Here is a 60,948-nt window from a genome sequence, read left to right as displayed (position 1 = left end):
GCTGGAAAGACTCAAAACATATGGCAGATCAGATGTTAGGCTTGGGGAAAATCAAAAATTAAACTGTCTCAGAGCAGTTGAGAGACTGCTTTGCTATATATTTTATATGATTTGTGTGTGTGTTGAGGGAGATGTCACCTAGGGAAGGGAATCGAAGAAAAAATAGCTTTAAAAAATGAACTGTTTGTATTATCGCTTTAAACTTTAAAGTCTGGTCAGCTAAAAGCAGATGTTGTGAACTAAGATGGAAACTTGCCTGAGGCCAGAATCAAAGGTGGCATTCTCTAATAGTAAGAAGTAAAAATGCTTTCTGGGTTCAGAATTTATTACAAGCCCAAAAGGAATGCTTATTTTATGCTTATAAGCACAAACATTTCTCCACTTTCATTCAAATTACTGAATAATATTGGTGGCTTCTGAATTTAATTTCAAACAATTGGTTCATTAGCAATCCTGACTGTATTCTAAGCTCTTTATCATAAAATCTTTTGTTATTCTGTGCTGGCCAAGATTCTGTCATGTTGGAAGTAGGAATGAAGTGCTTCTTACCCCTGGCTGTCTGCCCAGTAATTAGATGGGGAGGTGGATTAAAGCATCTAAATATGCGGTGTAAATTTTGGAATATTGTAATATGACACAGTTCTGATACAAGTCTTTTTAAGGTAAGGATAATAAAGGAAAGACCTTATATATACAGCATTGTAAAAATGAGCATAACCTTTACTGCATGCTTTTAATTGACCTGGGCTTGCACAGTTTGAGAGAATACACTTATATTATGTAAACATACAATGTCTAAGAATTTGAAATTGAAAGTTAAAAATTAATAAATATTTCCAAGAAGGAAAACCAAAAAAGTTGATTAAATAAAAATTATTTATGTTAAAATCAATCAATATTTGAGAAAATATTCTGTCTCCTTTTCATCTATTTATGTATGAGGAAATACATATTTACAGTAGCTGCCTCTATAGTATTTGTTGAATGGCATGAAGCTTTGAACCAGCTTAAAATTTAGACTGAGACAGTTCTGCAATTTATTTTAAATTTACTGGTTCAAAAGCTGTGCTCTAATGGCAAGTCCAGAATTATATGTTGCAGTACTTCTGTGGGGAAAAAAATAGCAAGATACTTCTGCATTTTACAAATACTTTACGTGGTATTGTTTCAATTCACATAAATTTTTTGACAAAGCTTTGTTGCTCTAGTTCAGCAGCAGCAGCAAAAGAAAAAAAAATTTTCAGAAATCCAGTAGAAAATATTTTAAGGATCAGTATTTTCCGTATATTTCTTTCTTACTGTAGGAATCCCTTTGATAACAGAGTCATATGGCACAGGAATCAGCTGCCTTTTCCAACTTATACCAGGGTAAAAGCGAGTAAGGACTTTTCAAGCGAGAGAGTAATTCCCAATAAATCCATGTTTGGACAAGCTCTATATCTGGCACCAGTAGAGTCCCCCCACGCTCCTTTTTACCGTTTTAAGGAGAATCTAGCCCCGTCCTTTCCCATTGTTTCAGGATTTGTGAGTGTAGGTGGTTTGTCAGGTGTTCGGGCCGGGCCGCTCCTCTGAAGAAAGGCAGCCGTCGGGGAGCTGACCCGGCGCCCTCCATTTCGTGCTAGCGGGAGCCCGCAGACCGCGCCGCCGCAAAAGAAAGAAGGAGCAAACTCTGGAGGGCGGCCCTCCGCTGGGGCGGTGCTCGGAAAGGACCGGATGGCAACGGCCGCTTCCCCCTCGCTCGGCCGGCGCGGCTGAGGGGCGCTGATCGCGCGGTGCTACTGGGGTGCTTGTACTGCCTTGACCCCGCTCGTTGCCGCCATTTTGCGCTGTAGGGGCGGGAGGCGCTGTTCGCGAGAAGGGAGAGACTCTGTCAGGTTTTCCTTCCTCAGCCGAGGCAGGAGGGCGGGAGAGGGAGCTTGACGGTGAGGCGGGGGGTGCTTAGGGGCTCGCAGGAACAGGGAAGGAGCGCCGTGAGGTGGGGATGTCCTCTGCCCCTTCAGAGCGCCTGGTCCAGAGCTAGGAGCGAGCTGTTGCCGTTTGTTTGGGTCAGCACCCCTGAAGGTTGCAACCATCAGTTTGGGCCCCCTGGAGAGAGCACCGAGGTGAATTACAGAGGTCTGAGGAAAGGATTTGGTTTTAGGAGGGAGGTGAAAAGCAAAGGGGCTTCAAAACTGAGCAAACCCTCTTGTGGCCTGCAGTGTTCGTAGAAAGTCTGTAGTAAGCTGTTCCTTAAAGCAGATACATGAGAGGTCTTTGCTTACAGGAGTTTGCAAACATCTCTTTGTAAGTGTGAATCAATGGTCTGTGCTGCTTCTGCAAACACCTGCTCATTTCCTGCATTCTGCCGTCTTGAATATGCATTTTCCCTGGGCTATCAAACAGCACTGAGAGTATGGAGACCCTTTCATTCCTCTCCATCTTGGAGACATGTTTTGCCTTCCTCCCCCCCCCCCTTTTTTTTTTTCCCCTTCTTTTTTCTTCCTTTACAATTCTGAGAGACTTTTCACTATTTCTTGGCTGGGGATTCTGAAGGGGGTGTCCCAGCTGACAGCCGGTGCACAGGTGGATGAATGCAGAACTGCACAAAGGAGCATCATGTCAGGGTTTTCCAGTCTCCAAATGACCACGACATCTATCATTTTTATTTACATTATCAAGCAATTGGAATTAATGGAGCCAAAGAATAAATGGCATGTAGAGAGCAGAAGCTTGAAGGGCCTGGGAGATTAAATATTGTGTATAATAAAGACTACTCGCAGGTGGGAATCATAAATCCAAATTATTTAATTGGAAGTTGTATTATCATAGATTGACAATTCCCCACCTGAGGTATGAAAACAGTTTCATACTGGTGTGCAGTGTTTGCAGCTCCTTGGAGCTGATGGGGTGGTGGTTATTCAGTTGGATAAGCACTTAATGCAGATAATAACTACTTGAATAGCAACAACTTGGTAGTACTCCTGACAGGTGCTTTTTGCTGCCACTGCTGATACCCAAGCCTGAGAACTCCTGCTTTAGATTACTGACCTTAAAAGCATGCAAAAGTACAGTGGCAAAATTAACCAGCTTTGTTAGATTTATTAGTGTGATTTCTAAATTCTAGTTTTGTTATTCTGTAGGAAAAAGTGGCAAAACCTGGTGGTGGGGGAGTGGTGGAAGTTGGCAGAGGTGGTGTTGCAAATATACTCTGAAAAGGAGTGTAAAAGGGGCATTGACAGATACCTTGTTTGAAGTTCTAAAACCTAACTTATGCACTGTGTTCACAGACAGTTTTGATTACATGCTCTGTTTTCTGCCAGTATTGTGAAATGTTTTCTGTTTTAAATTTGAAACATTTCTCTGCAATATTTGAAGTTTCACAGCTTCTGTGGAAGAAAAATATTTTTAAAATTTTTGATTCACAGCTGACAGTATACAGTAATTAAGTAAACCTGAATCCTATGTGTAAAGCAATCTAACAGATTTTTTTCATATATTAGCAATGAAATGCTGGACTACAAAAGAAGTGTCACCTTTGGTTTATCTCTGTAGGTAAAGAAGATACCTTTGCTTTGTTATCACCAAATTTGGCCTTTATTGAGTTTTATAAACTCTGTTGAAGTTGATTTGGTATTTTACCATTTGTTTCAGTGAATCTAAGATTTTTCACTCATAAAATCCTTTCTGTGGTATTCTTTTAGTGAGATCTTTCCTCTTTAAAGTTGTCTTTAAGCAAAATTAAGAGCTGTGAAGCTTCTCAACACAGACACATAAAGAAAACATTTCTAATGCCTAGAGTTGCTGCTAAATGAAAAACATTTAAATTAACTGGAGTATTTTTAAAACTGGTGTATATTATAAAATAATTTAGAAAGAATCTCTGGTCCTGATGTTTTAGAACAAACCCGTTAACAACGTTAAGGAGTTGGGCTCATAGTCCAATTATCCAGGTAAGCAACTTGCATGTAGGTAAAAAAATAAATCTGATTTGCTTGTAAATTAATTGTTGGGTTTTTTAGATAATAGAGTAATTTTATTTTGTAAAAATTGACAGAATCTGATCATAAGATCATATTTTTCCATCAGAACAGAAACAATCTGAGGAAAAAAAAATATAGTCTGCAGTTGTATAAAAGAATCTTAGCATTATTCGTAGAAATTAAATAATTTAACATAAACTTTATCTGAATCTTCACTTTTAGCTACTTTTTCCCTCCTAACATGTCATGGTAATGTAAGGGTTGTTTAAAGTGCTGTCCTACAGTATTTTTTGGTCATAAGTAATAGGAACCATATTTTATCAGGAGAAAGATTTTCTTTTTGAAAAAGAATTAAGGATGCAGGCAACAGCTCTAAAAGAAAAAAAATATCTAGAAATTAAGTATTGGCACTTACAACTAATAAAATTTCTATTGCTTATACAGGTTCAATTTGAGTAATTTCAGTTTCACAGTTCCTTGTGCTGCCTTTTGTAGATTAAGGGTCTTCACATTTGATCTAAAAATGTTCAACTCTGCAGACATGGTCTTTTCGTTGGATAATTTATTTTATGAGAGACCAGATACAAGACAAAGGTAAATCTTTATTGTTAAGTATATATAATTGTTTTTCAAGTTTTTTCCACACTGAATCATTTTACAGCAGAATTTTTTTTTATAACTTCCTTTTCTGTCTACCAGTAGAAATGTGGGGCTAGAAGTTTCCAGGTTCAGAACCTGTAATTTGAAATGTTTTTCCAAACACACTGAAGTTTGAATGATGCAGGTGTATCTTAGGGCTATAAGAGATACCGGTTAGTAGAAGTTTTGCCTCTTAAATTTTCTGTGATTAAAAATCACATGGCTTAAATAATATTTTTTAGCAGGAGAAACAGTAGGTTATTTAAGATTAGTGACTTCAAGCTAGATGTTGTGGAGGGTGCTTAAAGAATGCTTTTACCTTACATTTGTGTGTTAAAAATAGGTATCTAGAAAATGAAGTGCCTAAGATTTGGTGTATTACACCTGCTCCAGCTATTGCTGAAATTCCAGCTGCAGAGGAGTTACAGAGGGAACTGGAAAGAAACACAGCCAACACTCATATGGGTAAAATATCATAGAACAGAATCTTAGAATCATTTAGGTTGGAAAAGACTTCTAAGATTATTGAGTCCAACTGTAAACCTAACACTGCCAAGTCCCACTAAACCATAATATTTGACATTCATTTTGAATGGCTTAACAAATAATTAGCTTGACAGATAATTCCTCCTCTCTTTTTTAATGCTGTGAAATATGAAATATTCTAGGTATGCAAATATAGAAAAAAAAGGTATTTTAGTTGAGGGTGGTGGTCTTGTATATCTTTGGAGCATTAGCAGTCCTCTCTGAGCATGTATAAGTTACACATTTACTGTGCAGAAGTGGGCAAGGTAAGCATGATCAAAATTTCAGCTACTCCACATTGTTCTGTGAAGCATCACAACACAGTGGAAAGCAGCTGTAAGAGCATAATGCAGCACATAGATCTGCTGACCAGTCTCCCACCCAAGGTAGAGAGAGTTTATATGAACCTAACTTTCTTCTTCCATTTTGGGGCTTTTTTTCAAATTGCTATTCAGGAAATCAAATTTGAATCTGGCCATTGATTGCTGCTAAGTGGAGTATTCCTTCCATCTAGACATTCAGGATCACCTTAAGGAAATGTTAAAGAATTCGATTGCTTTATCTCTGTCAACTAGATTTCTACATTTCTTAGGTGCTGTGCTGATGTACGATATTCTCTATTTAGGAATTATTATTGAGACAGAAGCTTTTTTTTCTACTTTATGCAAGAGCATTTCCATTAAGAACTGCTCATTCAAATAAGCTTTCTGGTGTTTGTAGAATTAGAACTGTTTGGGTTATGTCAAAAACAGGCGTTTGTAATTTTAAGTTTCCGAATGGGTAACGCTGAAATTAATAGGCTGCCAGATCAGGACACTGATCCTACTAAGAACTAACATTGCAAAATGTGATTATTAACCAAGATGACTATGAAGCCATGACATCATTACAAATTTTGACTGCTGAGATTGCAGGGTTTATCTCAGACTTGTTCGTAGTAGGAACTTCAGGCTTGGTCATTGTGTCATTTTTTTAAAAGACCGTCTTTATTCTGGGACAGGATGAAGAGTTTGAAAATACATGAAAATATACACTAAAGTTCTTGGAATAAGATAGAAATATCAGTTCATATAATATATATGGAAGATATTGTGTGGAAGATATTTAATAAAATTACTATGAATAGGAAAATGAACATTAATAGAAATATTAATTTATTGTTTTTGTAGGAGAGAGAAAGCACCAGAAGTTTATACAACAATGTAAGAGTAACACTGAGGAAGTAAATGATAAATCACCAGCACCTGTTCATTTTGGCATAGATTCTGAAAAAGAAGTGCTCCAATTAAGCATGGGAGAAAGAGAGAAAATCAGTTTTCAGCATGAAAGTCTGAAAATGGTTTCATTGTTTCTCTCTTCTGATCAAGATAAACCTAAAACAGGAACAGGAATTTCTCAGCAACCTGGTGAAAATTTTTCACAAAATAAAATATTAAGTAATTTTCCAAAAAACAGTGATGATGAGAGTGTCCATTCAACATTAAGAAAAAGGTACGCATCTAGTCAATTCTGATAATTTATCAATTGTCAGAATCATTATTTTAGATACATTTGTTAAACGCAGAATTTTTGATCATTTAATTGAAGGTACTTTAACAGGGCTCCAGACACTAATTCTTTTCGGTATAGGGAAAAAAGATGTTTCCTTTTGGCAATATTTTAGTACTGTAATTAAATGTGTCCTGAGCTCAGACTCTTTAATGAGAAGAGTAAGGGTGAGGTTTGTTTCTTTAAAATTAAAGAAATTGTTAGGTAACAAAGGTTTTTCAGAATTGTATTTTGAGTTCTTTATCCACATGGTAAGGAGCAAGAAGGCTAAGATCACTTTTCTTTTCAGAGCAGAGGTCAGCCAGCCAGGAATACCTTGAGCAGTTCTCAACATGATTTCAGTGTGGCCTGGGGAGGAGAGGTTTTACAGATAAACTCCTCTTCTGTGCCCGGCTTTTCTCATTCCTCAGAACCTGTATGTCTCCATTGTTTTTAATTATGCGGAGATTGACAGTTAATCTGCTATTGGGATTCAGAGTCCATCTGGACAGGCAGTTTATTCTTTCAGGTTCTTTCTGGAATGAAAGTAAAGTTAAAATGTATCTTGAAAGGAGTCCTCTTCAGGTAGAAGAGTGTCATATCAAATAAAGTTAGATACAAAGTTTTCTTATGATTGTATCTTACTAGTTCTGCTTCTAATACAAGTATACATATTTTTCAAATATTAGAGAAACTGTGTAACATTCAACAAACTAATGAAAATCCTGGATCTTTTGCAGCTTATTTAAAATGCCTGGTTATATGTACAAAAATACAGAATTTAAAGATAGTTCTGTGGATGTGAAAGAAATTGATACTTACTTAAATACACGTGAAAGCATGAAAGAAGTGAAAAAAGAAGGTTTATGGAGAAATAATCATCATGCTCCGATAACTAAAGACTCAGATTTTACTCTGCATAGGGTAAATGATTGGGACATTGCATCTAAAAATAGAATTAAAATGAAATCATTTTCTAATGCTTCAGAGGTTCTGGATATGACAGGTGATTATTATTACTCTATTTCAAGAAAAATAGTCCACTGTCTTCAGTATATAATAATAATAATGGATATCCATGATCTGAGGTAAAGTGAAGAACATTTTCTCACCAGCTCAAGGCGAGATAATTGGCTAAACTGGATAGAGGATAACTGCAATTCTATGGAACTTAATTGCATTGTTGTTTAAGATGAGCTGGGTAAACAATTTATGAAGGAGAGTCACGTTTTCAAAAGTGCCAAGTCATGTAAAACTTTTTGAAAAATGAGTCCCCTAAACAATTTGAGAAAGAGCAGCCTCGTCCCTTCATGTGGTAAATAGTCTTATCTTCATTTGAAACCAGAAATTGAAAATAGAATGTTTATTTGTGATGTGGCTCATACTTGTATCTTTGTAGAAGTAGATTTAAAAATCTGGAAAATGGAGGAAAGCAGTGAGAATTTTGATGATAAAATACTTGGTTTAGAAATTATTTTTGTGGTTTTAGTAGTTTTTAAATATGCTTAATATGCTTATTTCTAGGTTTTAAGCTTTTTTGGGACAGGGACGTATTGCATCTGTGGAATGTACCTTATGTACCTGGCCAACTGATACAGAAATACAGAATAGAAAAATAGTTATAGCAGAAGATTTTAGGGCAGAGCTGTGGCTTTGGATGGGATTTGGAGGCTGGTCAGGAACGGAAAACATGATTCCTGACTGACTGCCTTCTGAGCAACAGTGACTAGATTTGTGCATGAGGGGAGAGCAGTGGATGTCATTTACTTTGTCTTCAGCAAGGCTGTTCATAGAACCATAGAATGGTTGAGAAACACGGTCTTCCACAAGATTCTTGTGTCCAGGTTAGGACATTAGGAATGGATGGACAACTGCATGGGTAAAAAAAATGGTTGGATGGTCAGGCTCAGAGGGTGGTGGTTAATGGGTCACACTGCCCACATGCCTGCCGCAAGTGGAGTACTGCAGGGGTCTCTCCTGGAGGAAGGGTCTGCCAGGGATCTCATGAAATTCAGTAGGAACGAATGCAAAGTCCTGCCCCAGAGGTTCCCCTGGGATGGACTAGGTGGGGGTAGCTCTGCAGAACAGCACCTGGGGTCTGGTGAACAGCTCACTGAATGTCAGCCAGCAGCGTGCCCCAGCAATAACGAAGGCTGACAGCATCCTGGGCTTTGTTAAGGGGGACAAGGCCAGGAACTTGAGGGAAGTGATTATCCCCTTCTTCTTGGCACTTTTGAGACCATGTCTAGATACTGCATCAAGTTTTGAGCCTCTGGTACAGGCAAGACATCCTTAAACTGGACTGAGTTCAGCAAAGGGCCACCAAGGTGGTCCTTTCAAATGATGAGCTTGTGACCTCCCTGTCCTATCCTGTCAGCTCCTTCTGTATCACCTGGACCTTGTTATAGCCTTGCAGCTTCTCACAGAACACATAGCTTGGGGTCAGGAAGATATTTTTCATGGTTATCAGTTGAAAATAAATCTGGTTTTATAAATTTACTACTTTTATTTCTTCAGGAACTACAGGAAGAAAATGGGAAATTTTGAGGGCTGTTACAGAAATACGTATCCTTGTATTTGCTGTATCTGATTTACTGATATTATTACAATGCTTTTACATTTACAGAATTATAGTGTTTAATTTGTAGCCATAGGAACTCATGCATTACACTGTAATAGCTTTGATTTGTAACGCAATGCTGGGAATCAAATGATGAATAGGTGTTCACCCTTTGGATTTCCAAAGCTAGAATGAAAATAGGACAACTTATAGATCATTCATTGCTAAGCAAATTTATTTTTATTTCAAACATTTGAATTTTATCCTCAAAACTGTTTATTTTTAAAATGTAAAATTTTTTATTCACAAAATATGTTTCAGGCCAGATTTTATATGCAAAGACACATATACACATATATCCCCATACACTTTAAATAAAGGAAAAGTGATTTAGTATTTAGGCTTCTTAGGAAAATGGAATCTTACTTTTTGTCCCATTTTATCAGGAGAAAATAAACTTCACATACTACTTATAGATCTGTATTTATGTTGTACTGTGCAGACAGTTTACTTCCATTCTTCAAGCAGATTTTACAGTAATTTTTCTTCTTGCCCCTGCCTTGAACCCATAACATAATTAGCCATCCATCTGTATCTGTGAAGCTTTTTTTTTTTTTTGCTTTTTTTACGCTGTCTTTTCAATATTTTGTTTCTAGTAACTGTCAAATGGCATGTTAAATATCAGGAAGAGGAAATGTCTAAATTTAGGCAACTTAAATTCATGTGAATAGCTTTAAGAAATGTCATAATTTCCAAAATTAGTAAGGACTCTGTTGTTCTGATGTTGCTAATTACGGATAGTGAATGTTCTACATTTTGAAAGATCACTTACTTAGAGAGGTAATTTTAGAGAAGTCTTTTGAAAAAAAATACTTATTTTCTTTAGTCTAATATTACTTGCTTATCTTTACCCATTTTTTAGTGTTTGTATTTAACTACTTTTATTTCTTGTTTTACTCCTTTTTCTTTTCATCTTTATTTAATCTTTTAATGTAACATCAATCTGAGGCCTCAGCAGTTCATTGTTCTTGTTACTCTTGGTGTTATGTCTGACTGTGCGTGCATCCTCAGCCTGATCGGATGGTTACAGTTAGTCTGCTTGTGTGGCTTCAATGCAAGTCCAGACAAGGATCAGCTCACTCATTTGGATTTGTAATGTAACCATACTGTCTTTCCTCTTACTCATATTTTAGATAAGAATGTTGTTGTCTGAAAAATACACAATATTAGCAATTTAAAAAAAGTCTTTAAAACCACTGTCGGTACTAAGAGATCATAGGTGAATTTCTTTGCTGCTATTATGACTGGACATACAATATTATGCTAATTAATTTGTGTTATATTACAAATATAATGTGACCATTGACACTTCAGATATGCTAACAGCAGTGCTCTGCTTGTTCTTGTATCTGGTTTGCAGTGTAGAATAAAGCTTTTGTCCCTTGCAGTTTCATATTCCATAACTTTATGCCATTCCATGAAGCCTGTGCCAGGGAGGAGGTTCTTGATTATTGGTATAATCCTGAGACCTCTCAAATAGGTAGTGGTTTTTTTTGGTGAAGTGGAATATATGGCATGCCAAGAATCTAAATAAAGCTACTAAATCATTTAATAGGTTACTTTTTGATAATTTTTTACAAGCCTGTGCCAATGAAAGATTGTTTCATATATTTTAAGTCTACATTTAAAATTACAAGAAAGAGATGCATTTACAGTTCTGAAATAAATTTTACAATTTTCACTCAATTGTTTTCAATTCCTTAATGCTGACAAGCGGCCCAATTTAGAAGTATTTTTAAGGAGTTCCCATATTTTAACTACGCACAGTCTAAAGCTTTGGATGATGTAAGTATGAAACATTAGCTGCAGCTGCAAGTAGTACTTTATAGATAAATTTAAATGATACTTTGGTATTCAGAACTTAAAAGGGGTTAGAAAACTGTAATATATCTAGAATCTTTTCCTGGAGTAGTTGAGCAGGGTTGTGCTTAGCTGGGACAAGAGACCAGAAGAACTTCTAAAAATTTTTTTCTTAGCTTTAAATACCTTCATGTGAAGATGCGAATTATATGTGTATTTATGCGTACAGATTAGTAATATTTTTTTAGTAATTTTCACAGGAAGATGAAGAAAAGCAGAACTTTAGAGAAGGTTGTCCTTTTAGAGAAGTGAGGTTTGTCCATGCCCTTCTTATCAGCTATGCTCTTTCTTTAAAACCCGAAACTTATTTTGAAAGCAACCAATTTGAGAAAGATTGTATTATAGATATTGTGGAGAGGAGATATAGGTTCCGTCAGACTTCAACAGAGCACTTGAAATTTTACTCAACTCTAGGGGAAATCCCAGTGTCAGTCACAGACATTTTTAAGCATGTTTTTAAGCTCCTTTTGGTGTTGTAAATGTTTTTGTTTGAATTTCTTAACCACTAAGTAATGTTTTATAAAAAGACTTTAAGAATGGTGCTTATATGAGCAGAATATTCTTGTATTTAAATTATATGGGGGGCTGTATTTTTGCTTTTTTTTCCTTACATTTTTAGTTTTATGCATAGATTTGGGGTATTTTTCCTTACTTCCAAATTTGTTTATTTTCTGATGAGAGTAATACGGCATATTGGCCTGTAAAATAATCTTGTGTGACTTTGTTCCTACAATAATGGAAAACCACGGCTGTAAGCAAGATTTACTTTCATGAGAGCTGCAAAAACAGAGTTCTCGGGGCAATAGTTTTTTTAAAAAAAAACAAAAACCACACAAATTTTTTTTTTTTTTAACGACTCGTGTATTGGTACTCCTAAATATAAATTTGTTTGTAAGGTACCAGGAATGACAAGGTTTGCTTATCACTCATGTATAACACATGACATGTTAAAAACTTAAGAAAAATCAGCATATTTTTTATTGATTAAGCTTGCAAAATTCAACTTGGTAGCAACTTTGTGGTTCCAAGAAATGAGTTGTAAGCATTCAACTTAGTAGAATTTCTCTGGCTGATTCACAGTGAATGTTACAAATGATTATTTAACAAAAACAAGGGAAAATTTTGTATTCATACTTCATTGATTTTTATGAGCACTGGAAAACTGGGAGTGGTAGACGAACACGGGTAATTCCTGCAAATCAGTACTGTCAGTCATTGCTACAGTTATTTATAAATGAAGCACTAGGTGATTCCCATTCATCCATGTGAGCTCCTAACAGTCATAGAATAGTTTTAGAGCATTAACAGCTAGAAGGAAAGGAAAAAAAGAAGGAGAATAGTAGAATCCATGAGGAGTTGGGAGGGAAAGAAGGAAATGAAACTGCGCAGAGCATGCTGCATGGAGGGAGGATGGGTGAATGACACTGTGGAGGAGGAGGGAGGGTAGAGTCAATGTGGTCAGAGGAAAATGAGGGAACATCACATGGACATGCTTGGCTTCTAAGATGGTGGAGGATAGAATGTGGGGGAAAGAAGGACGGAAGGAATGAAACATAGTCACACAAAACCTACTCCTGTCATTTTTGGAAACTTAACATTCTATTAAAATTATATATATTCAGCAATGTTGGAATTTTGAATGCAGATTGAATTACAGAAGGAAAACAAATTGCATCTTGAATTTGAGCACAAAATACCTCTTTCTCACGTTTGCTTGCATTTGGACATTGACAGTGATTCTGTATTAATGTCACCTAAGGCTAGAGACTTGGGTTTTTTGTCACAGAATGGTAGGCTTCGTTACATAATAACCATGGATGAACAGTATCTCATTTAACGTTTTTGTGGCAGACATGTAGCAGAAGATGTTCTTTCTTTTGCTGTAACTTAAAGTTCACATCTAATACAAAATTTTTTAGAGGACTACATATATCAATGTAATAAAAATTCCCTTATGTCCTTTTCCCCTAGACAATGCTTTTGGAATGTATGAATAGGTACAATGGATAGCTGTGTTATATGTACCCCTTTGCAACTCTTTCCTAGCTTCTTTATACAGACAGGAATTTTGTGATTTGTGCTCCAACTGGCTCTGGAAAAACTGTAATGTTCGAGCTAGCTATTACCAGATTACTCATGGAAGCCCCACTGCCTTGGTTAAATATTAAAGTTGTTTACAGTAAGTATTATGCAGCTTTAAACATTTTGGTGACAGCAGTAGAAAATGTCATTCTGTAAATGTGGAGATCTGGAGTGAGTGCTTTAATAATGTTGAAATTAAATATGTTAAGAAATTGTGACCTACCTCATTCTTTAAAAAGTTGTTTCTTTTAGGATTTGTTTATCTGTGATACTGTTGTAACTATTATTAGTATTTAACAGCACTGTGTAATTGTAGTGTTCAGCATTGGCTATACAAATAAAAAATTTTAAAATCTTGTAAAGAGTTTGTCCTCTAAGAAGGCAAGATGTACATGAAAAGGGAAGAAGGAAGCAAAGGAAACTAAAACAAATTCTTAGTTGCAGAGCCAGAAATCATGCATTATCTTTTGTATGCCTGTCTTGTTGCTCTGAGACGAGGATCAAATTTTCCAATATTCACTTACCTGGCAAGGTTTCATGCTATTTGTTGCTTTCTGTCTACTAGTTCAGAGGCACCAGAGCTGTGATCTTCATGAGTTTAATTGATCTGTATAGGAACTAATGAAAATGCTTGAAGATAGTCACAACAATTACACTTTTTTCTTTCCTTCCTGGAGAATTGAGTTTGTATCATGTAAATCAGATTAAATTGGTGGGTTTGTCACAGTTCTAATTAATTCATACAGTGATGTATTTGTCAGTCTTACTATTAGTGGTTAATCTTTATATTTACAGAAGTTTCAATCTAATTATTTTTTTTTAAATTCCAATGTGTTCAAATTCTTATAATAAAGCTAGTGTTGATGTAGAGTTTACTCTGTATTATTAACAGATCTTTTATAAACAGGCATGTATTATAGTTTCCCTGTCAGCAGATAGAGGTGAAACATTTCAGTGTACTGTAATGTTTTTGGTTGCCTTGGTAGAATTGATACAAATTGGCTGGTTGAAACTTTCAGTAAGGAAGCAGTTACCTGCAGGTGGAATTAGACGTGCTGACCTTTTCCAGGTTCAACAGTGGTGGAGAAAGAGACATGTCAGTTTTCTGAATGTTGGAACAGAAGTGTTAATCAGATTACGTATTGCCGGAGCGTGCCCTGATACCTGGTTCCTCAGTGGCTCGACGTATGAGAATTAGCTTGCAGTAGTTGTGTAAATTAGGGTTGTTTCCCGGTAGCTTTAACACATAGTAAGGACTGGTGATTGAAGTTCCGGGAGCAATCACTAGCTTCTTGCATTTTTGCGCAGCGAAGATTATTACTTTTGCAATTTTGTGAGTTACTTGCTGGTAGCTTGATCAGTTTTCTGGAGCTAGTGATTTCCCCTGCTTTATAGGCCACTGATATGAGATTTTACACCTCTTTCTGAAGCAGAAACTGGTTCTTTAAATCACTTCACCTTAGGGATGGCTTGTCAGCTGATACGCAGAAATGGTTCATATTCCAGTGGCTCTAGCTAGCCTAGAATGTAATCACTGCAAGATCTATTTTATTACTGCTGTTTTCAGATCATGTGTAGATCACTTCTTTCACTTAAATCACTGCATTTTCCATATAGATTACCCATCCAATATAGACTTACATGTCTAGCTAGTATCAGTCCTTGTAGAGAGTTACTTCTGATTTCTAGAAATCAGACTCCATCTGCAAAAATATAGTATGTATCCTCAGGAAAAAAAACCCCAAAACCACAAACATACTGTGAAGAAATTGATTGTTTTAGGAGTCTGTTCATGAAGACCAGCATCAGAACTGCTACCTGCCATGTTAGTTGCTACCTGCTGTGTTAGCTGCTCGGTATGACCCTGACTACACCTAACTGTACATTTGCTTTATATAGATTTTGATTTCTTCTGTTATTCTGTCTCTTGCTCACGGATGGTTTCTCATATGTAACACCTTTTCTCTCTGAATACAGCATGCTCAAATCATTCTGAACTGGAAAAAGTTGGTATTTGTTTGATTTTCTATTAGAAATCATGTGTTTCCTCTCATTTCTTCTGTCTGAGAAAACCTTTGCTAGCTGACTGATTGTTTCCATGTGGGATTGAGGAAGAAATCAGGATTAAGAGAGAGCATAAATAACCTTAATTAAAGTGTCCTGTTTCTGATTGCTGATAGGGAAGAACTGGGGCCCAAAGCTCAACATTGATCTGTGCACATGGAATAGGATAATAAGGATAATAATACCAGTTAAAATTTTGTGGTTCTGGGAGCAAAGCTGAAAGTTAGGGAAATTAAATTCAAGAAGACATATTAAAAATATATGCATTTAGCATCTTTAGCAATACAGTTGAAGATTTGGTTTTCTTGATATAACTCTGATTATTTTGTGTTATTTTTAGTGGCTCCAATTAAAGCTCTATGCAGTCAGCGTTTTGATGATTGGAAAGACAAATTTGGACCTATAGGACTTAGCTGCAAGGAACTGACAGGAGATACAGTGATGGATGATTTATTCGAAATACATCATGCTCACATTATTATCACTACACCTGTAGGTTTCAATCTCAATTCTTACAAAAAGCTAGAATAAGCAGACATTAGTAGTCATCTAATTGTATGCTACTAGGACTGCTGGGGTTTTTTGTAATAAGTGGTAATTTTATGATCCTTACGCTTGTGTGCACACTGCTGTGCATACTATTAGTTCATATAAACAACAGTTAGTAAAATAATAATGTACCAGATGAAACTTCGATGGCATTAGCTTGAATTAATTTAACATTTTATTTAAAGATTTATTAAAGTTTAGGCATGTCTGTCTGTACGGTACTTCTGGTATGTGTTGTCCTTTAAAACATCTTTCACCTTCTGTTGTTTTGTTGTGTTGGTTTTTTGTCCTAGGAAAAATGGGATAGCATGACTAGAAGGTGGAGAGACAACTCTATAGTCCAGCTTGTACGACTGTTTCTCATTGATGAGGTAAGAAAATTAATGTTTTGTATGCACTGTTTTTGTTCTTGAAGATAAAAGAAAACTTAGAAAATATAACATTTATATAACATGTATAGATTGAACTGGAGAAATACCTAGCAAATTTTTAAAAATTCCTTATAGGTGCATGTTATAAAGGATGAAAGCCGCGGTGCAACATTAGAAGTTGTAGTCAGTCGGATGAAGACTGTTCAGTCTTCTCTTTGGCGTCTTTCAGAGAATCATGACACTGTTCCTCCCTTGAGATTTGTAGCTGTTTCTGCAACAATCCCAAACGCTGAAGATGTAAGAGTTACATTTTAACTGTATTTCAATAAATGTAGTTGTATTTGATAAAATTTACCTGTAGTTATGAATTCAGATTGATAACAAAGTTGTCATTTTGAAGCTGTCAGCTGAAGGCAGCTGTGAGGTTTATGTTAATGTAATGGCCTATAACCATATGGAACTATCAGCCAAGTATGGACATGCTTCAGTTTTAGATTTCTGTTCATGTTTTTTGTCTCTAAGTACAAATCACAACAGACTTGACATTTCAGTTTGAATTATATTGGTCCTGTAGAAAGCAGAACTTCTCCTGTGATTTTAATGATAAAAGCAATATCAAATGTGTTAATCGTTTATGTGTGACAAAAGCTAAGTTAATTATTGTGTGATGCAGTTAGAGCAGATTGTGATTAAAAGCAGAAATTTATCATTTCCATTCTATTTCTTCTTTTTTAAAGATTGCAGAATGGCTTTCAGATAGTAAGATGCCTGCTGTATGTCTGAAAATAGATGAGGATCAACGACCAGTGAAGCTACGCAAAATTGTTCTCGGTTTTCCTTGCAGTAACAATCAGACAGAATTCAAATTTGACTTAACTCTTAACTACAAGATAGCTAGTATTATACAAACATACTCGGAACAAAAACCAGCACTTGTGGTACAACAGCTTTTTATTAATCTCATTTTAAATTGTTTGTTACTTAAAAGTGTTGATTCAAAAAAAAATTTTCTTATTTATAGTTTTGTGCCACAAGAAAAGGAGTACAGCAGGCTGCTTCTGTTCTTGCAAAAGATGCTAAATTTCTACTGAGTATAGAACAGAAACAAAGGTATTTTTATATTTGAGTTGTTAATAAGTGTTTGTGTATTTTAGTATACCTGTGACATCTGTGAAGAAAGCTGTTGATCTAATACCATTTCTAGCAGAGGTGTCTGTCTGCCACAAAATCATCACAGTTGACATTTTTTGGTAAATTGGCACTCTTTGCAAGTTTTATTTGCTTCTCAGATTTTTAGGGTAGTTTTCACAAACATTAAGTTGTTTCTAAAAGCTGCTTTCTAAACATACAAATGTTAATTCCTATGGACCTGTAAGGCCTTGTAGTGCAAAGATTAAGCATATGAATAGTTGAACTGGATTAGGTCTTACTAGTATTTTACGCAAAGCTGTAAGAAGTCTTTGCATTATCAGATACCTTTAATAAATACAGCCCTGACCCATGTTAATTATTATTTACTTCAGGGTTGCCTAGTCATGGCAGCTGCAGAAGCTACTTCCTGATTTTGGATGTCAAACATGGTCATCTTTGCTTTATGTGAACACATCTAGATTGTAGGTTGTGACTTGGAAAGATGACTGGGCTAGAAAGGCTGCAACAGCTGCCCCAGAGAATCAGTTTGTTCCCTTTTTGAAGATGGGAAAGGTGGTGGTTGAAAATATCCAAAGAATGTATATTTTTAAAGTTATTTTAAGACTATGTCCTTTTGATAGTCTAACATAGTTGAAAACTAAAAACATCCTTAAAAAGCACAAATGCAGTAGAACTATGGGAAAATATGTAAAAAATGTACATGTCAAGGAATACATCTTACAATCTTTAGTGGAGTACTTGTGTATCTAGTTTTATGTGAAGCTTTATTTTTGCATTTTAAAAACATTCTTCTGTCTTTGTATATTCCACTTACATTAGTGAATCTGGTTTGTGATTTTGAAATATCCTTTTTTTGTGTGTGTGTGTGTGTGTTGCATAGATTACAGAAGTCTGCAAATTCATTGAAAGATTCCAAACTGAGAGGTAAATATAACCTACTACTTCTCTGTTCTGTGAATGAATACTTTATTGAGTAAACTTAGGTGATGGATATAATTATTTCATTATCAGATCTTTTAATGTATGGTGTGGCTTATCATCATGCGGGTATGGAGTTATCTGACAGAAAAATAGTTGAAGGAGCTTTTACTGTAGGAGACTTACCAGTACTTTGTAAGTAAATTTAACTTTGAAAGTCAAAATGTTGTTAATGTATCCTGAGAAGATTGCAGTTTGGAAGTGGTAATATTTTATGATTCTATAGTTTGTTTAACCTTTGGAATTACTTTGTGAAATCCAGATAAAGATGTGTTTGTGTTTCACATACATTTTTACCCTGTGAATATACATATGCACTGCTACTAAAGACCATAGAACTTTTCTTCTTTTCAGCATACATGGAGGTCATCCTCCCTCCTATGTCTATATAGGTCTGGCCATGTCCATTTCCTTTTCATACCACTGAGCCATCCTGTTGAAGTGGAACTCTCCGATAGTGTGTCTTTCCTCAGAGTTCACATAATTTTTCTTTGTTTGTGTCCTTTGCAGCAGTGGCTTCCCTGAAGGTAGTCTTTTACGTTTATGGTTCTTAGATGGGCAGGATACTATTTTCAAACTCCTATGCAAGGTGTTTTGACTGATGGGGATGTTCCTAAGAAATATTCCATCTGCTGTTACCTGAAATGAGAAGATATCTGTTTGAGATGTGATGGTCTCGTCTCGTCTCATCTCATCTCATATCTCATCTCATCCAGGCTTTCTTTTTCTATAAGAAAGATTCAGACCCTATGGGGAATTGTCTGTGTGGTTCATGTACAACACTGAAAGATTAATGGATTTTTTCTTTCCTGTACAATGGTCATGACTTACTATGAGAATTTAAGGTAGATACCCCTGCTGTGATCTGGCAACCTTGCTAGAGTTGCAGTGTCCATGGTATTAAAAAGTCTTCGCATCCCTGCAATCTGCTGTACTTTGGATGCCTGGTGCACAATGTATAGCTTTGCCAACCATGGTGCCATTTCTGAAATCTCAGGAGACTGTGGTTCTACAATTGCTCTTTGCAAAAACGACTTTGAGGACCTGTGCCACAGCTGAACACAACGTGAGCGTACATATGGACTACCACTGAAAGAATGCAAAATTGCTTATTGGTACTTAAGTCCTTTGACATTTATAGTTTGGATGAATATTTCAGAGTCATCTGAGATACTAGAACTACATTTCTACAACTGAGGGGAAGCTGAAAGAGTATGGGGCATATTCTACTTTATATGTCTGTGAGCATGATGGGGCGATAGGGTTTTAACACACCTTTCACAGATACTGCAAAGGGGAAAAATTCTTTGGTCCTGAAATAGAGTGTATGTATATTCACAGTGTGTGTCTGTATAAGTGTGTGTATACATATCACACAGACACATATATGGACTGAAGCTCCAATGGCACTGGTAAGTAACCTTTCTTTGCAACTTTTTTTATGGTTAGGTCATTTTGCTTTGACAAATTTCCCATTTTGCATACCATCACAAATGAAAACCAATAATACTCTCACAAGATGGTGTGGTTATGCGTTTAGTTTAGATTGGATTCTTCTTTCCTGATGCACCTATAATTACTAATTTTAGTTCTGCTTTCATTTAAAAAAAGAATTGGAAAATTCATTAATACTTTGTTTTCCTAGTGGAATAGTTGTATCAGTTGTCCTGTATAGCTGGCTTTCCATGTTCAGTTCCTGTCACCCCATATATTTGTTAGAGAAAGTGAATTAGAAAACGAGTGTGAGATAATCTGCCACAAACTTGACTGGTATTTTTAATGAGAGTGTGTATTGGTAAAGTATTGTGATAGTATTGGTGGTGATTCTGGTTTGGTACCATGGATATAAACAATGCCAATGACTGGTGACTTAAAAAAAAAAAATATCTTAAAGTTATTGATCACTACAAAGCAGGATGAAGTCATGGCTGTATTCAAATACCTATCCAGGAAGAAATATGAATAATGTTTCTTCAGTGCGTGTGTGTTATATTGAAGATGAATTGGATTGGATTCTGGATTATCTCCAAATGTTAAGGCATGTTTAAATAAAAATATCTGGGATGTAATTTGTTAAGAATAGTTGATAATAAATGAATGCTGATAATTGGATACACAGAAATTGTTATGCAAATACATGTCTATAATCTATGTCTAATTCTTTGTGGTGCAGAATGCTCACTGACTTCACTAGAAAATAAGAGCTCTTGGGAATCAAGGGTTAGTCATTTATTGCTGCTTGTTTAATGTCTGCCAGACATTTCAATGGTGTTCATCTTGCAATCAATATACTTTAATCTGATGTAGTTACTACTAGCACCTTAGCTATGGGAGTTAATCTACCTGCACATCTGGTGGTTATAAAATCCACAATGCACTATGTTGGAGGAGTGTTCCAAGAGTACAGTGAAACTGATATTCTGCAAATGATTGGGAGAGCAGGAAGGCCTCAAGTAAGTTAATGCTATATTATATTGATGCTCTCTATAAGCAGATGAGTAGAAACTATTCTTGGCAAAGAAACTACAATGCAACAATTTTGCTGGAGGATTTGATTTTTAAAGGGTTGGTTATTAATAGTTAAATTACTCCTGGGTAATTTCTTCATTGAGAAAGAGATCTGTTTGCTTTTGTATTGTCCACTAAAAAGTACTGCTTCACCTTTCTGTGGAAAAAGATCTAAAGATTACATTTGGGTTGCCTAACGAATGGGGATTAGAGAAAAAGTAGGAAGCTGACACACAACATAAATTGTGTGATAAAAATTATGGAATATTGAATGGTATAGAGACCAATGCGCTTTTGTTCTCCTAACATCAGAACAAGAAAACATATAATTAAGTTAGAAGTGGGGTAGAGGGGGAGGGTCAGAAACACTGTCTTTAAACTGTAATTCATTTGCTTCCACAAGAGGTTGCTGATGCCAAGAATGCTATGTTTTAGAAAGGGTTTAGACATTGCTTTGGCTGTAAAAAGGAAGGGGTCAGGATTTAAAAATGCTTATTTTAATTATACCTCTTTTAAGTCTCTGAATCATTTATGTTAAGTCTTACACTTTTAAGTCTTCTAATTTTTAGAAATACAGTTAAAGCCTAATACGGGAAATACCTTACCCCACATCTGTCTCCAGAGGCTGCTTATACTAGCCACTGTGGTGTGTTGTGTGCAATGACAGTATTTTATCCAGACCTAAGATCAAAACTACTATGGAAATTCCAATATTCCTAACTTTCTTAACTGTCTGGGCTTTTTTTGCTAGAGGTTGTAATTCAGTAAGATTTTTAAAGTTGTAACTCAGAATCTTAAGCTACTTTAACTTCCTGAGTCAAGACCTGAAATACTTACCAAGATCTGCCTTTCAGTATTACATATGCTAATCTGATCTAAAAAATGCAAATGTCAGGAAACTTCTCATACAAAAAACAGTCTAACAGTATTTTTTCCATTACAAAACAAAATAATCATGAGGTGGCTTGAGAATAAATGATGAAGATCAAAACTTTACTATGAAAGGCCTGACTCTTCATTGAAGACTTTCTCATGTTTGGGGATTACTAATGAGAATTTGTGTCAGTAAATTGTTTTCTGTAGTTGTGGCTAGGAATTCTTTCCTTAGCTGTGACCTTGTAAGGAGGTCAATAACAGTGCACGTTTGTGGTGTTTCTTGACACCTCTCTGTTAAATGTACATTAGCACATACAGGCTTGTGCGCTGACCTGCCTGCCAGCAATGGCTGGAATCCCTAGTCTTGCTTGCTACCCAAATGAGTTAGAACTTGCCTTTAAGTTAGAGAGGCCTTGGCATTCAACAGCCATTTCAACAAGGATTTTAAGAAAACAGTTTTAATGGTTTCAACAGATAGGTGATGCACATTCAACTGGAATTTTTTTGCTAAGAGCTAGAGAGCAGGTTTTGTGGTATTATTTTTCAGTTTGACACTACAGCTACAGCAGTTATTATGACTCGTTGGAGTACAAGGGAGAAGTATATACAGATGTTAAATGGCGCTGATATAATAGAGAGCAGGTAACTATTTTTTATAAGACTGTACAGATGGTAGCAATGTTTCATAGTTTCTACAGAATGTTTTTTTCAGGTGGATTTTGGGGTGGGTTTTTTGGTCTATTCAGAAGAAATTTAAGAAGAATTTAAGGAAAATCAAATCAAGCTATTCAGAAGTTAACAGCCGCTGTTTTATCAGCTAAAAACATCTTTAGAACATCTTGAACTCAACAAAAAAACAATAGTTGTAGATTCCTGCTGGAAAACTGAAGAAGCCGAAATAGTACATATTGCAAAGACAAAAAGCAAGAATTGAACCCAGATCATGTCTCTGAATTTTTAGATGATAGAGTCTGGAAAATACCAGACTACAGAATTCACTTGATGTGAACAGAATATCAAGAGAAATATGTAAGAAAGTTAAGACATTAAAGGGTAAAACAGGAAATTTTGCTCATGTAATTTTGTTAAGGTTTAACTTTTCAGATATATTCAAAATAGCAACACCGTGCTGTAACTTTTAAATGCATGTAGCTTTGTTTTCTAAATAATTGTGAAATTTCACAGTTGACAAGAGTTTTTATTTTTGCTTGATGGAAATTAAGCCATAATAAACAAATTACTTTGTTGATTATTTACAATATTCTTTACTGTTTTCTGTTGATTTCACTGATGAAAGTGAACAGTTGACAGTAAAAAAACAGAAAACTGTTGTGGTTTGGGGGGAGGGGTTTGTTTAGTTTTATTTTTTTCCCCAAAACCCAGTTTTAGCATTTTTTTTACTGCTAATTGATAAATGTACTTACCTTTTTTTTCTTTTTTTTTTTTTTTCCCTGCCTAGCTTGCACAGGCATCTTGTTGAGCACTTAAATGCAGAAATAGTGCTACATACTGTCACAGATGTCACTGTAGCTTTGGAATGGATACGATCAACATTCTTGTACATTAGAGCCTTAAAAAATCCAACTCATTATGGTTTGTTGGGTTGTTTTTTTTTAATTGATCTAAATTATGACACTAAGGTGTGTTAGATACATATTATTTGTTTCTTTCATTTTCCTATGGACTATTATTTCATAAGGGGTTGAAAACAAGATGTGTAATATGGCCTGTAACATTTTTAGGAACAACAGTTTCAGTTGCTTTAATATAAGTAATAGGAGTTTCAGCATGGTATAACATTTAAAACCTATGAAGAAGCCACTGACAGCTTCATAATGATTGATTTCTTTTGATCGTAATACAGTGGACCACATATTAATGCAGTATAAAGTCATAATGTACTTTTCAGCGCTGAATATGTAATCTGCTGCTAAGAAAATAAAAGTCTAATATTTCATAGCTTTTCTGAAACAAAATTTCAGTAATCTTAATGCTGATGTCTTCAATTTGTCTTGTCCAGAGCAGCGCCTCAGTCAGCAGCCCTGCCCATATCTTTGTTCCTGGCCACTTGCTCTACGCCTGATTATGAAGTCATTGGGCACTTGCTGGAGACAGTTTTTTTAAGGATTTATAGATGGGATTGGAACATAGTATATGTAGTACTTGAATGGATGTTACATTTTAGGTGGCTTCCTGTATTCTAAAATAGGAAAACTCTACATATGAAGTTACTCACTGACATTTCTGCAACTTTTAGGACTCTGTGTTTTACATAGGGGAATATCTGCAGCTTTTGCCTTTGCACATCTTTCTAACACCCACTTATTGATACTTAGATACTTACGCTATGTCAGGCTTTTGACTTGTTCCCAGTATAATAAATATTTACGAATTTTTCACTTTGGGGTATTTGTCTGGCTCCCAAAAATCAGCAGATCAGTTTTGATGGGTAATGATATTGAGGAGGAAATATATAACTGTATTAGGTTAAAAAGCCTTTTGTCTTTTCATGAAGGTTTTTCATCTGGATTGGATAAACTTGGAATTGAAGCAAAGTTACAAGGTAAGTGTCTTTTAGGCTTTTTTCAGTAAGATGTTACATTTTAGGGCAGGTTCATCCATGTTTATTGTATATCTCCATTAATTTCAATAGATCCATTCACAGAACAAATGTAATTTACTATGTTGTGCTATTGATTTTATTTCCTTATTAATACTTTTGAAACACTATCAGTACATTTTGACTGGTGGAAAAGTTTTTCTTCTATAGAGGAAAAAATTAAATGCCTTTACATACCTCAACTCCATACACATACTTAAGAAATATGGAACAGAGCACTTTAATTTTGATTGCTTGTCATTCTTCCTAATTTTCCTTTGATTGATCTCATTTGCTTTTATTAATTTCCATTACTATACTTTCAAAAAAGCCCTTTTCAGAAGTTGTCATCTTCCCTTGTCATAAATTTAGCCTTGAAAACAAAGGATGTAAAATGTAAACATCTTCACCTTGTTCAGAAACTGTTTAAAATTGCATGATTATAGCATGTTAGGCAGCAATAATAAAGAGCAGGTGGAGAGAGAAGACATTATTTTTTAATGATGGATATTTTTGTATTGGTCATTCAAAAATGGATAAATAATGTGAAAAAGGAATTTTAGAGAACACCAGAGCGTGGCAGATCTTGTCCAGTGATGGAGTCAGTGAATTGGAGGATAGGAGCAAATCTTAAATTCTGTATTTTTGTACAGGTAAATCACAGTACTTGTCTGAATAGCAAACCTATACAATATATCTGGACTGGTGTCATCTGAGAATTCCACACTCTGACCATGACATTTTACATTGGAAATGTACGTTCTAGAGTAATGTTTACTTGTTACCTGAAATTTGGCCCATATGGATTGAATTAATATTTTGCTTAGGGGCATCAAGGGAAGACTTGCAGTATTTCAAAGATTTCTGTGCATTAAGCATTCAGTCCTATCTCAGATGTATGGATTCAGTAGAACCTCTTAAGAATTATTTTGCTATTTTAGTTCCAAATTTAGTTTTAAAATTTGTGTATGAATAGCAAATGCATAATACAGTGGCAAAGAACTAAGAGAATACAAATAAGTAATTAAGAAATTGCACTTTGTCTTCAAGTGAGCAGTAATGTGAGAATGAGGCATCCAACTTTACAGATAAAAAAAAAAATTAGTGACACCATGTTTTTCCTGTAATACTGTACAAATTACTGGAAAACTACTTTTAAGAGGCTTTTTTTTGTTAAGACTTTGAATAAAACCCAATTATTGAACTTATTTAAAATATTGCTTTAGTTATTTACAATTCCATCAGAAAACATACAGCTGGCTAAATAGTTTGGGAATCAGTGCCTCTCATCTTTGAATATGGAAATAGCATACAACTCTATTTATTTATTTTAATGTACATTTTATAGTAGATCCAAAATAAGTATATTAATAAAAGACTACTTGCTAAGATTGTAAATGGAGTTCTGCAAATCTACAAATGCAATTTTCTCTCTTCAGTGAAAGTTTTCATGTCCATCATAATTCTGTATACTAGACCATTTGGAGCTTAAATATCTGGAGGCAGGCCTGGTACATGAAAATATAGACTGATATATGCCCTGAAATTTGGAGAGCCAACACTTGGACTCCACTTACACATTTATTACATTTTACACAATTGTGTAGAAAAATTTGTGATTGATGTTGGGTTTGGTGGAACTATGCTGAGGCTGTTTATTGTGTAAGGGATTCAAGGACCCATCACCAGGAATACACTTAGTATATGTGCTACTGTTTGAAGTCTCCAAGTATGAGGGACATTGACTGTGACTTGCAGATAGGAAATAAAGGAGTACTCACTAAGAAAAGTTACCTAGTTCTTATGCTTGTTCAGTTGTTTTCTACCTTTTTTTGTCTTTTAGATCAGGACATTCCTATTTTTGGCATGTAGGTTGAAAGGAATGGAGGGAGTGAAGCATGTTACTACCTAAATAAGCCTTTATGGGAGAAGGCATGGTTTGAAATCGCCTCTACAGATAGGTGCTAGGATAGGCTTTGTTTACAAATGCTTTTTAGGTGTGGATTATATTTCCTTGAAGTACTCTGATCTTAAAACCAGCCTCTTTTTAAAGTTCTTAGAGGAACTAGCTCCTTTTCCCTGCATACAGGAAATATTTTGTAGTAATGTATATAGTTAGTTATGTTTTCATACATTTCATGCGAAATGTGAATGATTCCTGGTTGCTATGGGAACTATCATTTTGAGAGCTTTCCCAACTTTTCAATTCTGAGCATTGTGTTAATGAATTTTTGAAAGAGAAAAACAAAACACTTTAGTCATCCTCCTGCAGATATCTGACTAAATAGGTTTAGTGAAGTAAATACAAATGCACCTGATACAGTATGAAAATTTCTGATGAAGGATTCATAAATACCTGTGGATATTTGAAATTTCAACCAATTAAGTGTTAACACTGTAGTGGAAATCTTTTGTTTAAATACTGTAGGCTCTCTGGTCTGTCATTCAGAACTGAATATGGCAGCCTACATTCTGTTCATCTAGTTTCTTTTACTTTGCTGCTTTTGCTTTACTGAAAAAGAGTTGGGTTGTCCTGTATCAAATATCTTTGAGTGAGATTTCCCCAGGCAGAAGTTAAGCACCAACTTTAGTAGAATGAGGATCGTATTCTAAAACCTTTACTTGAGTTCATTGGCATTACTTGGGCATATGTTCATTGCAATTTAATGATGATGTTTCTGGTTTGTACATAGGTAAGTTTTTCTGCATGTACTAAAAATACATATATTTTCAAATTGTTGACAGAACTGTGTTTGAAGAACTTAAATGATTTATCATCTTTTGATTTGATCAGGATGGATGAAGCAAATAATTTCAAATCAACAGGTAACACTTTTTAAAAATAAACTAATTTTCAGAAGTAATGTTGAGATAATAGTGAACTACAAAGGGTCACAACTATTCTCGCGACCCATTAATAGGAGTACACAAATGTAGTAGAGAGTAGGATCTGAGAGGTTGTTTGACTAGAAAGATGAGCAAATTTCTTTAACAAATCGTGGAGGTTCATTCTCTTAATGTTGATCCATGAATAGATCTGCTCTTGTTGTTGCTGGAAATTTTGTTGCAGATTAGGAGAAAATTACAGAATATTATCACAGGATAATTGGATGTGACATAGTACAATGAAGGACAGGTTTTATCAATACCTGCTCTTCTCTACAATTCTCTGCTAGAGGTGGCTGGCTTCTCAGCAACCACAGTTCACAGTCTGGTATATTAGTGTGAATTCATCTCCATTGGAAAAAAACTGTAACTGGTGCTTGTTTCTTTCTGCCACTCCATGATGGGGTCAGTAATATCCATCAGATAGCTGGGGGCAAGAACATAGTGAATCAGTGGTGGTAAATCTCAGAGAGCCCTGTAATAAGAAAATTAATTTGATTTTGTGACTTAAAAAAAATACACTAAAAAATACTTGGCATATTTATTTTTTAAGGTATATTCTTCTTTTACAGAGACCGGAAGATTAATGGCATGGTATTATATTGCATTTGATACAGTGAAACAATTTTTCACAATTAAGGGAACAGAGACTTTAAATGAATTGGTAATTCAACTTTTTAAAGAAAATTTTATCTATGTTCAGTTGTTTTTAAGCAGAATCAAAGATAAGGAACAGAAGTTTTTATTTCTTTTAAAAAGCTCAGGCTTTGTTTATATAAAATATAAAGTTTTAGAGACTAAATTCCATATGGAGTATTTTTGAGGCTTCGTACTTTGGGATCTTTTGACTTCCAACTTTTTCTCCCCACACTAACCTGGCTTATGAAGATAGAAAGTTGCTGAAGCTGTTCTGTTTATATATTAAACACTGTATTGTTTTGTGGTTTAGTAGGTTTTTTTAATTGCAAAAACCTGCTGCATTGAGACCAGATTTTACTTTCAAAGGAATGTTACAGAATCTTTCTGAGTAATTTTCCTCTGTCAGACAACAGATTGTTACTGCTACTGTTAAGTCACAAAAGACATTTTGTTTTCAAGTAAATGCTATATTAGATCAGATTGGCCATGAAAAATGGAAACCCTGTTCTCCTATGGCTATCTTTGTTAATAAAGTATGAAGAAAGTAAAGTGAAATACATAACAGATAGGAAAAACTATTTATATTTGCCATGTATGTCATAAAGTGTTAGCAGTGTGGTTGATTTTGGATAATTTCAAGTGGAATACTAATCTAAAAACTGAAAGAAAAATCTTCCCCTTTTGTTATATAATAGCCTTTATAGGAAGATGAAAGAAAGTTGGTCAGTATTAGAAAGAACTGATTGACCATCTTTTCATGGTCATAGTGTTGAAACAGTAAAAAATTTTTTAAGCTTTTTTTGGGAAAAAAAAAAAAGAAGAGTTGAAAGAAGTGGTAGAAAAAAATGGCAAGGAAAAACAATTAATAAAATATTTAAATTATTACAGATTACAATGATCTCCAACTGCACAGAATTTCTGGATGTCAAGTTAAGAACAAATGAAAAGAAAATACTGAACACTTTGAATAAAGACAAGGACAAAATAACTATCAGGTATAAAAAAATATATACGTTGAAAAAGGAAAGTATATTTTTAGCAATAGATAAAATGAATAGCAGAAAATATGTATCTTTTCATGCATAGGTTTCCAATGGAGGGGAAGATAAAAACAAGAGAAATGAAGATAAACTGGTAAATATTAGATTGTGTTGTTACTTTTCATTGAAAAGCTGTCATTTCATGGCTGTTGAGGTCCCTGCTAAAATTTGCATCATTTTATAGAGGACCAGATCTTGCATTTCATTGTTTCTGTTCTGAATTTTCTTTTGTTTTCCAGTAGAAACTTTTATTTTGTTATACTTTGCTTACAGTATGGCTTATATACCAAAAAATATTTTTTTTTTTCCCCAGTCTTATTCAGGCTCAGTTAGGATGCATTCCTATTCAAGACTTTACTTTGACACAAGATACTGGCAGAATATTTAGAAATGGCTTAAGAGTTACTAGATGTATGGTAAAATTTAATCCTTTTTTTGGTACATATAATAATAAACTGCATTTTATTTGATTAATACAAGTAAATCTTATTTTTACAGGGTTATCTGACTTTCTGGCATCATGTAAGAACAACTTTTCTGCTTTATTAAATTCTTTGATTTTAGCAAAGTGTTTCAGATGCAAACTTTGGGAAAATTCACTTCATGTGTCTAAACAATTGGAAAAAATTGGTAGGTACTAGTCAGAAATTATAAAGGTGTAATCTGATAGAGAATCAAAACTCATAATTACCTTGCTAATTTCTGAGGTGTCTGCTTACATAATTAAATGAGTCTCCTAATTACTCATTTGTCACAATTTAGTATCACAGTTGTCAGAACAGTCTGTCATGAGAGAAGTAATATGTTTAGTAATTTTCTTCAGGCTTTCAAAGTATTTCAGATTTGTTCTTTTTTCTTCATGTTCATCTCAGTATCTTGGGCATATTCCACATTTGTGTGATTGCATATCTCTGACTAGGCTATGCCTTCCTTTCCAAACAGCTGTCACTGTGGGTCCTGTTACTCATACGCATGAAAGCCCTTGAATTTGCATTGACGTGAATAGGTATCGTGAAATGGAAATAAATTTACTGTGCATGAGGTTCTTATACATGAGGATTACAAGTTTCTAGTAATATTTTACAGTATCACTGTATCCTGTTACTGGCTGGAAGTGCAGACTTGTCATAATTATTTGAAAAGGATTTCAGAAATTTTTGAGTCCTCTATTGAAAAAAATGAAGTTATACTTGTTTGAGGTAATAGTGTAGCTTCCTACTTTGTTGTCTGGTCTTACACCTTCATGCTTTCAGAATTCACTGCAGTGTTCTCTGTATTTCTTCTTTAAAGACACATCTGCTCTGTGCAGAACAGTATGGTACAGACGTCTGCAAATTAGAGAACAGCTAAACCAGAAGACCCATATGGTACAATACATTACAGCCTTGCCAGTTCAGGTGCAGAACCTGTATGGCTTCATTCATGTGGATTCAAAGCAAGGGACAGGGATTGTTAGCTTGTGTGCAGCACAGTAGTGTGGTGGGAACCCATTTCCACTACTTCAGGATCTGTGCTGATGTGCACACGGTCATCTGAGGAGTATGCCTCATTTTCAGCATTTCTGAGGGGTTAGTATTAGTGGAATAAACATGGCACTTGCAGTGTAGACAAATCTTTTCCTGTACACTATAGTCAATAGAATGAAGTCAGTTTTAGTTTTTTAATAATAGAAATGCTACATATACATGTCTGTCCTGTTTTTCCTTTTTTTTTTTTTTTGTGTATTTTTGCCTATGCTGTCATTGCCCTTGCAGCATATTTTACAAAGAATTGCTAACTTTCAAGTTCCATTTGTTTTGCTTACTGGCTTCTTTTGAACTATCTGCTGACAGTTCACTCTCTTTTTGTGAATCAGATATTGAATTGATGACTATATTATGATGTCTGATTCTTGACCTCTGTCATACTATGGCTGCTAAGCCTATTCTATGTCTTTGTGAAGTTAAGTGACTTGTTTGAGCTCACAGAAATTTACTGGTGTAGCTTTCATGTAACAAATTCAGAAATCCCTAATTTTTAAACTTTCATCTCAGTATGTTATTTTTTGAATCTTAAAAAAGCCTTAGTAATCAGTGTTTCCTTTATGAGAGTGACTGTTCTTGACATTTGGCCTTACTGAGATTGAGGATTCAGTTGAATTCTTACTGCATTTCTACAACTGCCTCAATTTGTTACTCTTGTCCAATAATGATGCTCCATCTTTTTGCTGTATGATCTGCTTGATTTCTGTTTGTTCTGAGAGACGGGATAATGATCAGTTGACATACAGGGTTTTATCACCTTTACTACTTGTTCAGTTTGATTTCTACCTCCATTTTTTTCTTGCTCAGAAGTAGATAAAGAGAAAGCAAAAAAGGATTACTTATGTCTTGTATTTTCTTCACTGGTGGAAACCCTTCTGCCATTGTAGGAATTATGACAAAAGAACTAGTCTTCTGCTTCACTTAGAAAGAAACAAAGCAACAGCTCTAACTGAAGTAGCTGCAGAAGTACTAAGTGAGAGTCTTCAGACTGTTTGCAGAGCTTCTGCGAAGGAGAGGGGAGATGGTAGGAGATGCCTTCCCTAAGTCAGACCCAAAAGGTGTTCAAATATACATAAAAGGATGAAAGGTCTTCTGTTTCTCTAAGTCATTAAATTCTTGAGTTGAAATGAGTCTTTTCTTACAAGGTTGCTGAAACGTCTTCCAAGAAGCAACCTAAGAGTCTCTTGAGAGGTTTCCCACTTAATTTTCATATGTCTTTACTGTTTCTACAGAATTAAGTATGAAGAATTCACATGCTCATTCTAAGTATTCATTACTATTCTTTATTTAAAATTATTGCAGTTATTGTAGTAGGCTGTAGTTTGAGGTAAGGGAAGTGCCTTTTCATATGCTGTGATGACTCTAAATCTCACTGAAAGTTTGAAAGAACTGGAAATCACAAAGAGGAGTGAGACTGTATGTGGAATTCTCTACCAGTCTGCTTTTGTGGCAGATGTGCCATGGGAAAGTTTTTTGCTAAATCTGCAAAGACTCCTAGAAGATTATAATAAATTTTTTTTTTGAGTGAAATTCATTATTAGCTTGCTCAAAAACATTGAGATCCTTATGACTTTAACATAGTTAAATATAGCTTTAACATAGCTTTTTTTCATCATATATATGTAGAACATGTTTCTTGACTCTTGTAGAAAGTGATCTAAAATCTGTTTTAGTCTAGAAAATGTAACTAAAAATTGTCAGTTTTGAAATACTGAATGTTTTCATGTTTGATTTGTATTGCATTTCTTTTTCTCTTTACTAATGGATAAGTGAAATTAAATACTAAAATAGTCAATCAACTGAAAAGAAATGTAGTGATTTGCTCGGCAAAAAGCTGGGACAAACAATGATTTCTGCTTTGGTTTTACCTGCTATAATGCAGTTTTTGAGAATAATTTGAGATTAGTGACTGTCATTTAACAGCATGAAACTTAAATTTTTCACAGGTGTATCACTGTCAAATGCTATGGTAAATGCTGGGCTAACATCATTTAAAAAAATAGAAGACACAAATGCAAGGGAACTTGAATTGGTAATTTATCATTTTGTATGTGGATAAATATGATAAGGAAAATGTTGAGTATTAATAGTGTTACCAGTAAAAGCAGTATGGTTAATATATTTCTGCTATATGATTGTCAGTAAAGTTGAGTGTTTTAAGTGTTTTTTTCATTTATACTAGTGAATTAAAAAAAAATATGTGACTGCTGCTATTTTTCCTTGAAAATGTGTATGGTGTTTTGTTCTAGCAAATTTGATGTGGATGATTTCACTGATTTGGCTGGTTTTGGAAAGCAGTTGCTTAAATATGTAGAATTTCATCATAACATGGTTTGAAATAAAGGACAATATGGATTTCCCTCTTAGGAGTGTTAGAAAAGATATAAAAGGGAATATGTATTTACAGTTTATCTTAATGGATGTTAATGATGAGAATCCTGAATTTCCATTATTGCTAGTTTTAATTAAAGATAGTCATAGAGTGAAATTCTTCTGAATCATCTGTAAAGCACTTCTTATTTTAGGGAAGTTAGATTTTACCCCGGAACAAGTTCTTTGGCTCTTGCCTTCTTTTCTGAGGAAACTGTTTTTTCTAGTGTTCTGGAAGATACAACAGATTTCTAAAAGAACATTATCTTACTTGGGTTTTTCTGTTCTGGCTTTAGGAATTTGATTTCTCTTTTCTACCCCCTTTTGCAGTTTTCCTGTAATTTGTTTTGTTTTGACTAAAGCTAGGGCAACATAGAAGAGTCATCTCATATAAAACCCGAGTAGTCAGGTTTTGAGGTCATTGACTAGTTCATTGGCTGTTACCTGAACAGAAGTGGTAGCAACATGAAAAAATATTGGAATTTTCTTTTGGTCATCCTGCTATTCTGGGCATCATTGACAGTAGAGGACCAGGAGTGATAAGGGCTTTTGTTGATAGCATAATTACTCTGGTGATTTTGATTCCTTGGACTTGCATTCTTGTTGGCATCTCTGGTCAGCTGAATGTATCAGAAATGAAATTAAATATTTGCAGATTTTAAACAGACATCCTCCTTTTGGAAACCAGATAAAAGAATCTGTTTTGCATCTTCCAAAATATGAACTTGACGTTGAACAGGTAAATGCTTTTCTATTTATTTTATGGTTTTATGTGATATTAAATGAAAGAGCAAATACTGACTTAAAGACATTTTAAGCCATTGCTGGTAGAAGATTACACAATATTATGGCCTTCTTCCACCTTAGCATGTATAATCAAACTCTTAAACATTGAAGGAGAGCCTTGGAATAGACATTCCCTATAATACATTGGCCCCTCTCTCTCTCTCGTTAATAGCATTTTATGTTACAGATGCAAACTGGTATATTCCACATTCTAGCATTATATGTGAGTCTGAGAGGTCTCTTCTATCTTGAATATAAACAAACCCTGGAGACAGAAAAGCATCCATATAAAACTTACTGAAGAAGCAATAACTCATGTTTATTTTCTATGTCACACTTAGGAATATAGAGAAACAGTAAATTATTACCTTAACGTAGCTGGTGCCAAAGGAAGGGTGAAATTCCATATGCAATCAAGAGCTTTGACTTTCTGATATGCATTTTCTCTTTCAACAGATCACGTAGCCACTCTGAAATGCAAAATTTGAAAAACAGCCTTAAAGTGTCTTGTGAAGTTGGTACAAATAAAGACACCTTTGAAGTTAAAAACTTAATAGATGTGTGAAATACTATTGTTATAATGATCAGTTCTATTTCAGTTTTTCATTTGACATAATACCGGATGGGTATCTCTAAAGTTATTCTCAGAAGAAAGATTTAACATTTATAAATACCTTATAAAGGAATGTTGGGATGCCAAAATATAGCTAGTTTTCTTCTTGCATCTTTCTCTTTGCATTGAACAGAGGAGAATTTTTCAAGGGCTTAATGTAGATTGTCTTTTATTCTCAATACTTAATCAAATTTAGGATACTCAGCTATGGGTAAGTAGTATAATAGTGTCTCAGAACAACAAATAAAAATTGTACCACAAATTGAAATTGCTTGAATCAAGCTTTTGTGCTTGTATCAACAATTAAAAATTTATGGAAGGATGTATATTTTACTTTGCATAATTTAGCAGTGATGTCATCTTCTATATCATTTTTTCCTAGCTTCCAAAATACAGTGATACATTGGCTGAAATCTTGGTAACCATCAAATTAACAAACTATGAGCAGCTACAGACAAAGAGAACAGCGACAGACTTTCACTATGTTACATTGGTCATAGGAGATGCTGACAACCAAGTCATTTTTAATCAGAAAATTATGTATGTATGATCAGGTTTTTTTGCCTCATATCTTTTAAGGGTGTTGGCTTTTAATCCTTTCTGTGAGTTGTGGTTTTTGCCAACACTTTCTACTGATGCCAAATGGTACAAAATTATATGTTATCCTACAGCATTTTCTAGTCACTGTTGTCATTTAAAATGCTGAACAAGATTCAAAAAACCCCAAAACATGCCAGTGTGCTTGTCAGTACAGAGAGTATGTGTAAATATCTGTACAACACTGATGTCATATTATGGAAGTCATAATAATTTGCACATAAATATAAAACAAGTAAAGTACCTATTAAAAAGATACATTCTCAAGTTGTTACTTGCTCTTATTTGCTATATTTCTTTAATTATAGCATATTGTCAAAATTGCCTTTCACTCAGAGATGGAATTAAATTCTCCAGTTGGCTAAGATATGCTTAGAGCAAATGGGAAAAGAGAAACAAAATCTTTTCCAACTGCGTGACCTTCACGAGAGTTCTGGCCAAAGTCTGGCACTTTTGGCAAAACTGAAACTGATCTGCAGGATCCTGGCTCTCTTGTGGCCATAAATCATGTATTATTGGAAGGTTATTCTTAGGCCACTTATCAAGCAAAATCCAAGAACTATGACCAAATAAAGGCTCTTCCACTTGGTTACAGATGCCATAGTATACAGTCTTGTTTTTATTGTCCATGTCTAACAAAACTTTACTGATACATTACAGGGATTCTGTGCTGCTGAAAACTGGAAATTGGACGAAGAAAATGGAAGTGAAAAGAGCTCTTAAATCAGAGGACATTAGTATAAATTTAATTAGTTCTGATTATGGTAGGTTGATTGGTATGCTTTTAATTTAAAAAAAACTGCATAAGAATTTTGAATACATTATTAAAACACTTTATATCAAGCCAAAAATACAATAAAATGAACTGATCTGCAACAAAATTCTATTACATGTTTTTTACTGGGTTGAGTATTACCTAATAGTCCTAATTACATATCTGTTCATTTCATTTACTAGCATATTAATGAACTGGGAAGCATCAAAACTTTTACTAGGAGATAGTAGCTTGCTCTGTTGATACAGATTAGGATTCTCTTTTCCCCTTCACTTTCAAGTTGAATTAACTTTCAGTAGGTATAACCTATCAGCTTGAAAGGTTATTTACGCTGGGAAGAGCTGTCTTTGTGAATGGTTAGGTTTTGCATTGTGATAAAAAAGTATTAGATATGGATTCATCTCCACTTCAGTAGCAAGAAATTGCTACAGTGGAAAATTTTGTACCTTAACATCTGTAGATTTAAACATTGGTCCCCTCAGTGTCAATTTCCATAGAATTGAAACTATAGCAGCAGATGAAGAAAGACAGTGATGACCTTGAAACATACAACTTTGAAATACAATTTAAAAATAGACTGGCTGTATTAAATTCTGCCATCATGCCCCACCTGTAAAGAAGATTGCTGTGTGCTAGTTTAACTGAAGTATATTTGGTGCTTCCATGATAAACATTGAATATTGAGACTATTTCAATAATCAAGCCTGGAATAATGTGTATTCCTATGGCTAAACCTGTGGCTCAGGAAAAAGGAGGGGTTTCTAACCAGAGATAAAGAAAAAATTGTCCTTTTATTACTACTTGGCTATCTACACATTGTAGTGAGTTCAGTAAAGCTTAACAGTTAAATTTCTCTGAAATTGGTAACAGTGAAGCTAGACTAAAAGCAGGTCTTCCCAGTCTCTACATATTTTAAAGTCTGCTTCTGTTTCAGACTTGAAGGAAATCTCTCATTTTTTAAGAGCCTATCTGGTTTTCCAGCAATATTTGCCTAATAAAAGACAAAAATACTCTTTTTTACAAATGGTGTGCCTCATAGTCTCATATGAATCTTCATTTAATTAGAACTAGAACCTTTATTAGCATTCAACTTCAAGAGTACTATCAATATACTCATTTCAACATACTTATTTTATGCCTTTGCCAATACAGAGCTGCTGATACTCCTGTAATACAGACTGTAGTACAATTTTAAAATTAAAATTTTATCAGCAGTGCAAAGCCATAGATAAATGTAGTTTTAAAACAATAAAGAAAAATTCAGTTAAAGGAACTAATTTTGTTACTCATCTAGTAATGGAATCTATAATTCTGAAAATGTTTGGTTTTTTAAATCTCGGTCATAAAGAATCCATTCATATAATAGTGTGCTTTTAATGGTACATTATCTTAGCAAATTTCCATGATCTTTTAATAACATTTATACTTTCTTAAACTCTTTAGAAAACTGAGGTTAATCAGTAGCTAGAAACAGTTTATAGCAATTTAAAATATTTTTTGTCTTTTTTTCAAAGTTGGCCTTGATATACAGCAAGGATATACAGTCTTTTACTTAACACCGAAAACAGTGGGAAGTAAAGTGGTTACAGGTCAAAAACTGAAAGCTGAGTCTTCACTTGATATGTATTATGGCTCACCACAAAGTCTGCCAGCAGCAAAAGTAGATACAGGTAAACGGTCAGATCACAACATCTGGCTAATACCAAAGTCAACAGAAAATTGAATTTTGTTTTCACTAGAGAGCTGGATCTTTGTTTATCCATATTGTTTCTTTCTCAGTTATAATAAAAATACAGTGCTGCTGCTTCTGCTTGTGGTACTACAGTGCAATTCTTTGATGAATTTGAAAGTAACAAAAATCATGGATGTTTGGTATCTAATATTACTGTTTGAATTTGGGAATGTGGTAGTGCCTCTTTTTCAGTAGCACTGATTAATTTCTTTCCAATTACATTGTTTGAACAGCCCAAAGTTTTGTTGAAGGCAACAAAATTCTAGTGATACAGATTACTTCTAGCCCATCTCTTACTGCATGAAGTACTCTCTCAACAATACATATGAAATAAAAAATGAGCATTTCTGTATTATCTAGGAGGCAGTTCTAAACAAGAGATTACTTACAAGAGATATGGAAACAGAGAATGCAACCATCGCTGTAAAAATAAAGATGTGTGTGGACATGACTGCTGTAAGTTTCATTATAACTACTATTTCTGTTACTTTTAGACAAATATAATTTAGAATAGCTTAATTTATACCAATAGCTACATTAACAGAAGCAATGTAAGCAAGAGGGTGAGGCTGAGTTGTTGCTATGATGCAGTCATAAAAGCGGTAATAAAAAGCTTTGTCAATAACACTTTTGTAGGCACTACAATGATTAATAGTATTTTTCAGAACATCTAGTATATGATTTAAGAGCAATGTTGAGCTTGTTACACTTTTATATAAATATTGGTGTGTTAAATCTTTTAGGATCTTCTAATAGAAGATACTAAACTTAGTGGCAAAGTTTCCATTGATCTGGAAAGAATTAGGATTTATCCCTTCTTAACTAATCTGAAGATTATTTTAATTTCTGTTCTCAGGTAAAACTGGAGTACCTCCAAAGTCTGAGATGAATGGAGATTCAAAGTTTTCTTTTTACCTTGCTGATTTAAGGAGCAGGAACTCAATTTCATCTGTACCCCCAGTAAAACGGTTAAAGGTTCATTCGAATACATAGATTTATTTTAATCTTTTATGTATTTGTATATATTGTTTGCAGAGAGAATTTTATAACTAAATATGAACATTCAAGTTTGTCTTTTCTGTGTGGAATGCAAAAAGCAAAGAAGTACAAAGGTACCAAAAGCCCAGGAATCATTGAGAGGTTCTTTGTGGCTGCTTAGAATGCTTCCAATGATCCACTTCTGTGCACGTACTCCTTGTTTTTACTTTTATGGCATTTGGTAGATTGTGGTGGGCGAGTTACAGAGGCATTGTTGGAAGGTACTGTACTGTGACTTGGTTTTGGCAAAGTATGACCTGAATGAAAACAAATAGTGGTATTTATCAGAGTAATGCTACTAAAAGATCTTTTTGCATTGACAGGTAGATCCACTTCTTTGTAAGAAAACCAACCATGTTAGTTTTTAACCTCTGAAAGATTTCATGGCGTACACTTTATCCCTTTGAACGTAGTACTAAACTAGTTCTTCCTGCAGCAAGAACAGTATTTGAGATACTGGAGTGTTTTATTTCCTCCTCACAGTTTTGTTTGCTTGTTTGTTTGCAAGAGAATGATTTAGCCTATAGCTAATATAGATGAGAGTTAGTGATAACCAGTTTGACTTTGCCAAGGTGCTCAGATAATTCCACTAGAAGCATGTAATTCAAACCTTTTTAACTGATTACGTTAGATAAGCAGACATCAGAAAGATTTTATATATGATCTTTAAAAAATATGCTAACTTGATACAGTATTCATGTCATTAAGATTGTTAAAAAACAATGGTTTTCAATATGTTTATATCTTATCAGTTACAATAATCTGCTTTCTTTAGATGCAGATGTTAAATCAAGCTCAAAATGTGGACCTCAAACAATTCGTTTTTACACCTAAATCTCTGTTGCCAGCATTGCCAAGGTACTGGTTAATACAAGTAACAAAAAAGAAATGTCTTATGTTAGATAATACGTTAAGTTGTAACAATTAAAAACTGTTTTCTGAATAAGCAAGTATTTTACTGACATTTCACTGATTTTTCTGTAATTATTATTATTTTTTTTAATAGGTCCAGCAATAAAGAGTCATCTTCATCACCCTCAGTGGGTGAGGGAGATAATGTTAGTAGGTTAGGAGTATCTCAGAAACAACTGCAATCCTGGAATTCTGGAAAGAGTGGTAAGTTATTGCCAATGTTTGAAATTACGATTCTTCACTGTTTTGATTTTAGTACACTTGTAAATGCAAACTTGCCGAAATGACTACACCAACCAGTAATGCAACCAGGATTATAGAACACTGAACGTATAGGGAAATATAGTGGCCTTAACTGGCTTGCTTTCTAGCATTGGTAAGAATTTCTAATGTAGAACTAAGCATCTAAATATACCTTTAAATAAAACAGTAATGACTAAATCAAATATATTAGGGTCCAAATCTATAAATACTTCCTGAAGGGTATGACTGTAATGTATTTCCACTGAAGCCACTTGTAATGCAAGAGGTATTTCACCCCTATATCTATTCTTTTCCCTTTCTGCTGGAAGAAGTTAGTGAAATAGGAGCTTTTGATAGTTGACAAAATATGACCATTTAGTAACTGAGTTCATAACTAGTAAAACATCTCTATCTGGAAAAAAATTTCCTCTTTCTGTATTTGGTGACAGTAGATTGATGTGAATCAGGTTTTTATTAATATGGCTAATAAGTAGCAGCTCCAATGTTTAGGTCATACTCAGACATATAAGAAACTGCTGAAATGAACTGAAATGTTTTTTAGTTCATGCTATCTTACATATTGGCAGCTATACTGCATAATTTCATTTTTACTTAATATTTTGATGATGGGATTGTAATCCTATTCCTTTAAATTAATGTTTCTTATTTTCCTGCCATACTATTATACCTGCCATAGTTGTTATCTAGTCTTAAGATGGAAGACTGTTGCATAGCCATATCATTAGTTGCTGGGGCGGGGCAGGCAGTTAGTGTATGATATGATTGTGTTAAAAGAATATAAAGTAATGGGAAGGCAGATGGATATTCCAGTATAGCTATAGTCTGTGCTCAAGAACATCTTGAGGCAAATCATACAGGATCAAGGGGACATAGTAGATATTGCTGACTGAAAACCCTCTGCACTGAAGAGCAGCAGAAAAGGTGACTTTGGCCATATTGATTGGGCCACCTGCATTTAAAAAGATGCACCAGAAGTAGTTCTAATGAAGTAAGGCATCAGTTTATATGATTTTTATAGGGTTAACTGCATCTGTAATACAGTATCTTTCAATTCCATACAAAAAAAATTTAGGTAATTAAAAATATACTGTGAAATTTTAGTAACCTAAACCTATAATTTCTTTAAAGTCTGTGCGTCTGTGCAGTAATGCACCATGCTGACTGTGCACATCCAAAATTACAATAGCAGTGCCTTCCTGGTGTTGCCAGTGTCTGTGGAACAGGATTTTTTATTTGAACCTGTCCTGCTCCTTCTCTGTTGAAAGGGAGACCAGGATCAGGGTTTCTTAGGCATATTGGGGCCGTGACAACAGAATGAAGATTTCAGCACTGTCTGATGCTGGAGGGTGGTATGGCAGAAGAGAGATGAAAAAAATTAGGAGTGAGAATTGGACTGGTGATGAAAAGAGAGAATACAACAAACAAAAGGGAAAGAGGGTAAGAGAGGAAACAGGAGAGTCTTCTTTGCACCAGAAAAAAAGTATTTTAAAACATTACCTATCATATTTTAATTAAGAATTTTAACAACAATGCTTGAAAATGTGTTTATCATGGCTGGTTCTTAGGCATTAGATGTATGGGAGGAAGACAGCATTCAGAGTGTTTTGGAAAACTGGAGAGAAGAAAGGACTGAAAAGTATTAAATTTGGAATCTAACAGTGCTTCTGACAAAGGGAAAGCATGAAATTGCAGTGATTTTTATAAGGCCTGTTTTTCTAGAATCTACGCTGAGGATAACTTTTCTCAAAATAACGCTGAGGAAAAAGTGCATATGTGACAGTCCTCCTTTCAATAGATTGAACAACTGGTTGTAAAACAGAACAGTTATTATACTTGTCCATTACAAATGTATTGCAGCTTTCTCTTGGAAACATTCAGTGTTTGTGAGTGAGGAGAGCCAAGAGATAATAGCATTAAAAAAACCAAAAGTTAAAAATCTTTAATACATAAGTTCACTGATACAGATAAAAGCAGATCTTGTTTTCAGATGCTTTGGATGTGGACTTTGAACTGACAGATGATGTTTGGGATGATATTGATGATGAGAAATTAGTATTTGCTAGCAACTTTACCAGTAGAGAATTAGGTAAGGTTATTTTAACAAAATTCTTTGTTTCCTACATAAAAATTATTTTACAGGCTTTTATTTGAGAATAATTTATTATAGTATACAATGAATAGAACTACCTGAAATATTTTGGTTAATTTACTTGACCGCCAGGTTTATTACTCCGCATTGAATGTCACCTACATTGAGACAAATCTAATATGGAAGAGTTGAGAAAGCCATAATGAAAATTTTTTTGGATGGCCTGCAACTGCATATTTGTTATTTTATCTGGCTGTGTGTCTCTGCTTACCTTTTACATTAGCCTAAAACTCACAGCAGAAATATTTCAAGTGTTAAGATATTTGAATAATTTTCAAACTCTTATTTATCAGATTCTGTAAAATATTTACAAGGGGTTTTGGCTGTTTTGTGACTCAGTTTTTAAAACTTTCATTCTTATGTGGAACATGGAAATATCTGCCTTCAAATTCCAGATGAGTGTGAACCACTTTGCCAGTATACAAGAAGCAAAGCTACAAATGACATTTCAAAAGAGTAAGCATTATATAATTTATTACAGTTTTATTCAGTTAAAAATATTGTCTATTTCACATTTATCAGTATGATTAAATGTATAGAAAGTTGTTCACTCATAAAAGTGAGTGAAATTTCAACTTTTAAAAGGTAAGAATTGTTGAATGATTTTAATTTTTTTTTATTTAAGTGTGGAGGGAAATAAATAGAAAATCCTGAACTGAAAAGTAAATAATTTTGTACTTCTCTAAGAATACTTAAATTATTCAACTTGATATTTTCAGTTCATGCACCTTACAAGATGAGACCAATGTTCAGAACTCAGTTGTTTCTGTGGTTAATAGCACATCAAAAGTGAATTTATCTGTACAGAGTGGAAATATAAATATGGTGAGTAAAAATATTTTTATAACTGAATTTCCTATAATTAGAGTATTTTGTTTGTAAATATATTTACCATATCTGACTTATGAATCAGTTTGGACATACTGAATTTCTGAACCTTTCTGTGTTGTCCAAACATGCATACATCCTATGTTTAGTGTGATATTCATGATACAAAGAACTAGGACTTGAATTTACTTTATATAGCATGACTTCAAAACTATTTACTCAATTTGATTGTGATTCTGCAAGTCATCCAGTATATAATTATATTTATCATGAGTTTGGTTCTTGTCAAATACCATAATATCAATATAAATGTCTGTACTACATACTACAACAATGTGGCAGTTTCTCTTTTGGTTAATTATTTTAACCATATACACTTTTTAACATTTACATTGCAGTTCAGTTTTCAAGAAAAAAAGCATTCAAATCCTTCACAAGAACTGAAAAATATGCAGTGTTCTTCGATCTCAAAAATAATCTCAGACTCTTCCAAATTCACTAGGAAAGAGGATTTTTTTATTTTCACAAAAGAACAGGAAAAAGAAGTGGATCCCAGGTAATAAAAGTTGTGTATGTTTTTCTGCTGCCTCAGTGTTCCCATCCTTAGTTCTTTATGGAACACAGGCCTTTAGGCGATGTGTTAATTTATAACATTCATTTTAAAAAGATGAATTTTCACAATAATAGTAGCAATTAACTTTTCTTGGAAAGGAAAATACTTTAAAATTATTTTGCTTGTCTTTGTATTTCTTGACTATACTTTGTATAGTGTTCCTGTTTTCATAGGTTTTGATGTACTATACCTAATTTAATTTTTTTGTTTGCTTATTCTTCATTAGATATCTTCTTGATGATGAAATCAATGATGTCAAGCCCTTTCTTGGAATATTTGATGGCATTTTGTAAAACATAAACAAAATAAATTGTAAGTGCTGGGGAAAAAAATGTTAGTCATTTTTACAGAGTGAAGCTTTCAAATCCAGTTAAGAGAATTTGATTTCTGTTGTATACTTATTTACTAATAGCTGGATTGCTGCATAGAGTAGATAATAACAAAGTTGATGTCTAATTTATGGAATTCTAGGTATATTATCTTATTTTGAAAAGTATTTAAATATTTGTTTATTGACCTTGCTGTTTTCAGGATTACAAAGACAAATATTGGAACGTGTCAAAGGAGAGTAGTTCTTAAACTGAGAATGCTTCTATAGATAAAGTAAAAATCACATAAGGGAAAGTAAGCTATTTGTTATATGCCCTGCTCACAAGTACTCTTTAAATGAATGAAAGACTCTTTCCTCAGAAATTTCTTAATGCTTTTTGGTTTTGTCTTTCAGTTTCTCTAATGCTGAATTTTTCATAGCACTGATTCTGTAAAATAATTAGATTTACAAGTAAAAGTAATAGAATGGTAAGTTATTCTAGACTATATTCCTTTTGACAGTGCTATCAACTCGTTAATAAAAAAGTGCAACTTCAATCGAATGTGTTACCAGACTGTCAACAAACCAGTTGTAAAATCTCTATAAACAATATTCTAAAGTTGTGTTTGGCTGTTCACTTTGACACCTGAGGTCAAAAAATGGACATTTATGTGTCCTAGTACAGATTTAGGCAACCAAGCCTTGGATTTGGATATCTTCTTGTAGCTCTAGTGGTTGAACAGTAGACCTTGCAAGTTCAATAGTTAGAAAAATACATTATATTGCCTAAAATCCAAGAGAATGTTAATTTTCACTGTTAATTATTCAAAATGTGTGGAATTAAAATGTTAAAATCACACATGGAAATTTAGCTGTCTGTTTGTGCAACATTGTTCGTGGTGCAACCCAATGCAACCATGTTTTGCTGCACTACCTGGTTGTATTTCTCTCAGCTAATAACATTTTACTTGACTCCAGTGTTTCCTTACACTTTTGACTTGCTTTCTGGTATAACTCTGTCCATATGAAAGAATGGCCTAGCCCAAGCAGCCTCAACACTCACCATTCTATATGTTTTTGACTGTGCAAATTCCAGCAGGCCCAAGCTTATAACTTAATTCCAGCATGCCCAAGCTTATAACTTATTTTGCTGTACCTCCAATATTTCATTGTATCTGGAGGTTAGTAGTATGCGAGATCTCTTTTTGTCTCAATTTTTTTTTTAAATTAAACTTCCAGGCTGAGGTAACTCAGAAGTGCTATACCACTGCTATGTTTAGCCCAGCAGTCGTAGTCATGTACATCCTAGTCACTTCCCGGCTCTGTGCCAGGGTGACATTTAAGAATGCAGAGTGCCAAATGTAATTTTAGGTGCTCCAGAGAATCTTCCCTTGGCTCCATCTACCGTGCCAGAAGAGCAGTGGTCTCCCACATGGAGATGTTCCAGGCCCTCTAGGACATCTAAAATGGTACTTGATGCCGATGTTTAAGCACCGGACTCTCCCTGCTGCTTGAAATACACAACATTTTTTTTCAATTTATAGTTCATATTTACATAGTATTCTTTAATTGCCTTTATATCCTGCCTTTCCCTGGGGTTTTAGCTTGCAACAACTAATCAAGCTATTCCTGAGTTTCTTCAAGTTTGACAAAAGCTTTTACATGGCAACACAAAGCTGAGCTTCAAACATGGAAAATAGGAAAGGAAGGAAACAATACAATCTTGTGAACATATAATTTATATAATCTTGCGATTATACAGCTTGCAACTTTCCAAAACCTCACTCATCTGCTGGTTGCTCAGGCCTCACCTGCAAACCAGGGATGCTTCTGATGCACTTTTCCCGCTAGCCTGCATGAAGCTGCTTCTAAAGGTTCTGAACTGTGAGGTAACGACTGTAGCAGAAGTTGATTGTGCTTAGGTCTTCATAAAAATTAGTAAGGTAAGCTTGTATTTATTTCTCTGTACTGAGGAAGTATTTTTTCCAGATGTTTTTTGGCCTCATTTCTACACTGAAGGTATATTTCCATTTTTCTGGGAAATATTTTGGTAGTTTATCTTATGTCTAGAAAGTAATTGACATTATTGCTTTTTTTGCTTCAATTTTTATATAGTCTAAATATAACCACTTGTTTTTAGTCAGTTTATAGGAGTAGGTTTATATTTAGACTATTTATATTTAGACTATTACTTCGAAGAAACTTATCCTTGCAGGCAGGTATTTTATTTTCCTCGTAGTTTTCCCTAGTGCAGGAGTTCAGTAGTCATTATTGGGTTTCTTCAAGATTCAGGCTGATTTATTTTCTGATACTGTATTCATATTGTTTCTTTTTTATTTTTAAAAGGCTTTAATTTCCAATTTGATCCATAGTCAGAACACACAATAACAAATGCATTTCAGTACTTTCAAGACTATTCAGAGTACTTTGCAGATGGTTTATAAGATCATTTCCTGTCTCTATTTCTCACAAGAAATCAGCATCCTATATCATCCTTGGAAAATTACAAAATTGTGCTATTGCTGCTGACAGCAATAGATGCTGTCGTAGATTTCAGACTATAAATCTTTCGATACTGCAATGTCTTTACAGTAATATTGAACCTCTGGTGCAAAAACTTTTTTTTTTAGAGTTAAGGGCTTTATTTGGCATTGTTGTTTTGCTTCATTATTCATATTCACTCTATGACTCTTTAAAGTCTAAATCGCTTTCAGAAAACCAATTTGGAAGTACTTATATGCTGAAGTGTTCTCTATCTCAGGAGAAGGAATGACTTCTCATATGGTAGCATTTGTTATTGTTCCATTTTTCAAATCATAATAATTGAAAGATGAAAAGTGATAACCATAGTAGGTCTCTGGCAGTAATTAATTGCCGATACACAGTGACTATACTTCAAAACAAATACAGGCAGAAAGAGCAAATTGACTGCAGAAGTAGAAAAACCTAGTCAAATCTGAATTTATTTTTTTGAAATTAAACTTCCAAACTCAGCTAATTCAGAATTACTATACTACTGCTATGTTTAGCCCACCTCCTGCCCGTCACCATCTTCTGATTTCCATGGAAATCTGGTGGCTCCTGGGCAGGAACAGTGGTGTTTCTCCACAGATGATTTATATGAATGACCAGGGCACCAAAATCCCAGGTCATACCCCAAAACGTTAAGTATAGACATAGCTATGAAGAGCTGTAATTCTAGTCATTTAACTGAATCACCTTAATTGATAAGCCTAGTTTACCTGGACTCCTTGCATAGTCACTAGATAGGGGCAGACACTGTCAGAAGACGATTCAGATTGTAAGTGGGCTGAATTGCTCTCTGGTGGAACTTGCCAAATTACCTATGATGAAAGTGACCACATACAGTTAGCATGGAGAAGCAGGTAAATTCAGCCTGTGCTGTAAATTCACAGCCAGGCTCACTGAATATTGCCTTTTTTGTGCACATGAAACACCTGAGTTCTTTTACCCACATAAGGATCCAACTTTTCTAAGTTGAATAGTCTTATTTCTGTACAGCAAGAGATGGCTGTGTACCAGTAATGTTGCTGCATGCAGCTTCCTTTCAGGTGCTGCCCAGATGATAATACAGACTAATTAAATTCAACAGGATAACATCAGAAAATTTCACTAAGCTACTACCAATAGATAAAATACAGACTAAAATACATTAAAACATTGTTAAAGTCTGAAAGGATCCTTGTTTTTAATTCTGCATAGAGTTGTAATATTAAATGAGTGTGTTGAGTTTGAATCAGTGGGATTGTATAAGTAATTCTTTGGCGATACAGCAGAATGCCACAGACTTTAGTCTGGGGATGATTCTATAAAATTTACATTATAAAAATACTGTTTCCCATAATGGAGTAGTAAAAGAAAATTCAGTGTGACAAGAAGTCAGATTTTACTATCTTACTTGTCTGATTCTCTGTAATAAAATACATGCTCATACCTGCTTTTAATTTAACTTCAACTTCCTTATATGCTTCCTTGTCCTATCACATATATTGGTTTCAAAATATAAACTGAGGTCAACCGTATCTGTGCTTGAAGAAAATTCAATATGCACTCAAACCCTATGATCTTCAAAAATTGTTAGCAGAAAAATAAGTATAGTGTTTAAACATGTTGCCAGACACGTCTGTGTATAAGGTACATTTATAGCATATAGAGTACTGTAAATGTATTGGGACATGATTTTAATTGTATGCAGCATGTCTCATGATCATTTTAATTACTTAGACTTTATTTATGTATTTGAAGACTTTAATGGGTTAAACATTACAGTAATTGTTAATAATGGCAGTTGTGACAAGTCAGACTCCTGTTATTTGGGTATACCTTTACTTAGATATACTGTCACAGAATAGTTATGTGAGTTATAAAAGTTGGTGCTCTTAAAGGCAGTCAGCATAATGATAAAGAGTGAACAGAAGTCACCATTCTGAAAAATAGTTAAAATCAGTCATTTTGTAGAGCACAAATGATACCTCTCTAAGGCATCATTATGACAGAATCGGTGGTATCTCTTCTAAAAGAACGGGTATCTTGCATACCTCTTCATGTCATCCCTTCTGCTTTTTATGTAGAAGGAAGAGACCAGTGTCATGTCAATTGTTTTACTGACAGATCTTTAAATGATCTCCATGAAATGAGATCCATGAATGCCTGTTTTTTTTCTAGCTCCTTTGCTTAACAAGGAAATAGAAAAGGAGGTACTGGTCAGGGTAAAATTCACTTCCTGCAGAGGACTAACGGCACATTGAATTTATTGAAGGCTTACATGAGAATAACTGAGGCACATACAGTATGCTGATAGTTTGCAGTGATGAAGCTCAGCTTGGCTGAAAAAAATCAGATAGAAAAAGGGCAGTGGTTTATGGGCTGCCACTGTTCAGCTGAAATAAGGGCCACCCCAGTTGAACCATATTTCTGTATTTGTTCTTTAAACCTATCTGAGATAAAAATATATATGTCCAAGCCCTCACTTTTCTCCCAGTGTTGTAACTCTTGGTCTCCATGTGCTCTCCACAGGTATTTCAGATGGAGGGGGCTGGGGTAAGGACTCCATCCTCGTAAGTGATTTGTCTCACTGTTGCTCTTCCCTATGGTTGTGAAGTGACTGGAAAAGCTGGGCTACTGTTAACTTGCAGTCCTGCACTGCATGTGCTGTTCTTAACAAGAGGTCCCAATCCAGACAGTTTATACCAGTTAGGGAGAGTTGTTTCCCAATTTGCTTTAGTATGCTAGCTACCACACTAAAACACTGCACTTTCATTCTGGTCTTGTGGGATGTGCTTTCAGTGTTCCCGAGTCTGGCCTCCTGGGGTTTTTAGATGGATTGTTACCATGTGCCAGGACTTGAGGGGCACATCTCTTTGGTGGTGTGTAAAAATATTACACATTTTGCAGAAATGCAGTAGATTATACTGGGTGGACATACTTTGTATAAAGAAGGTATATCTTCTTTCAAATGTAATAAAAGTGCCTAGATACGGAATTTCTTCCTGTATTTAAGATATACTACATGGAGCTAGCATGTAATAATGATACAGACTGTCCTTTTGATTGATGCTACATGACAATTTCTGCATTTTTAGATAGTTGAGCATAAGGAAAAACGCAAAACATTTTGGTTTGAAGGCTGTAAGGGTGTTTTGTTTATATAAATGAAACAATGTTTCTTTTGTAACTGTGAAACTTCCTATTAGAGGATGCATGTAACTTTCAAAATAAAAAAGATGCTTGTAACTGTAAATGGCTATGATATATTTGCTGTTCCCCCACCCATTTAGAGGCAAAACCTATTTATGAGGCTTTATTAAGTGCAAATAATTCCCATGGCTTCAGGACAGAAGAAACAGCTGCAGAATATAGTCTGATTTGCATATAAATGACACGATTTCTGCTCAGAAAAGGATATTGAAAAATACATATTTCTAGAGTGAAAACCTGATAGTCACACATATTAAGGTCAGCTTGTGTAACTTTTTTTAAAATGCTGCATGTTGATACCTGATCACGCTTCCAGCTAGATTCAGGCTGTGTCAGTTGTGCCCACTATGAAATTGTGAATTTCTTCTTTTGAGCTAATTAAGCTATCATTTGTAGAAATAGATTCCAAAACATTTATCTCAACACTTTAAGCACTTAAAAGTGCTCAGAATATTTATTAATGCAAGTAGGCAGCTCCAAACTTGGCACTTTTCCTTCAGTACTGTGAATTTGTGATGCAAGGGAATTCCTATTGTTTGGGTAAGACAGAAAAAGTCCTGCTAACTTGCTCTAGTCACTATAATAAATAGTAGGATATAATTAAAGCAGACACAGGGATATTACTTTTACTGTTCCAGATAGTTTCCTCAGGTTATCTTTACTTTTGAAGATAGGTTCATGCTTCTAAAATCTCTGCCTGACATAGGCCACCACTGACCAACTGAGATACAAGGCCAAACCAAAAAACAAGTGTTTCAAAGCTAAAGTTATATATGCCATTTTATCCCAGTTGTTCTAGCTCATTGCACAAATTCTCTAAAATATGATATTTTAGTAGAAGTATAACTTGATTATTTTAATAATTAACTGTCTTCAACATAGTAGTCGTCTTAAGTGCTGAACTTGGATGTTACACTATTCAGCATGGCTTCAGCACCAATACTTGTACAGAGCTTAGGCACCAGCAAAGCCAAGCTCTGCAGAACAGACCCCTACCACTCCCAGGAAAGCTGGCAGAGCTCCCCCAGATCCTTGGGGAATACCCTTGGGAAGTCAGCTGGTGTGAGAGAAAGCGAACACAGGGTTCCAGTCAACCAGCCACTTCCCTCCCTGAAAGGCTGTGACTGTGACTTTACAATGGAGTGTTCATTTACTGACAGGTTCCTGCTACTTCTTAGATATATCCTGACATGAAGGATGTTGGAGAGCCAGGCAGTAAAGGGTTTGGAAGAGACCTGCCAAGCCTTGTTTTTCAAATCCCTGTTTGGCAAAGGCCTTACTGAGCTGAAAGCCATTCCCAGAAGCGATAGATTGTCTACTCAGAGAGATTGATTTGCCACAGTGAATTGTGATTAGTCTGAATGCCTCTTGGAGAGGCTTGATACTGTTTAGTAAAGAAAAAATGAAAGTAGTGCTGTCCAGAAACTTGGATGTGCAGGTCAGAACTTCCTTTTTAGCAATTTCTTTCAGTTTATAAAGACTATTAATTTATCTGAATGAAAATGAGGCAGTAGAGTTTATTACTAGGATTCTGATATATTTTTTTTTCTGGTTGTGGTGTAATATTTTACCTGTTGTAGTCCAGACTTGTTAGGTTACTTAGGTGCAGGAAATAAACAACTTCTCTTCCAGGGCTCCATTCTTCTGTCTTACATGTTATGCCTAGAGGAGGTTTTTCTGTCTAGCTGGGATTTTCTACTCAAAGAATAGTCTCCCCGCAGCTGGATCATTAACATTTTCAGTATCTCCTCAATGATGAAGATTTTAGGCTCTGAGGTCAATTGGGTGGTTTCTAAAAAATGTACTAATAGATGTAAAAGGAGCATTCACCAAAGCATCAACACATTATCAAACAATTTTATAACAGAAGTATGGCAATAGAAGTGAGTAAGAAAGTGTGGGCCATGAAATAGGTCTTCTTATCTTGTGATACATCACAGAGATGCATTTCAGAGACTGGAGGCTTGCTTAGTGAGGAAAATAACCTGTATTAGGAAGATAGGAGGTACGAGTGGATCTCCCTCCCTCTCTCATGGGTGCGATTGTCTCAGGCAACCATATTAGCAGAAGCTTAGATGCCATTCTTAGCTTCTGGAACAGATTTACCAAACTGACAGTGCATGCTGAGGATGATAGTAATAAAATGGGCAGTGTGTTCTAGAAGAAAATAAAGTTGGCAGCCCGGAATAGTGGAAAACAGCTTCAGATAAGCATGTGGTTCAATAGAAATTAGTCTCTGTCCATAGAATTTATAGCAGCCAATCAGAACTGCTCTTTCAGTTCAAGCAGTTAATAATATCTCAGCACTGTAGCTTAAGGGATACAATTTTCAAAATTATTGTAGTGTGGGACCGATAAATTTCAGCACAAAGAAGGCAGTATTCCATATAATTTATTTTAGATTTCCATCTAGGGTATGTTCTGACACTCCACATGAAAGTCAAATTGTCCATGTAAAATGGTTTTCAGGTGATAAGTTGACCCCTGGGGTTTTAGTAAAATAATAGATCCAGAATTCTATCTGACTCTCCAATCTATAAAAGCTAGTTATCAGCTATTTGAAGGATTTGATAAGAAGGAGAAAAAAAAAAAAAGAGCTTTTGTATAGTGACATTTTTCTCATTAATGGGGACAATGTTAGAATCACAAACTCCTCCTGGATTTGGTAGTAAATACTCTGCTGACATGTGTTTTGGGAGGTGGTGGTTCTGTGTGAGGAGTGTATGTGTCTAATCCTCTGTGATATGCATATGGAACAAGGAATATTTCTAATAGACACTACAGCTCTTCAAAGGAAGGGCGTTTACTGTGCCACCATCTGGCCATCATTTTTCAATGCTTTCTATCACCAAGAGCCTACCTCTGCAGTTTTGCTGGAGAATGACTGTCTTATGGTGCCTAGAGAAACACACGGAGAACAACAACAAACATTTTTTCCTGCCACCATTCTTTAGTATTTAAATGTAGTGCAAAACAAACGGTAACCTGAAAAGAAATGAAGTATAACTTTAAGTTCTTGTCTGAACACTCTTATAGGACCTGCTGTAAATTTTTTTCTAGTTTTGTTGTTTTATTTACTTGTATTTTCTTGAGAATACTTACAAGTAGTTCCTAGTGTACTGTGTGGCTTCACTGTCAATTTAAGCAGATCCAAAGTTGGGTAGAGGCTTTGTTGCATTTTGTTCTAGTAGATGGGTGTATCTGCCTGTACATGCCTATGAAATGCAGCATTAGTAAGTAATGGGGGAAAGGTGACAGTAAGATAGGACTAGTCATAGTGACAGTAGAAGCAGCTTGCCTAATAAAATACTAAAAGCATGTTTATGTTTAGTGCACTTGAGTGTCCCTTTGAATTTTGAGCAAAGAAAATACCTCCTTTTTAAAAACAACTATGCTCAACAAAACTTTGCTTTTCTACTGTCTGTGTAAACAAAAAGGATTGTCTCAAAGAAAAACCCAAGTCCCTCTTCAGTTGTTCCTCACATTAACTGCTGTCCTGGATTTTCCCTGCTTGTGTCTGTGATCAGCTTTTACTTCACTGCAGAAGTATTGCCTGTTATGCTCTGTTCACTGGGCATTTTACAGGACATGAAGGCGGCTGCAAGGAGGGCTCCTGTTTGCCTCCTGCAATCTGGGCTGCTGGGGGAAGAGGCAGATGTTTCCTCTTCGGAGAGGATCTCAGGGGTGGGGACACCTGACACTCCCAAGTGGGGTAGAGAAGGGAAGCGCAGTGAGCCAAGATCTTGCAGGCAGTGTCATGGAGGAGCTGGGATTTTGCTTGCGGGACAGACCCAAGCTTTAGAACTGACAGGAGAAATCAGGGTTCCCTAGAGCAGGCTAAGGGGTATCTGTGATGGTCTGTGAACCATTTGGAAATTCTCAGATGGGAAGTAAGATTGGAAAGAAAGATCTACCCTGGAGTGACACAATGGGGAGATTAATTTTCAAGCTTTTCTATTTAATGTAGCTCTCCAAAAGATCACACTTCTTGTGATTTAAAGAATAGCTCTGTCCTGCCACTCTATTAACACCTGCTCTTAGAAATCTGGATTCTGTGGGTGTGCTTATGAGAAGGAAAAGCTTCTACTTAAAGACAATTGCTAATTCAAGGTCGCTGTGGATAGGATCAAAAAGACCTAACTACTCTTAAACCTTGCCTTTTTCTGGTTTTGGTTGGTTGGTTTTAGCTTTACAGAGATAATTGGTCCCACACGTGGGTAAGTTGTAACAGATGTGGGACAGGCCTGTTCACTCGAGTGAACTCCTGCTCACTCAGGTACATGAGGTCTGCTGGAGAGTGCTCAAAAGCAAAGTGTCTGTCACGTTCTTAAAGTGCTTTTCTTCTGGAAGAGCAGATCTGAGGAGCAGAAGAGTTTATGAGTAACACTGACATCTGCCATTGGACAGGATTTAATCTGCATTAACCCTTTCCAAAGTAGCTATATATTCTCCTTTGGGTTGTTTGTCACTCTGAGGCTGATTTTAAAATGTGTCATCCAATTTCAAGGTTTCAGGTGTTAGCACTGAAACATTTACCTATCCTTTGAGTTAATCACCAAAACGTTTGTATTTGTGGCCCTGGTTAATTGTAGGCCGCACCTTTTGCTTACTTGAAGCCCTGTGATTTCCTTTCCTGGGGTGGGATGATGCACAGAAGTAAGTACTTTATCTGTATTCCTTTATATGTTCTGGAAGTGCTCGGCTGATAGTGTCAGGTGCTGTAGCTGTCCAAGTGTTCACTGAAAAACCTGTGACTGCAGCCATAGGTAGAGCTGGTGTCAGACATGGAAACATCATGATACAGGCCTGCAAGGAGAGTCCCAGGGCTCTGGATCAGGGAAGGTATGCAGAGCAGCCATGTATCCAGCATCAGCCTCCTCCTCAGAGCTTACCCTGGGACAAGGTCAGCAATCCATTCCCCCAACAGGGTAAGATTACTAGGGAAGCCTCTCATAGATGTGTTTTTAATAAAAAGTCCCTCCCATGACTCTTAATGTGGGAGTGGGGCATCTGGCCTAAGACTTAATTCAGTTCATCTTGTAAGTAAAAAAAAACAGGAGGAAAAAACACTGGACAAAGTATTGCCTCCCTCAGAGGCACAGCTTTAGGAACCATCTGTTGCTTACATGAAGCACTGAGGCTTCTGGAGCAATGTAGGCATGTTAAGTTAGGGACATTCCTTACCTTCATTGGCTGTATTTTGCCCTGTCTCTCCTACGGACAAACGTTACGCAGATGCCATGTTTTCTACTGCTAGACAAGGTTGCGCTGACTGGCCAGACATTTTTGGCAGTTAGTATGACTGGAACGTGCTTGTGTAGACACGGGAAACTAACCAGTAATGAAAATACTCAGAGTGCAATTCTGTGTTAAGCACGTTCTGGCAGAAAAGCTTGTTGATGCTGCTGAGCTCTGCTCCTACCTTGTACTGCCCAGCTGTTGTGCCAATCCCGTTGTTCTGTAGGGCTGTTGTGTGAAATTAGTTAAAACAAATGTGTGAGTAATCTCCACTCCACCCCACCCTCCTTTTGAGAAGCTTGTCTCTTATCTCTTGGCAATGCTGTTACCACTGGAAAAAAAGCGCATGTGTGCAAAGAGCAAAGCAGACTAAAATGTTATCTTCCACAGTTATATTTCACTCATCCTTAAATTGGAAAATAGCTTTTGTTTCATGTAGAGGACAAGTGAACTACATAACATTAATAAAACAGAGATCCTAAATCCTGCTTGGAATTGCCATTGGCGGCTATTAATGTATTTTCAATTGTATTTTTTATTTGTAGCTTAGTAATAACTCACCAAGATGTGGTTCCGCTTGTTAGCTTTAGAGGAGGTTGAAAGTGCTCGAGATGCTCCAAGATTTCATCGAGCTTCACAGCCTTCCACATTGCCTTGAAACCGTGCCGGGTTTTGTATCTCTAGTGAAAGAGCTGAAAAAAAGAAGAGCATTAAATTTACATTTCCAGTTGCTATGCGGATGGAATGGGAAATGAGCTCCTCGCCGCCAAAAGGAATTGGCAATCTAATTTCAAGTACTGGCTAACATCTGCAAACATCCGTGCTTCCCCACAGACTCTGACAAGAGATTTCACAAGATACGTCTTTAAAAGGGTCATCGAGGAATACAACCCCCAGGATGCACCGCACGCTAAGTGTTTTAACATGTCTTTCACACGGGCCTCGTACTGGACTCTTCCCCTTCGTCATTAGGCTCCCAGTCGCCGGCCCGAGGCACGCCGAGGGATCACCCGCCCACCTTGCACAAACTGGGCGCGGAAACCCGACGCCGCGCCGTTCCCTTCCCGCAGGCGAACGGGTGGTCCGAGGCGCCGCCGGGCTGAACGCCGCCCGACAACCCGCTCCCTGCGCGGGGGTACAGCGCCCCGGCGCCGGGCTCGCCGCGGGGCGCCGGGCCCGGGGCACGTGTCGGGTTGGCTGCTCGCCGCCGCGGGGCGGCTCCCCCCGCCCCCGGCAGAGGGGGAGGCGGCGGCCTGGGCCCGGCGCAGGCCGCCTGGCTGCGGCGGGGGCGCGGGCGCCGCGCCCCGTTTCCTCGAGCCCCGCTTTGTCGCGGCCGTCGCCATGGAGACGGGCGGGCCCGGCCTGGCGCTCGGCGGGCGGGGCCCGGGGCGGCAGCCATCTTGCGCGCCGCCCGCCGGCGGGTCGTCGGCCCGGAGCTGGCCGTACGCCTCAGTCCCGGTGCTGGGTTAAATTAGCCGAATGCACTCGCGTGTTACCGTGCCCTCCGCCTTGGTGTTTAGTAGCACCGGGTGCAAGGTGAGTTTGAGGTATTGCGAAGCTTATGTTGTAGCCGGGCCATGCTGTATTTCACTGTGTTTATCCAAAGCCCTCTCAAGTCACCGCAGTATGAGATGGCAGAGCCGTCAGTGGGAAGGGGTGCCTCGAAGACTTGCCGGCAGGCACCCTGGGCTGCCACCGCTGCCTCCCCAGGCCTCTGAGGGACCTGCTGGCTTGGGCACGCAGCTGGCCTTAGGCAGGTTTTTCTGGCCTTAAAAGAGATGGCCCGAAATACTGAACACTCGTACAGAAAGGCAACTTAAAAGCAAAGGCGCCGACTATACTATAGCACGGGCAAGAGCTGTAATTTTAAATGGGGAAAAGCCTAAGTAAGAAGATGGCCACTTACTGTGGGCCTGAAGTGTATTTTAACAAAACTGATTAAATCATTAAGCGAGCGACTGACATGCTGCAGAGGGAAGGTTAACATACCATCCTGTCAGAATTTTTCCAGAGTCGTGTGACCCACCTCAGAGCTGGAGTTCTCTAATGACTCTTCTGCTTTGTCATTCTTGCCGAGCTGAGCCAGCCAGGAGGGGAGGGCCACCATTTTGTTACCTCCTTTTCCAGCCGCTGCATTACACTCACTGCTGCTGCTGCAGTTGCCTTCGTGTGCGTTTCCTCTCTGTGCAGAGCCCGTCTTGTGTGTCTGCCTGCCCCCAGCCAGCCAATCATCCTTTATCGTGGAAAAGAAGAGAAGGAAAAGTGTCTTTTCTTTAATGCAGAAATGCGTTATGGGATTTTTTTTTTTGGTCTCAGAATTTATTATCTCCTGAAAAGGAAACTGCATGCCCAAGGCAGCTGTTGGGCTGACCTCCCTTCCCTACATGCGTGGCCTCAGTTGCATGCTGGTGGGGAGAAGGGAGAAGTGGTAAGACTGCTCTGTCCTGTCCTGACCTTGCTGGGTTTGGCATTGCAGCTGGGGGCTGAGTGGCCAGTGGTGGCTCTCACCCTGTGGATGGCTTGGGTGCACCTGTGGTTGCAGGAGAGCTGTGCACAGACCCTTCCCCGCAGGAGAGCTGTGTCAGCACGTGCACTGGTATCTATCTTCGCATTCCCTTTCAGAGTTCATAAGATGTTAACTTTCAAAAGGGAGGTCCCCCTTGTGTATTTATGTCAGTGATTTTGGGTTTTAAACTATTCATGCATGAAAAATGACTGTAGGAACTGTATACTCCCATGTGTGAATAATGACTACATGGGAACACAGATTACAGCAGTTTTGCACTGAGACTGCTGCAGTTTACATGCTCTCTTTGGGAACGTTACGAAACATTTTTAAATGCTGGTGCATGTTAATGCATTGATTTCAATCCGTCTTTTTTTGTCCCTTTTGGATATGTTCAACTTAACAGCTAGTGTGTCTCATGTTTGCTGTAAGATATGCCTAGCAAATTAGGCAAATTAAAAAATGCATGCAAAAATATGGCACTATGCACATGTATCAGGTTTGTTATTTATTAATAGACTCCGATTTCCATATGATAGCCTACTTTTTTTTTACTTTGGCTCAATAGATAGTTTATGCCAATTACATGTAGTTTAACAGCTTTGAAATCTATTTTTGCTTTTCTTATGCATAAAGACATGGATTCTGTTTCAGGTTTTAATTAAACTCTATGCTGACTTTAAAGATTCTATTGTCCTTTTCATTTAAATAGGATTTTTGTTAGATCTTTAACAAGACCTCAGTGGGGTAATAAATCTAAGCAATTGTCCTTATTAGGAGCAGATTATCCTCAAGAGATGGAAAGTCACAGAAGTAACTAAAACCATTTGTAGAGACTGAACTAAGGCTTTTTCTTCCTAAACATTAAACAGACTTGTGAATGACTTGCTTGGGCCCTCAAATTAAATTAAATGATACTTTGTTTATTTTTCACATTTTCAGTGTGGGCTATTTGCATTTACTTAAACTTTGAGTTTCATTGAGCAAAATTCACTGCTGGGTGAGGGTCCTTACTTTCAGTATACAAGCTGTAAATGAAACCCAGTATATCCTGCAGTTTCTTTTGTTAGTAACCCTTGCAACACTTGTAATTTATAGGACCCACTGACCTAGTCAGCGTATTCTTAATTCATTGTATTTGCCACAGTAGGTGAGTCCTGGCTAAAGAATTAGTCTTGCATTTGTCCCACACCCCAACCTAGTAGAACAACTGCAGTGTATGTAAGTCTGCAGCTTGTCCAAAGATCTCCTCAGATGCTGGACTAAAACCACAAGTTCTTAGAGAAAACTTGCCACAAAACCAACCGCTCTGCCTAAGTTTGGCCTTCACATTTTTACATACTGCTAGGAGGTGAAAGGGGATTTGACTCTAATCGTTCTTTTTGTTTCAGCTGTTTGCTTCATTTGAGGGTATTCTCCATTAAGTAAGTGTGCAGGCCTTGTTTTGTTCCCAGGTTTAATCATAAGTTGGCTTCTGATGGGACGTGGCCTCCTTTACACACACAGTCAAATCCTGAATTTCTGCTGTTTGTATAATACCCAACTTTGTTATACACATTGTAGTGCAATTTTTTTAAGTATCCAGGTATTTGGAAGCTCCATTTTGTGGTGCCAGGTTCGAGACACTCATTTCTATGACTTAGTTCTACCCAGAAACCCACAGGCAAAGGTAGAGATGTTTGTTCAGGGACATCCTCACAGTGAGATGTGTTGTGGGGTTTTTTCACTGGCTGCAGTTCCTGCGCTGACTGAGCTGCTGCCCTCTGCAGAGCATGCTGCAGGAAGCTGGACTCCAGGGACACTGCTGCACGTGACGCACCCACGTCCGCCTCCACCGGGAAGGAGCCCACAGCCCTGCTCAGCAGATGAAGACAAACCCTTCTTGGTTGCTGCAGCTGCACCAGCTCTCAGCCACCAGGTATTTAATGTCTCGAAGCTCTCCTGTCCGTGGGCTCCTCTGTCCCTGTCCTGCAGGCCGGCGTCTCTGTAGAGCCAAGTACTGTCAGCCTCCAGTCTGCTTCTGCTCCCCACATGGTACTGTGCTATGTTTCTCTATTAAGAGACGTCACCTCAACCCGTCTTGTCTTCTAAGTGACACTGTAGTGATACATTGGGGCAGAACAAATTATAGTAGAGGAATGCAGCTCCTAAGTATTAATTTCTAATTAGACATTTGCTGCATATTCTAGGCAAAAGTTCAGATTTTAAGCCTTCATCTCCTGCTTTCCATATCACTCAAATGGCAAAGGTTTTGGCATGGTAAGTCACAGAGGGAGGTGGAAAGTCTGGTGCGAAGTGAGATAATGTAGTTCTTCAGCATCATGGCTTCTCTGTGCCCTGATAGAAAACGTAGAAAAACAGAAGGTGCTGACGGCAGATAAGCCACCTGGTTGCTGCGCTGCTTTTGGCATAAAGCCGTGGAGGGGGGGCGGGGGAAATGCACACCCTGGCTTTTAGGCTCAGATTGCAACTCTTCCTTCCTCCCAGGGCAGTACACATTCATAGAGTGGCAAACCTAGGCTGAGTCCTGCTACTGATTTAGTATGACTCGGTGCACAAGATTATGAAGTGGCCAAGAATGCTCAGCCTTTGGGACAGATTTTGGGGGAATTAAAGAGATGCTCCATCCTGTATTGTGTGGCAATTAGACCTGATTTAGGCAATGCTTTATTTCAGACAAAATCCATGGGGCGTAGTTTTGCTCCGGATTCTCATCAGATGTGGGATTTTCCCTCTGTTTTCTCCAGCAGCAGGGCCAGCAGCTAACCTGTTCTTGGCTCTGCAAGGTGAGATCGAGAGGGCCCAGCTCTGCACCTTGCCAAGAGATACATCTTGTCTCTTTTCCTTCTTCCCTCTGCCCCTGTTTCTGGAGATGTATGCTGTAGTCATAAGCAAGTGCTGGGGCTCTGTGCCTGCACTATGAAGGTGATAATGTGTATACAAGAAGTGCAGGGCTAGCTAAATAGACTTCCACTGCTTGCTGGTGTGCATGATCTGACAACTAAAAGATTCCCTTGCCTTGCACTCTGAAGGAATGTGTGTTACTTTCCAATGCTAAGTATATACCACAGCATCAAATGTGGCTGGATGCTATTTGCACATTGGGCATGCGGTGAGCCAGCAGTGTTCTCCCCTGTTTGCAGCAACCTCCCTGGAGGGGGAGCAGGCTGCTCAGGATGTCGGGGAGGGGGGTGTGTGAGGTGTGGGGGGGGAGTGGGTACCTGTGCATCACAGGCGTGAAAAGCTGCCCTCTTTCTGCCCTGAGGCACAAACCTGCTTTCACTCTGTGAAGCAGAGCAGAAAAGCTGGGGTCCAACAGTGGTAGGTATCCCTGAATATCTGCAAGATGAAGGTGGCATGTTGGGTATAAGAAATACAGTTTCCTTTTCAACATGAGCAGGTGAGGTTTGGGTGGGAAGGTAATGGGAATGCTAAATGATCGCTGCTAACACTTACTAAGGTGACAGCGAATCTCCTTCATGTTAATGTTCAACTTTTGAGACTAGGTTGAATCTTACTTTATTGAAGAAGGTAGGAGGCTTAGAAGTGGCTCTTTAATCTTCAGCTGGAAAATACAATTTTGAAATCCATTATCTTAGGAATGCAGTAATCAAACAGAGTAATAACTGATGTTAAACCTACTTTGAATGCTTTTTAAAGCACTTCTCAGATGGAAACAAAAGTTGGTAGGATGATGTCAGGTTCACTTGGACATCTGCTTTGCTTGTGCAGTTGCCCGCATGAAGAAAAGAGGTTGATCAGCATGTATTTTCTGGCGATAATGATTGTTTGGGAAATATCAAAGGCTAAAAAGTCATTATGTGATTCATAAATACTTGGCATTTGCTATTTGTTCCAACAAAAGGCTGTTGGAATTATGTCAGTGTTATTTTACAAGCACAGCTCTGCCCATGAGGGCTTCACCACAATGGGTACCCAGCGTCCTGCATCTTCAGGAATCTTTAGCATTAGAGAGAAAAGACCTGTTAGTCTTTCCTCCGCTACAGCTGAAATGTTTCTCTTAGCACATTTTTGATCTCCCCTGATGAATCTGTGCCTGATACCACGTATACATGTGTCCTATTGTTCCCCACACTCTAAT

General features: G+C 36.5%; 2 protein-coding genes and 1 long non-coding RNA gene across 3 annotated transcripts in view; 2 read left to right on the top strand and 1 right to left on the bottom strand.

Annotated features, from left to right (window-relative positions):
* Positions 1-4,482: 4,482 nt before the first annotated feature.
* On the top strand, positions 4,483-43,515 carry HFM1 (helicase for meiosis 1). The gene is made up of 38 exons (XM_049808325.1): positions 4,483-4,553; positions 4,942-5,063; positions 6,293-6,614; positions 7,391-7,656; positions 9,168-9,215; positions 10,985-11,055; positions 13,177-13,309; positions 15,617-15,768; positions 16,119-16,196; positions 16,332-16,493; positions 16,934-17,134; positions 17,218-17,306; positions 18,229-18,272; positions 18,360-18,461; positions 20,634-20,779; positions 22,258-22,352; positions 23,170-23,303; positions 24,226-24,273; positions 27,055-27,135; positions 27,768-27,859; positions 28,723-28,829; positions 28,921-28,968; positions 29,188-29,285; positions 29,373-29,504; positions 32,344-32,429; positions 33,423-33,506; positions 34,549-34,706; positions 35,424-35,527; positions 37,053-37,208; positions 37,631-37,726; positions 38,127-38,245; positions 39,084-39,166; positions 39,315-39,424; positions 41,472-41,570; positions 42,029-42,089; positions 42,353-42,458; positions 42,860-43,017; positions 43,301-43,515. Exons 1-38 carry the CDS (start codon positions 4,483-4,485, stop codon positions 43,365-43,367), a joined length of 4,329 nt encoding a protein of 1,442 aa, XP_049664282.1. The 3' UTR covers positions 43,368-43,515.
* An 8,695-nt stretch (positions 43,516-52,210) lies between these two features.
* Positions 52,211-57,123, bottom strand: LOC126041932 (uncharacterized). Its single transcript, XR_007507026.1, has 3 exons — positions 56,367-57,123; positions 54,902-55,032; positions 52,211-52,317 (listed from the first exon to the last, which is right to left on the bottom strand). It is a non-coding gene; the product is annotated as an uncharacterized LOC126041932 (long non-coding RNA).
* ZNF644 (zinc finger protein 644) overlaps positions 55,762-60,948 on the top strand; it is an 84,496-nt gene continuing 79,309 nt past the window's right edge. The window contains exons 1-2 of the mRNA XM_049808316.1: positions 55,762-55,876; positions 58,583-58,764. The gene's annotated coding sequence lies outside the window, so the exon portion shown is untranslated. The remainder of the gene's footprint in view (positions 55,877-58,582; positions 58,765-60,948) is intronic.

The sequence above is a fragment of the Accipiter gentilis genome, chromosome 8 (genome assembly GCF_929443795.1).
Source record: "Accipiter gentilis chromosome 8, bAccGen1.1, whole genome shotgun sequence".
NCBI lineage: Eukaryota > Metazoa > Chordata > Aves > Accipitriformes > Accipitridae > Astur > Astur gentilis.
This window is presented reverse-complemented; position numbering and strand designations above follow the sequence as displayed.

Bases quoted from the DNA above. Each gene is read 5' to 3' on its own strand.
- HFM1 (XM_049808325.1), top strand. From the start codon at position 4,483: ATGTTCAACTCTGCAGACATGGTCTTTTCGTTGGATAATTTATTTTAT. The intron at 9,216-10,984 runs GTATCCTTGTAT...AATGCTGACAAG, and splicing joins GAGGGCTGTTACAGAAATAC to CGGCCCAATTTAGAAGTATT. The intron at 37,727-38,126 runs GTAAGTTTCATT...TTCTGTTCTCAG, and splicing joins TGTGTGTGGACATGACTGCT to GTAAAACTGGAGTACCTCCA.